At 46.2% G+C, this 61724-nt stretch overlaps 1 protein-coding gene across 1 annotated transcript; it reads right to left on the bottom strand.

The window, feature by feature from the left end:
- Window positions 1-1542: 1542 nt before the first annotated feature.
- Window positions 1543-45442, bottom strand: LOC117050365 (protein EFR3 homolog A). The gene is made up of 24 exons (XM_033155980.1): window positions 45391-45442; window positions 35768-35820; window positions 28910-28986; window positions 27655-27782; window positions 27221-27371; window positions 24735-24856; window positions 23384-23533; window positions 23085-23222; window positions 21181-21259; window positions 19329-19464; window positions 17774-17932; window positions 16875-16989; window positions 15647-15698; window positions 13679-13851; window positions 12117-12192; window positions 11809-11970; window positions 11520-11651; window positions 10400-10467; window positions 9708-9835; window positions 7876-7958; window positions 7375-7423; window positions 5505-5608; window positions 3451-3500; window positions 1543-2436 (listed from the first exon to the last, which is right to left on the bottom strand). Exons 2-24 carry the CDS (start codon window positions 35775-35777, stop codon window positions 2331-2333), a joined length of 2448 nt encoding a protein of 815 aa, XP_033011871.1. The 5' UTR covers window positions 35778-35820; window positions 45391-45442; the 3' UTR covers window positions 1543-2330.
- Window positions 45443-61724: the final 16282 nt, after the last annotated feature.

Here is a 61724-nt window from a genome sequence, read left to right as displayed (position 1 = left end):
TTCTTTTAAACGTCGTCAGCTGAAACGCCAAGGTGCAAGCTAGAATACGAACAAACATCTGAACGGCGCCAGATTGTTCCCACCAGCACGGCTAGTCAAGCACATCATGGCCTTTGTATCATACACTCTCCAAGTTTATTGGTTTCAAGGAACGGTTACAAAACAACCATCCGTCCCGTCTCAGTGACCAAGGCACTGCAATGCATAAGACTATGCTTTCCCGGGCCTGTACAATTCAGTGGAGTGAACATTTTGGACCCAGCATGGCAGCTGTTCTGCATCTGCAGCTAGCCCAGCCTCAACTGATAAATGCTCTCGCTTGCTTCTCCCCCTCCCCTGTTAAATGCTGAGCAAGAGCAACATTGCTTTGGGGGAATGCAGACGCCCACTGGGCAACACACCAAAGGCAGGCAGGTGAAAACAAAGCAAATACGGCATGAAGTGCAAGGCACCTGTAGCATGCAGAGCTGATGGGAGAAGCGGCTGGGTGTGTTTAGCACCACGGTCCACCGACTGCATGAGTGCAAATCAAAACAGCATTCTTTTACTTTTACTTATATATATATATTGTACAAAAGCAGTCACGCGATAGAAAAAAAAAGCAGCAGCGTGCATGATCTCGGTGTGCGCACTGACCTCAGATTAACGTTCGTCTTCAAATAAAACACCACTCTGATGACATCAGACGCCAAGACATCTTACCTTCCAAAACCAAAAAGTGGAAGCTAAGGGCGTCAGGAAAATGGTGGCGCGTCCTATGAGGGGCGCTGGCGCCTGTGGCCTGAGCAGGGTGGAAGGAGTGGGAGCAGCTGCAATCACAGGGGAATGCTGTACGAAAGAGGCTGTTTCGTCATCCGCTAAGAGCTGTGATTGCGCTGTCAAACTGAAAAGAAGGGCTTGGGTTACCAGCCTGAGCCCGGCGAGGTTGACAAACTCAGAAGGTGGGAGACCCCGCCCTCTCCGACTTCATTTTTTTTAAAAAAGCAAAACGAAAACAGAAGGCTTAGCATTTGGTACACCATCAAGCTAACCTCCCTCCACACCCTCCCAATTTTATGCTCAAATGCTGATCTGGCCAAGCCCCAAGCTGACGTTTTCATACCGAGCAGCGCTATCGGGCAGTGCAGATGTCTTTCAGTTTTTCCCCCAACAAAACTGAAATTGTGAGTTGGACAGAAGAAAAATTGGCCTGTTACTTTTGTGATGGGTATTAAGTGCTCCCCCCTGCATTCAGGGATACACAGGCCAAGGGAGCCAAATGTCTCACACTTTTTATCCTTGGAGGAAAATGTAGCATTGAAGTTAAAGCAGATAGAAGTCGGTGCATTTTTAAAATGCAAGTACTTCTCATGGAGGGGGGGGGGAGCACACAGTAAAAATTCTAACCTCTCCAGGAAGATCCATCCAGGGTTGTTGTTTGTTCCTCTTTCAGTTGACAAAATATCACTAAAAGCCTATACTACTATACTACAGAGAGAAATATTTCAAGGAATAGCCAGCTTCTCTTTTTCAATTTCAAACAGAATTAGTTAAAAAACAAACAAAAAAAACTATTTACCATTTGAAAATGCCCTTAATCTCTTACGCTGTATACCAAATATATATCTATGTATCTATTGTTTCGTTTAGGTATTCTAAAAGCAACACAGAAAAATACGTTTCCCCCAAAAAGCACAGGGCGTGAACTAGACACATTTAAGACATCAAAAATATTTCAGGTTTTGGTGCTTGTACAGAAAGAGGCATTTCTTTGCCACAGCAAGGCTTGTGATGTGGGAAATCACATGTGCAAAGAACCACAAGGAAGCATGGTACATTCAGGTTTGCTGCTGTGATTGGAGAAGGGGCAAGGTGGTTTAGTATCATGGGATTACGACTAGCAATGTGTGTCCACCCAGCATCGCTTAAGGTGCTGGGGTTCTTGTGCTGAAAGAAGCTGAAGAGTTTCCCAGTTAATCCTACGACATCGAGACAGTGTGGATGCCACAGAGCCTGTAGCATCTAGTCTAAAATTCTCCGAAACACAAAACGATTTGGCAAGAGAGACCGTATTACACTTGTAAACATTTTTTTTTTTTACGCCAAAGAGAGAGAGAAAGAGCGTGAAATACTCTGACAAAGAGAGAGATTTAACTTCAAGAGCAGAATGATCAGGGTAAGAAACCTGCGATGTAGGCACCAGCCCAACCGCCCCAAGTCCAGGGCTATGTCTGAAAGATCTATTAAAATGTGACGGAGGGAAGAGGGAAGGCTGAGCTCAAGGTTCATCTGGAACTCTACACAACATGCTCTGGATGCTAAATAATGCCCAGCAGAGGCCAGAAGACTCTTTAATACACACAAAGATCTGGAAACTTCATCTCATAGACCGGAACAGATTGATAGTGGGTGTGTCCAGCCGTGATGGTCAGCGTCCCAGAGGGGCTGGGAGGAGGGCTGCAAAGGAGACAGTAAAAGAGGGTTAGGATCTCACAGCACATTTTGTCCCGTCTCAGCTGTCAGGATCAGTTTAGTGACTGTCAGTCAGATTGTCTCTCCAAGATTCTGTATTCACAAGTACTGTATCTGGGGGGAAATTGATTTATTAAGTACGTTCATCGATAGCGGGAAGTCAAGATATGAATTAAGGAGCCAAGCCGAAGCTGTTTAAAAAAGGCTTGAACTCCCTACGTAGAAGTTGAAATGAAAATATTTATATATTATTATTTTTTTGAAATTTGTTATTTACTTTTCTATTTTTTATTCTTTGTTCTGTTTCTTTTTATATTCTCTATTTTTCTTAACAAAAAAAATGAAATTCCTTCCAGTAGCACCTTAGAGACCAACTAAATTTGTTCTTGGTATGAGCTTTCGTGTGCATGCACACTTCTTCAGATACACTGAAACAGAAATCACCAGGCCCTTATATATAGTGAGGGGGGGGGGTATTACTCAGAAGGGGTGGTTGGGAGAGCCACTCCCTTGTTCACCCCATTCCCCAGGATGACTACCATGAGGTTCTGGGCTTGCCACATTTCTCTGGCAGCACAGGAAAGAGCAGTGCTCCTGCAGCAAACCTGGCCCCTGAGTAATGCATAGCTGTCAACCCTCCCTGCTGTTTCCCAATGCTATAATAAGGGAATTTCTCTCAAAAAAGGGAAAGGTTGACAGCTACGCTGAGGAGCTGCCTAGAAGGACAGCACTGGCATGTGCCAGCTAGTAACAAATCAGGGGTCCCAATCATGGAGGCCCTCCCTTGCAGGAGCTGGTTACCTGAGGAAGTGTAACGCTTATGGTAAGCTGCTGTGTGCCTGTGGCGTTATTTCCTTACCACTCAAGAGACAGGTCAGCACCTCTGGACACAGAAACACTATGCCCAACACTACAGAGTGGTCACTACCACTACCACCCCCCCAGTGTCTCCAGGGTAGGACCCCCTCCCCACCTCCAGCCCCTGGCCATTTCCCTTACCGAATGGTGAGCTCCAAGATCTGAGCAAGTCGGTCGTGGAGGAGGTTTGCCTGGAGGGAGAAAAACATACATTTATTGGAAAGTATTCCATGTCTGAATTATGTTTGGATTATGGTGTTGGAGGAGACTCTTGAGGGTCCCATGGACTGCAAGAAGGTCAAACCTATCCATTCTGAAGGAAATCAGCCCTGAGTGCTCACAAGAAGAGGAGGAGGAGGAGGAGTTTGGATTTGATATCCCGCTTTATCACTACCCGAAGGAGTCTCAAAGCGGCTCACATTCTCCTTTCCCTTCCTCCCCCACAACAAACACTCTGTGAGGCGAGTGGGGCTGAGAGACTTCAGAGAAGTGTGACTAGCCCAAGGTCACCCAGCAGCTGCATGTGGAGGAGCGGAGATGCGAACCCGGTTCCCCAGATTACGAGTCTGCTGCTCTTAACCACTACACCACACTAGCTCTCAGAAGGAAGGACAGATCCTGAAGCTGAGGCTCCAAAATTTTGGCCACCTCATGAGAAGAGAAGACTCCCTGGAAAAGACCCTGATGTTGGGAAAGATGGAGGGCACAAGGAGAAGGGGATGGCAGAGGATGAGATGGTTGGACAGTGTTCTCGAAGCTACTAACATGAGTTTGTCCAAACTGCGGGAGGCAGTGGAAGACAGGAGTGCCTGGCATGCTCAGGTCCATGGGGTCACAAAGAGTTGGACACGACTAAACAACAACAAAATTCCATGTCTATGTTCTATGCAGGAGTGTTGCACCATCTGCTTCCCTTTCCAGAGTCTGGGATTTTCCAGGGGAGAAAGCAGGGGTTTGTGTCATTCCAGGCCTCGGAGCCCAGGAAAGAGCTCAGGCAGACATACAAGCACTTGGCCAAGTAGAGGCCAAACTGTCTCGCAATCCGCTTGTTGAACTTTTAATGGGGAGTTTGTGTTCTGCCCTCTGGATGCTTCCAGTTTACCCAGCCAGAAAGGAAACCAGCGTAGAGCCCTACCCTGCCCTCATGTATTGTAGGCCAGAAATTCCCTTGCAGGGACCAGGCACCCTGTTACAATGACAGGTGAGATGGGGCAGAGTGGATTTAGGTCCAAGTCACCTCTCAAAACCCTCCTCCCCCAGATCTTACAGCATCACAGAAAAGCCTGGTGTCAGGGAATGGACTGAGGGAGGAATGGGTGGGGGCCTCCCCCCTCTCTTCCTGAACCTTCCCAAGAAGAAGAGGACAGTATAGATTTAGAGCAGTGGTTTGCAGAAGGTCATAGTTCAGAGGCTGCAGAGGGGAGAAGCTGGGAAATATTGAGAGAGCAGCAGGAAGAAGAAGCACCAGGGGAGAGACAGCTGACAGACTCAGTGTCTCTAGAAAGCAGGGTCAGCAACCTTTTTTCAGCTGGGGGCCAGTCCACTGTCCCTCAGACCTTGTGGGGGGCCGGACTATATTTTGAAAAAAATAATGACCGAATTCCTATGCCCCACAATAACACAGAGATGCATTTTAAATAAAAGAACAACATTCTACTCATGTAAAAACACGCTGATTCCCGGACCATCTGCGGGCCGGATGAGAGGCAGATTGGACCACATCTGGCCCACGGGCCTGAGGTTGCCTACCCCTGCTAGAAAGCATTCCTGGCCCCCATCTTCTCAGGACCAGGCGTGCACTGAGAGTAGAACAGAAATCTCAGAGGAAGAAAGCACTGATCAGCCGGCGCATGGATGACGTAGAATAGGAGGGACGGAGGGGGTGAGACTTACTCGGAGCACGCTAAGAGATGCGGCATTCCTTCATCTCTCTCTCTGTGATATTGAATAAACCACCTGGTAAGAACTCTTCCTTGTTTATCTGCTTCTTGGCTGACACTGTGGGAGGGATCAGATTCCCTGAAGCCTGACACCTGGTGTAACAGCCAAGGTCATCTAGCAGATTTTAGGTAGGAAGTCTGTTCCAAGTCCTTTATTCCTAAAAAAAGGTTGTCGTGCTCCAAGATATCCCTCTTGCTCCTCTTCTACAGATTTCCTTACGGCTCACAGAGTGAGATCGAGATCCCCGGGCTCACCTTGGTTTCACACTGGGCTGCAATCTCTTCAAAGGGAGCTTTCTGGAACTTTTCAATCACCAGGCGCCTCTTCTCCTTCTCTTGCTCTTCAAGACCAGTGTTATCTTTGACAAGGGAAAGAAAGAGAGAAAGAGAGAGAGAGAGAGAGAGAGAGAGAGAGGAGAGAGAGAGAAATGAAGCAATTGCCAGAAAACTCTTTAGAGAAGACTAGCACAACACATAAGCAATTATTATTGTTTCTTAAATTTGTATACCACCCTTCATCCAAAGATCTCAAGGTGGTTCACAACAGAAAAATATGTACAAAATACATAGCAACCCAGCCGAGCACAGCCCATCAGGGATTTCTGAACCTCCTTCCTAGTTCTCCTGCTTGGCTAGGACTGCAAAACCAGGCCTTCTGTCAGACACTTGCTGGGCTACAATGTGCAGCGAGTCATGGGCTGCATTTGACAGGGTGGGCAACAAACTGTGCAGGCTTCCTTTAGGGGTAAGCTTATCAGCACCTGCCAAAAGGCTTTTGTCACTCAAGTTCAATTCTGTGAGAGATTCTTCTCTTAAGCTCAGGGGACATCTAGAATTCCATCCAACGTACTTCATGCTCTTTGAATAAATTGTGTGGTTTTGAGGCACTTGGATACTAAACGGCCTCGGTCCTGTATACCTGAAGGAGCGTCTCCACCCCCATCGCTCAGCCCGGACACTGAGATCTAGTGCCAAGGGCCTTCTGGCGGTTCCCTCACTGCGAGAAGCCAAGCTACAGGGAACCAGGCAGAGGGCCTTCTCGGTAGTGGCGCCCGCCCTGTGGAACGCCTTTCCATCTCATGTCAAAGAGATAAACAACTACCTGACATTCAGAAAATACCTGAAGGCAGCCCTGTTTAGGGAAGTTTTTAACCTGGGATATTTTAATGTATTTTAATATCTGTTGGAGGCCGCCCAGAGTGGCTGGGGGGACCCAGCCAGATGGGCGGGGTACAAATAATATATTATTATTATTATTATTATTATTATTATTATTATTATTATTATTACTAGGAAAGTTTTAAGTAAAGAGGTTTATTACAAGAGATGGAAGTGGTCCAAGTCAGAATCTAAGATACTGGTCTTTCCAAAGTGATTTCATACTGTCTTATTTTGCAAAATATTAGAACCCAACAGAGTTGCCTAATGAAGCTGAAGGTTCAGGCCAGGCAGGACCGCCTCGGTAGCTCAGTCGGTAGAGCAAGAGACTCTTCAGCTTACGGTTGTGAGTTCGAGTCCCATGTTGGGGCAAAATGATTCCTGGATTGCAGCGGTTTCGACTTGATGACCCTGGTGGTTGCTTACAATTCTCAGATTCTGAAAGGAAGTACTTCTTCACCCAGCACTAGCTAAGGTATGGAATGTGATAACTGCCAGCTCGGGACAGTTTTAAACAGGGATCAGGAAATTCATGGAGGTTAAAGCCAAGAGTGGCTGCCTGTCAGGAGGACTATGTACTAGCTCCAGTCTTGGAGGCACTATGTCTCTGAATGCCGGTTCTGGGTGACCTGAGTGGGGAGAGCACTGCTGGGCTCAGGTCTGTGGGACAAAATATGCTGCACTAGAGAAACCGTTGGTCTCACCTAGCAGGACTCTCCTTACGGTATCAAACGTGTAATGATATTTTCACACCTTCATGTTGCCCGACATGATTCGACAGGAATCTCTGATAACACCGAAAGCACCCAAGTAATTGCAGCAGGCGGCTGTTGCAGTTAGAGAACCGTGCTTACAAAATGCTGGATGAAGATCTTTTCTTAATTTCAAATCGTGGTAAGGGCCAATGCCTGCTGGAGGGGAACGCAGGGAGAAAGCTAGCTTCACAGGGAACTGAGGGCAATCTCACCTATAGCTTTCTTCAGTGCCTCAAAGGTAATTTCCTCCGTGTTGTTAACCTGGAGAAAAGATCAGATATTTGTTTAAAGCACATAAGCAACTGAACCATTTGGGGCTGGGGGTGCAATTCTTTGTTCTTATTTACTTGGACTGTCTGCAAAATTGGAACAGGCCAGCTTGTTTATAGATAGTCATTATTTGGTGGCAAGTCTGGGTGTTGGGGGGTTGAGAAGAGGAAGTTGAGCAGCTGAGATTAAATTTAAAAACTGGTGAACAAGAATTTTACTTGTCAGGCGTCTAAAATTCTGAAATGCAAGGTTGTTCAAACAGTTGTGAGGTCAAAGAAATTAAATGTAAGAATGACATTGACCACAGAACATTTGCATTGTCAACATAGCCTCAGGAGCAAGGCTCTGAATCACAGACAGCACAAAATTATTCTGCCCTCTCTCTACAATGAAAGGGGCAAATGAGAAGTTCCATGGCACAACCTGGCAGAGAATAAACTCACCTTGTCCTCTGTGCCAGGGAGCATGTCCACCTGAATAGATACAGTATCCACAATACTCTTCCTTCGGGACAGCCGGTCTTCATCTGCAGACACAGACAACCCAAAATAAAATTTAAAAAGAGCCTTTATTTCATTGTGGAGGAGGGGGAAGGGCCCCTTCTGAGACAATGGGCAGTAGCCAACTAAGTTCTACTCAGAGTACTCATTAAAATGAATGTACCTACTTTAGCTAAATCCATTAATTTCAATGGGTCAACTCTGGGCAGGACTAACATTGAAGACAACCCATTGAGCTTACTGACTTCTTTGCCATTTTCTACTTTCTGACAAAGCTAACATGTAGTTCTATTTAGTGACCATTTAGTGGCAGTTATGGTGCATCTCAGGCTCAAGTTTTCAAATAATTTGAGTGGCAACCACGGATGTGACAGATGGCTGGGACAGGAAAAGGGTGGTGGTCACAAGAGGCCAAAGAGTTACTGCCCCGGCCTGCATGGCGTCCTACAGAAGAGAACCCCACCCCCCACCCCGCACGCCCAGCTGTCCCGGGGAAACCCTTGGAAAGTTCATGCCACTGACCTAGATGGGAGGCAGACCCCCTCGTCCATCATCAAGCAGCCCATCTGAATCACAGTCTGGGCACCTGCAATTACTAATCCAAGGGGACAAGTTGTGCAGGACAGAGGAAAGGAGAGGCCCCTGGACCAAGGAATGATGAGGGGGAGAGGATTCTTACAGCATGGCTCCCAATACGTTTCTGAGCACAATTCAAAGTGTTGGTGCTGGCCTTTAAAGCCCTAAACAGCCTCGGTCCAGTATACCTGAAGGAGCGTCTCCACCCCCATCATCCAGCCCAGACACAGAGGTCCAGTGCCGAGGGCCTTCTGGCGGTTCCCTCCCTGCCAGATGTGAGGTTACAGGGAACCAGTCAGAGGGCCTTCTTGGTAGTGGCGCCCGCCCTGTGGAACGCCCTCCCATCAGATGTCAAGGAAATAAACAACTATCTGACTTTTAGAAGACACCTGAAAGCAGCCCTGTTTAGGGAAATTTTTAATGTTTGATATTTTTTCATGGTTTTAATGTTCTGTTGGGAGCCACCCAGAGTGGCTGGGGAATAAATATATTATTATTATTATTATTATTATTATTATTATTATTATTATTATTATTGCATTTCTATTCCACCTTTTCCTCCAAAGAGCTCCAGGTGGCATGTAGATGGTTCTCTCCCTCCTCATTTAATCCTCACGGTAACCCTGTGAGGTAGGTTGGGCTAAGAGGCAGTGATTGACCCCAAAGGCCACCCAGTGAGTTTCACAGTCGAGTGGGGATTCGAACCCTGGCCTCCCAGGTCCTAGTCTGACATTTCTACACCACACTGGCTCCTCATGGCGTTATCCCACAAGTGGAGAACGTTCATGGCAGCCTTGCAGTAGATGTAACTTCATATTTATGAACTATCACTTTGAAAAGAGGAGACAGCAGCACCAGGTTTCAAGGAAGGGCTGGAAGCAGAAGGTCCCAGGCTCAATCCTGAGCATCTCTGGGTAAAGTTAGGGGGGGAAACCTGCCTGAAACCCTGGAGAGCTGCTGCCAGTCAGTGTAGGGACACTGAGTCTTATAGACCACAGATCTGACTGTCTGTGATCCTTAAAGGTGTGAAAACATCCAGAAGCAAAAAAACAAACCAACCACATTTACTCCTCCCGAAATCGAAGTTCTGCCTCCAATCCTACTGGACGCTCACGGCAGGAGGCAGGTGACCAGCCGGACGTGAGACACAAGCACGCCGAACGAGCGGGCGCCACAATCAGAACCGCACAACCGCTCACCTGTCACCTGGGGCACGTAAGGCACAGACAGCCTCTCCACGCTGTATCCGCTGCCACCCAAGGATTCCGCAATCTTGTGGGTCAGGAAAAACAAGCTCTTGTCGTCCTTGTCTAAGGCTTTGGGGAGACTGTCGAGAGCAAAAGTGGCGGAGTTCAGGCATGAAATTAAGAATGCGCAAGTGGGACGTGCAGCACAGGGGGTCTGAAGGAGGGGAACGCTCAGAGAGCCAGCCTCCTCCAACTGCCCCATTCCTCTCTCCACAATATTCTGTCCCTTCCCCCTCCAATCAATCAGCATTGTCACGAGCAAATTTTAAACCACTTCACACTGCCAAAGTATGCTTTTCAAGCTATCACTTCATTTGAATGTAGCAAGAGAGAAGAAATGCCTTAGGAAACCACTCATCTGAAGGCAGCCGTGTTTAGGGAAGTTTTTAATGTTTGATGTTCTATTGTGCTTTTAATTCTGTTGGGAGCCGCCCAGAGTGGCTGGGGAAACCCAGCCGGATAGGCAGGGTTTAATTAATTAATTAATTAATTAATTAATTATTACTCAGGCACTGGAAGCAGCAAAATAACATGGAGACTCAATGTTCGCTTTAGGTATTAAATTTCCCCCATCTTGTTGCAAAAGTCAACCAACTGGCCAAAATGCAAAATTTCCACTACTAACAAAACATGCTACATTTTACCTGCACTTGTCTCTGAATATGGTTTCTGGCAAAAAGTACGGTGCTTCCAGAGTTCTGGTTTCAATGACCTAAAAAGCACCAAGAAATAAGATTAAACCATCCGCAGAACAGAACAAAATCTGAATTGCAGATCATTAACTGTTCACAAAAAGCTGTTTTTGCTGGATGCACTGGAAGACTCAAGGGTTACAGGACTGTCAACAAGCAGGATCGTGATCCTTCAACGGGAAGAAAAACCATCAAACATGCAAATTTGTCAAGGTTCAATTCCCAATGTGCATGTTTAACAGCTTAATGGCCTTTCTTCCCTGTGAAGGATTTAAAAGAAGGTTTGATCAGGTGGGAACCTAAAGCGAAAGACAGAAAGGTCCTGGGGTGTCTGCTGACAGTAAGGGGGGAAATTGTTTTCCAGTGTTGCAAGAGACTAAGGGAGCAGGCAAGCCTCTACACTTGAATGTGATCCACAACTTGTGATCGTCACTTGATGGTGTCAACTCTCTTATGGAGCTTGTGAAGGGGCTGTATTATGCAGCAAGCATATGAATATTCGTTCATTCAAAATATCTATATACTTCATGTCCTTCATCAGATACCCAAGCTGGGTATGTTTAGCCTGGAGAAGAGAAGGTTAAGGGGTGATATGATAGCCATGTTCAAATATATAAAAGGATGTCATCTAGAGGAGGGTGAAAGGTTGTTTTCTGCTGCTCCAGAGAAGCGGACACGGAGCAGTGGATTCAAACTACAAGAAAGAAGATTCCACCTAAACATGAGGAAGAACTTCCTGACAGTAAGAGCTGTTTGGCAGTGGAATTTGCTGCCAAGGAGTGTGGTGGAGTCTCCTTCTTTGGAGGTCTTTAAGCGGAGGCTTGACAGCCATCTGTCAGGAATGCTTTGATGGTGTTTCCTGCTTGGCAGGGGGTTGGACTGGATGGCCCTTGGGGTCTCTTCCAACTCTAGGATTCTATGAATTCCAGGGAAGTTTATACAATTAAAACTCCAAAGAACAAGAAAAGCCGCACATTCTGCTGCCCCTTCTCCCAGAAACAAGACGGCCCCCAAGAATGCGGAAACTGGTCACCCCTGGGAAGGAAGATGGAAGGAAGGCTCAACTGCGCACCTTGCTGATGTGCTGGCAGAAGGCAGGCACTGCGATCATCTGACTCAGGAAATTGAGGTACGCGGCGACCAGCGCCATGATGCTGCAGCGGTGAGACATTGGCAGGTTGTCCTCGTTCAGGATGGCAGTATCCTTTAAGGTGGCGGGGGGGGGGGGAGAGGGAGAACATTGAAAGGCACCAACACACCTGCTTGAAGACATTTCAGGCTAACTTCTGGCTCGTGCACAACTCGTGTTTCCAGCCAAAGCACACACCCCTGGGATTTCTCTCTCTTCCTGCCGCACATACCTGCAAGGCAATGGCCAGGCGGATGAGGTCGGTCACCACCTCTTCGTTGGCAAGTTCAATCGTTATCAGCGCAAGAGACGTGTAGAGCAGCTCAAAGTTCTTGTGCACGTTGTCGACTTCTTTGCAGCCCATGTAAACGTGCCGGTACAGCTGCTGGCCATGCTGCAATGGAGAGGGAAATATCAGGGAACACAGCAGGCAGAGAGGATTTGTTGAAGGTAAGAGCAAATCAATGGAGAATGACAATGTGCTTTAAGGGTTGCAGAAGGAACCCAGCAAAGGAAAAGCTTCATACGTCTTTCAATTACCTTCTTCATGAAGCTCACATCTTGCCGCGAAATTTTGTCACGCTTTATCTTCAGATCAGACACATCAGGTATTATTCTAGATATGGAACAAACGCACAATTTAAAAAAAAACCTAAACGTATTATAGTGCTGAGAGGAAGATGCAAGTTATAACCCCCCCATCTTTTCCAAGTTTGTGTTCAATTCCAGAGAATTCACAATTTATCATCATCAACTTATTATTTCCATTTCTTGCCCGCTCTTAACCGTAAGGACCCAGCAATTTAAATTTTATTATTAAAAACCGTTTAAAACTAATCATAGTCAGGGGAATAGGGTGGGTCATGAACAACTCTGGTCATATCTCTTTTGTTGCATACTCAGTGTTCATTTAAAAAATACCTATATGAAAAATTCTAGCACAACTGCAGAATTTGTACTCTTCAAAGGAAGAAGACAGAAGAAACTATGTTTACCAAAAGCAAAACAGAATAGAACAGAACACAGATTTTATGTTACTGCAATAATTATTATTATTATTATTATTATTATTATTATTATTATTATTTGTCCCCTTATACAAAAATGTCTCAAAGTGACTTATAATTCAAAACAAAAAATGCAGAGAAGTTAAAACAAGAACCACAAAAGCAGTCGTACAATTACTACTGGAAAAGTTAGAAACATCGCATCATCATAAGCATGATCACCGTAAAGTTAGCCAACTGAAAAATGCTCCAACAGAAGAAGAAGAAGAAGAAGAAGAAGAAGAAGAAGAAGAAGAAGAAGAGGAGGAGGAGGAGGAGGAGGAGGAGGAGGAGGAGGAGTTTGGATCTGACATCCCACTTTATCACTACCCGAAGGAGTCTCAAAGCGGCTAACATTCTCCTTTCCCTTCCTCCCCCACAACAAACACTCTGTGAGGTGAGTGGGGCTGAGAGACTTCAGAGAAGTGTGACTAGCCCAAGGTCACCCAGCAGCTGCATGTGGAGGAGCGGAGACACGAATCCAGTTCACCAGATTACGAGTCCATCGCTCTTAACCACTACACCACACTGGCTGTGGTATCAACGCTCAATAGCCTGAGCAAAAACAAAAGTCTTTGTCAGGAGCTGAAAATATGTTAATTGCAATTGCCTGTCAAGTTCCCCTGGGGAAGCACTACTGAAATGCCCCTCTTGTTGTGACTCTCCATATTTTTTCTGGAAGGAGCACAAGAGAAAGTGAGGCAGTGGGAACCCCGTTAGGTCTAACACCTAATTAAAAGAAATCCTAACTGATTAACTGTGTAAGCATCAGCTGATTAACTAATTAAATCTGAACACATCTGCATATGAGAAGGAACAAGTTCTGAAGATTACTTGCCTTCTGATGATACATGCACACAGGGAAATAACTCTCAAGGTAGGATTTGCAATCTCAGAGGCACCTTTTTGTCTAAATACTGCGGCCTTAGTTTATATACAGCAAAAGCATTTCACAGGTTCATTTTGAGGCAACTGTGCCGATCATCACTGCATTTTCCTGAGGCTGTTTAATGCAGAGTGGCATTTTTGCTTGGTTTCGCCCCCCTGGCGTCCTACCTTATTCCTCTGAGCTTTGCTCTGTTGTCGTGCCGGTCAATAAGATTGTGTAGGACTTCTAGAACCAGCTGCCGGAGCTCGCTGTCTTCCGTGAGCGAAGAGGACAGCAGGGGATCCAGGAACGGGGCTGAGAGAACAGTCATGATGCTTTTGGCATTGTACCCCGAGGTGACCTGCCCAGTGGTTCAAGATAAAGCAAGTGTTACTGATGCAGTTCTTGCTCATCCACAATATTCAGAATGGCAGCAGCAGTTCAAATATACCTACACTGAATCCAGATCCCTAAGGCTAGATCATATTTTGCTGTTTACACGTAGCATGACGTTTGTTGCAATTACGCTGTTGGCTTTTTGTTGTTGTTGTTTTGTTAATAGTGTTTTATAGACTGTAATTGCTTTACTGATTATTTGCTAATTATCTGATATGATTTTCTATTGTTATTGTTATTTATTACTTGCGAGCTACTTTGTGATTCATGCGAATGAAAAGCGGCATCTACAATAATAAAGTGCAAGTGTCTCTGCGTCCAGTCCCTGAGTCCGTGGGATTGCGCTACTGCGCATGTGCCCCACGGACAGCCGTTGGGACTTGGAGCGCAGAGACTTCGCGCCGCGTGCCGCTCAGCGACCCCGAGAGCAACTACGGCGCCTACCAGGTGGGAGCAAGGGAGCGCAGGGGCCCCGGGATCTCCGAGGGATCGAGCAAAAACCCCCAGGCGGCTCTTTCCTGGGGGCGGCCCAGCCACGAAGCATGGCGGGCGAGGCAAAGAGGGAGCCGGCGGGCGGAACGGAAAGGCCGCGCGGCGAGGGAGCCAGGGGGACCCATGGCGGGAACGAGCGCGGCCGGGCAGGAGACCGGAAGGTAGCCGAGGGAGCACGGGCGGAAGCGAAGCGGCGGAGAGAGCGCCGGAAGAGACGCCGGAAGGAATGTTCTAGCGCCCATTAATTTAACGGGTTTAAAGCACTAGTAAAAATATAATCCACCAATCAACAGCAGGGCAGAGGCGGCTAGCCTGCGACACTCTTGCAACTGTTCTTGGCTTCCTATTCCCAACAGCTCCAGCTGGCGTGGCCCCCAGTCATGGCTGATGGGATCTGGGCTCCAGCAAGAGCACAAGGCCCACAGGTGAGCTGCCCTTGCGGAAGAGTATGGCAGCACAACTCGCCTTCTCGCCACCTGTTCAACGCCATGCACGACCTGGAAATGTGCCCTGTGTGACCCGGCCCTCCGTTTTGGTGACTTGACTGGCCATGTGGACATGCTTCCTCATGTGGGCCCAAGATGCCCCACAAGAGGGTGAATTTAGCTGTGGGGCAGTTAGTGGGAGAGATTCTACTCTTACCTAAAAAAGTAAAGGACTCCTGACAGTTAAGTCCAGTCGCAAATGGCTCTGGGGTTGCGGCGCTCATCTCGCTTTAAAGGTCGAGGGAGCTGGCGTTTGTCCGCAGACAGTTTTTCCGGGACACGTGGCCAGCATGACTAAGCCGCTTCTGGCGAACCAGAGCAGCGCACAGAAACGCTGTTTACCTTCCCGCCGGAGTGGTACCTATTTATCTCCTTGCACTTTTGGCATGCTTTCAAACTGCTAGGTTGGCAGGAGCTGGGACCAAGCAACAGGAGCTCACCCCGTTGCGGGGATTTGAACCACTGACCTTTTGATCGGCAAGCCTAAGAGGCTCAGTGGTTTAGACCACAGCACCACCCGCCGTTTTTAAGACCCACCTCATTTTTAAGTTGTTTTTAATGTTGTGTTTTGGTACTGCAACCCGCCCTGGGACCTCCCGGTGAAGGGCGGGTAATAGATAAATAATAAAAACAAGAGTTCTCACCCACAGTTGAAATGAAACGGAAATATTTAAACTTATCCATGCATCCTACTCCGTGACAAAAGCCTAGAGACCGCGTGTCCCACTGACAAATCATACACACACAAACCATCCTGCTCTGCGAAGTCATTATCAGACTTACCATAAGCAAAGACCGCAGCAACATGATCTGAATCCTCCTCGTTCCCAAATCCCTGGAGGGGAGCAGAAAAGAGCTGCACTTTAGATCAATATGGCTCCATGATTCAGTTCACTCGCTAGAGCGGTGCATGTTTTGGGTGCAAGCTGCACTTCCGTTGTGGTTTCCAGCCAGAGCCACGGCCGGCTACTTAGTTTGGGCAAGTCCCCATCACTCTGTGGCAAACACCAAACCAGACCCATCTCTCAAGCCACGCATGCCACACCCAGATGCATACAGAGCAGACTGGCAAAGAACATTGCGAGCAGCAATGTTTTCTTGCAATTCCCTGCCAGATGGCATTCCAGGAGTCGACTCCAAGAGAGGAGGCGCATGTCACAGACACCTTCTGCTTACATTCCAGCTAAGTTCATTACGGCAGGTGTAATATCCCATTTTTAATCTCTTGCTATGATTCATTACTGGCAACCGCTTCCTGCTCACTGATACCTGGAGTGACAGAACGCCCTGAAGGCCCATTCCTGCCATACTAGCGCTGACATACACACGGACTACCTGATAAGTCACATGTGCAAACTCAGGGCTGCTGCTGACACTACAGCTCCCAACATGCCGTGGGAAGGAGTCAGAAAATGAACAAAGGCAAGAATAACTTATAGGCATGCATCTTGCAAACTCCCTGAGACCTCCTTTGCCATTCCTGCATGACTGTTCTGGTTCTTGGGGCAATTCTGCAGGAAGCCTGTAGGGAAAGGCAGGACCAGAGACAATCCTCCATGAACTAAGACCTCCTGGGCTTGTGAGCCATGCTCATCCGATTCTGACACCCTCAGGTCACCTCCTCTCTTGAGCAATCTCACACATTCTCCTTCTGCAGGCCGCCACCCCTTGAGTCTGCAACTCCCAGACCTGTCGGCTACGCAGTGTCACCTCTCTCCCTGCTTTCGGAATTATTTTTTTCCTGGGAGGCCTTTGCGTCAACCGTAATCCTCATTCCCACACCGGAAACGAATACCTAGTATGTGCATACTGGGGAAAACAATCATCTGCAGATGCTGAATTATTTTTTATTTATAGCTAATCATATCCCTAAGGGTTCACCAAGGGATCATCTTCTCTCAAAGCCAGTGGGATCGCAAAGACAGCAGGAACCGCAAAAGGAAGGCCACAGTTTTAAGAGCATCAGCTCTGCCACCAGAGTTCTGGAACAGGCAAGAGGAAAAATACTAACCCCAGCTGGCTGGTTTCCACAGTCTGAGATGCTGACCCAAACACAGGGACTTTCCCCATAACGAACATCATTATTTCGGAGCGCTGGTAATCTGGGAGGTTGCTGCCAAAGAAACCTACGGAACGGAAAAGGGAAGGATGAGGCAACGCTGGGCCATCTGTTCATAAAACAGAGAAGGCCTGAGAATTCAAGGATTAAATTGAGTCCACATCACCTTCTTCCTCCCACCAGATTTTCTGAAATAACGGCTGTCTTGCGTTAACAAATCCGACTCACTGGTCTGGTTTGAACAATCTCCCCCAGTTTATGAAGCTGGGAATGAGAGTCTGCCCCAAGCATTCCTCCCCCCACCCCCATGTGGGCCTCAGAACACTTCGTTCCAGTGTTCCCTGATGTCCAAACTGAGAAATTCTGCCTTACATGTTAGTTAATCTTGATATTAAGACAGTCATTTTTTCTGGTTAGGATGTAACAGGCAGCTCTGGTTTAAAAATACCCCCCGGAAATGAAGCGTTGAAGCCAGCACACGGCTGCGGAGGAGGAGAGGAGCCGGTTTAATAAGCTGAGAAAGATCACCAAGACTAGGCCAGCTCCCCGTGTGGTTTTCTTATGAGAGGTCTCTTAGAAAGGCTAGGTTTATTCCCAAGGTGAACTGACCCAATTTCTCAAAACGGAACAGAAGCACTGAACCGCATTCCATCTTGGTAGAAAGTCCTTCTAAGCAAGATGAAACCAGTGTGCTGGCTGGTGTCGTAGCTACAGTCCTTGTGGTGAGGACACCTGGGTTCAAAAGCTCAGCTCCATCCTGAAGCTCTCCCCCCCCAAAAAAAAAATACAACACAGGGTTTCATTTTTTTGCCAACATACACCCACCTAAGGCGAATATCTGACTGACTCACCAATAGTTTGAATGATGGCATTCTGGACGATCTTTTCATCGCTCTCCTTCGTGCGGCTGTTGAGGCTACCTTTGCCATCAGAGTCTTGGCCCAGTTCAAAATCCACGCTCAAGCTCAGGTGCTTCAGCAGCGTGTTAAACACCTCGAGGACAGTCGGGCCTGTGCAAAGGACAACAAACACATCAAGTGGAATCTCATTTTTCAAGGACAGGGAACTTTCACAAAAGAGGAAGTCAGAAGCAAAGGCTATTTAGGTATTATCCAAATATCCAAGGGCAGTTTAAACAATAAATAACCATAAATAATATAATAAAAACTGAGAAATACATAAAGTCCCATATACAGAACATGAGATGGTGATTATGATGATACCCCACCCACTCTTGGCCGCTTCCAGCAAAATATAAGAACTGTTTGACAGGCTCCAAAACATCAGGCAATGTTTTGATGTTTTAACTGACATCAATTATCTATTAAGGTAGGTAGCCGTGTTGGTTCTGCATAGTCAAACAAAATAAAAAATAAAAAAATCCCTTCCAGTAGCACCTTATGAGACCAAGTAAGTTTGTTCTTGGGTATGAGCTTTCGTGTGCATGCACACTTCTTATCAGATACATTTTTAGAAACCCTCAACAAACACTCTGTGAGGTCAGTGGGGCTGAGAGACTTCAGAGAAGTGTGACTAGCCAAGGTCACCCAGCAGCTGCATGTGGAGGAGCAGAGACGCGAACCCGGTTCACCAGATTACGAATCTACCACTCTTAACCACTACACCACACAACCAGGAGAATCCACAGGGTGCCTCTTCTGCAACATGGGCATCCTTACCATCTGGGTATCCTGCGGCCCCCACTTCTTCCACGCGGTGAGCTTGACACCAGGCTCCATCGCAAGGACTCCCTTCCCAAGACTCCATTTATCGCACACAAAAATATCCTGGCATTCGCTCACCCTCTTCCCCAAGGAACACTCGTCCCTCCTGCTTCACAATCGCACTGGTTTTTACTTTGCTCTGAGAGCCTGAGGCTTCCTGCCAGGTCTACTTCCACTTGCCTTCTCTCTCTCTCTCTGCACCTACATATCCTGCATTTTATCTGCAGACCAATTAGCAGTAATTAGTCCTTGCACGCTGGGTCACACCTCTGTTTACCGGAGCTACTTCCGGTCACAGCTCTTTGAAAGGCATAAATTAACTTTAGCACACATGCCCCAAGGCTGTCAAAAGGAGATTCTGAGAATATGATTTTTAATATAATAAAATAATAAAAATATAATATAATAAAATAATAAAATTATTATTATTAGTAGTAGTAGTATTCCACCCTTCATCCATAGATCTCAGAACAGTGGACAGCATTAAAATACAAAATAAAAACAAGGGGGGAAAACCAGTAACTCCAATAATCTACTGTTCTTCTACTGGGGGGGGGGGAGTGGATGTATGAGGAGGGAAACCAGAATTAGACATGGCACTATCTATTGCACATTTCCATAACCAACTAGCCCTTCCAAAAACTCCCAGGTTTTTAAGCCATCCTGAATTAGCCGGTCTCACCAATGGATCCTTTAGCAGCAATGGCCACTGCCTCCAAAAGGACCTGGATGATACCGGCTCGAACTCGGGGGGAGTCTCGTTTGCAGCAGTCAAGGTGTCCCAGGATTTCCTGTATCACATGATGAGAATACTGCGCCTGGGAAGGGGAAGGAAACAGCAAAAGCTCGTTATAGCCCTTCAAAATTACAGCTACGGCTCCAGAGTTGACCGTTCTAACTGATAATACCAAGGCACATCCACACACCACCCAGAGTTGGGTGCTTCGGAGAAAAGTGGCAAAAGCCGTGCTGTGTGACACTCTAAAGAGGCGTTGAATAAAAGTGAGAGATGACAGAGTTTGAAGAATAAAGAGCACACGGTACACAAAACATTCCTTGGAGGTCCAGAAAAGGCACTGTGGGTTTTGAAGACGAATTTGAAGGAACAGAAGGAAGAAAATTAAGCTTTACAGCAAAGGGAGCTTGAATTTCAAAACAGATGGAAACAAATTCCTCCTTACAGCGAACTCTACTATTTCCAGTCCAGCAGAGAACAAATATCTTTAGGATGTTTTCATCCATCCTTCTGTTTTTGAACAGTCATTTCCCTAATCCTGGCACCTACAGTGAGTTCAATTTTGTTGATATTAATACATTTTATCCCACTTCTCCACGCCAGCTCACAATCAACCCATACATTAAAAAATAAGTGAAAACAGATACAAGCAAAACATATATATTCTATCAAACTAAAAAGCAGAGAGGGCAGGGGAGGTGGTGGGTGGGTGTGTAATTTATGTACTAGTAGCACCTCGGCTTACATTACCCTCGGGTAATGTAAACTTCGGGTTGCAAAAGCGGCAAACCTGGAAGGTTTTGCCACATGCACATGTGCAGAAATGGTCCCTCTGGTTTGTGGAAACCTTGGGATCCAACCGGAGCTCCGGAATGGATCCTGTCCGCACCGGAGGTACCACTATTTTATATACTATTGTCAGGAAACCCCCCTCACCACAGCAGGTAGCGTTCCGGGTCATTTGCAGTACAGGGAACCACCCTCCCAGTACGTAGTTCGTCGTCCTCCTCGAGCGGAGGAAGCGACCGCTCCTCCAGTGGGGAGGGGGAGAGATGGAAGCAGGAAGTCGGGGCAGGGGCTGTGACAGAGTTAGAGAGCCTCAGCACCAAGCAGGAAGCGGGGAACAGGGACCTTTTCCCACGTCCCGATTTCGCAGGGAGGAAGGACGTGGAAGGGGAGGTGGGGGTTCAGGATCCCGCGCCTCTTATGTTGGACCAAGAACCGGAAATGGGCATTCCCAGGACTCTGCAGAGGGATGAGCTGGACGTCTTTACTGTAACTCCACTGTAAATATCTGCACAATAAAGAACTTAGTTTGTAGAAGTTCGGAGTTAGCCTGATTCCTCATGAGCAACCACTGAGAGTCCTTACAACTATGTAAACTGCTTAGAGATTTGAGGATTAAGGGGTATATGAATCCTGTTAAATAAAAACTATACATACATACAGAGGGACAGAAAAAAACAGCCAACAGAAAACCCTGCTAGAACAGAAACAATTTTTCAGCCTGCCACATCATGAGAGGATACTCAAGACATATTACCTTCAACAACACTACAAAAAAATATATCAGAAACTTGAAAGAAGAGAGTTAAACTGCAGAAGCCAGAAGCTAATGATAAATTCTCCAGCATGAACACCCCTGAAACGATTATGATGGACCCTCCCCCCCCAATGTTGCAGAAGCCTGACCCTGCAAACACCCAGAGGGGTGTCTGCTGGTTCCAGCCCTAACTTCCTCCCTTGTCTTAATGGGTTATTGCTGACTGACTATGAAATAGGAACAGAGTAAACATACCTGTATGGAGTACATGATGATTTTGAAGCAGTGGACAGCAAATTCATTGGGGTCCCACAGTCTATGATGGTCTAAATGTCTGTTAAAAACAAACCATTATTAAGCACCTGTAGCAATTTCAACACTTAACAATGGGCTTGTTCGGATGACACAAATCCTAGTTTGGCTGTCGCATTACTCTGAGAAGAAGCAGCTGGCATGAATAAGCAACCGCTGTATTTAAAGGAATTGGGGCGTTCTGGAACGAGGGGTGAACTTTTAGGGATGTTTCTCCAGGTGCATTTTTGTACAGATGTTCAAATACAAAACATGTGCTTAGTGTGAAGAGCTATGAGGGGTGCATGATTATGTAAACTGCAGGTTCCCCCTTCAAAATACTCCTACAAAGTGATCCAGAAAGGATCGAGGCTGCACATTAGAAGGGGCAAATCACAAACTATTTGCCCTTTGTAACTGATGTGAGCAAAGTAGATTGTTGAATGTCAAACTATGTAAAGACTCCTGGCTGATGAGTAACCTCCAGATCATTACTTGCATGCCAGGGATTTTAAAGATGGTGACTTGGCTCCTGTTTCAACCACGAAGCTTTCTCTTCCAGGGATTATCTCCGCCCTCTTCCCACTCTTTGCTGTTGCCTCCCCATTCTATCCAGGAGGAAAGAGCTCCTGCCACATAGTCCTCAGCCCAAGAAAAGCACGGAAGCGCAACAGCCACTGGCTGTTCCAGAGCATCCTTCGTCCTCTGCTGTGTGGATGCAAGGAGGATATTAAGCAGCAAATGGCTGTACCAAATGTCGCTGCGCCATCTGGCCTGCTGGCTGGAATTTCAACTAGCAAGGATGATGAGCGGGCAAAACTTGATGTATTCAAATAAGGAGCATGGGCAGGTCTGTATATGAGGAAGGGGGGGATCCCATCACATCACTGCTTATTGAAGCTGAAGGTGGGGGGTTTTTTATGTGGGAATGTATTGTATCCTGCACACACAGGGCCATCCTATTTTCATCCTGATATTAATCCAGGAAGGAAGGCTAAGTAACCTGCTCAGAGCCACCCTGAATGAGGACTGGACACAGCCAAAGTCTGTACTCTGCCCACTACACCAAGCTGCTTTTTGTTCTTTTGGATTACATCTTCAGGATTGGCTTTTGGCTCATAGGACACAGACAGACAGTGCTTGTTTTCTAAAAAAATGTTTAGGGGTACTCTCATTTTCCTACTCATATTGAAATACAGCCCCTCAATGAGGCCAAACTTATTAGATTCACAAAATGTTTAGGGGTATGCGTACCCCTGAGAAAAAAGCACTGGTTATATAGCAATATGGAAGATCCAAACAGCTGAGAGAAACAAAAGTGTTCTTGGGACTTTTCGGCAGCCACAGCCAAAACCAGCCTTGAGGGAGTTTTGCCAACTATTTCAAAGCCACTTCCTGCCCTGGGAAACTCTTAGACGATTCTGGAGATTTCCAACACAACCCTCTCAGGCGCTAAGATCGGCACCCTGTTGGTGCTACTGCTGCTGCCATTGGCTTTTGCCCAGTTGGCACTGATCCATGACAGGGCCTTCTTGGTGGTGGTTCCTCATTTGTGAAAAGCCCTCCCTGGTGTGGTGCTCCAGTCGTCCCCATCATTAACATTCAAGGGAAAGGTAAAAACATTTCTCTTTACTCAGGCATTTGATGGCTGAAAGATACTGTTCCTGCTAACCTTGGAATAACAAGCTTGCAGGGGTATGTGGTTGCTTTTAATTGTTTTTAAATATGTTTTGATTGTTGTTGTCCTGTATTGCTTTGACATTACATTATTACTTTACATATAACATTAGCATTGCCGCCCCTGGGCTCCTCAGGGAGGAAGGGCAGGGTAAAAATGCAGTTAAGTACATAAGTAAACAGATGCTTACGCAAAGACTGGTCTCACAGCATTATTCATGTTCCCGTAGGTAGCGCGGCCCAGCAGCTCCCTGAAGCAATTCTCAGCCAGCACAGCTGGGTTCTCCTCTTTATCGCCTCCTGTTGGAGAGGAGGGTGGCCCAATCCGGCTGCAAAAAACAGGCACACACACTTGGACAGGGTTGCCAGGCTTTGACATTGTGCTCCACTGCCATGACAGAAGATGTAGCCGCTGTACCTCTTGTCCACACCCAACCCCACTCCTCCTCAGGGCCAGCAAAGGGCCCGGCCCCCCGAGAGACAGGCATACCTGTCGACATCTTCGATCTTCTGCATATTATAAAGCAGCGAGGGAACAATCTTGTCCATATGCTGAGGCTCCCATATGGTGGCTCGGAGCTCGTCGTTTACGGTTTTGCGAACCACCCCCTGGATGCCCCTGATCCCAGCAATTCGGATCCTGGCACAAGAAACAATGGCATTTTCATACAGGGAAAGCTGCAGGATCCCTGCATTTTAGCTGTGATCCCTGCACTGCAGGGGATTTGAGTAGGGGACCCTTGGGCATCCCTTCCAACTCTACAGTTCTACAGAAGATGGAAAGCCCAGAGGTTAAGCCCAAAGGCAGCAGGGCTAGCCAATCTGATTAACGAGACCCGGGAGCAAATATCTCTATCCAGACATATATATTTGATGAAGACACATGAGGAGATCAAGGTCCAGACTCAAGCATATAAAAACAAGAGCCAGCATGACTTTTTCTTTTGTTTTGCCCAGTTTCACCCTAACCTCATTCAACGAATGATGGACATACCAGCACCTACAAGGAAAGCCGTTTTCTATGTCAGTTTTATCTTTCCTGCCATGCTTCTAGTGAACCAGCCACCTTCTGTTTTTCTTTAAAGTGCTGATTTATGAATCTACATTTAAACAATCAAACAGCATTTGTTCTTACAAAAAAAGCCCTTTCCACATCCCCTTTTGCTTAAAACTGGCAGAATGTTCTCTCCAACAGTTCAATGCTCATGCTCAAAGAGATAAAAACATGATGGAGGAGTGGAGGAATTTGGATTTGATATCCCGCTTTATCACTACCCTAAGGAGTCTCAAAGCGGCTCACATTCTCCTTTCCCTTCCTCCCCCACAACAAACACTCTGTGAGGTGAGTGGGGCTGAGAGACTTCAGAGAAGTGTGACTAGCTCAAGGTCACCCAGCAGCTGCATGTGGAGGAGCGGAGACACGAACCCAGTTCACCAGATTACGAGTCTACCGCTCTTAACCACTACACCACACTGGCTCTCTATGATGAATACATTTCCCAGAGCAAAGTGGCTCAGGTTATTATTTACTTATGTTTGCCCCATAACAGCCCATCTCAGATGACTATCATTTGGGTATCGAGCTTCATGGACTCTTGGATACTTGGTTTAAGATACAAGAGCTTTTTGGCTTGGCAGAGGCTTCCCCGGCAAACCTCAGTAGAAAGACTCGATACTCTCTGAAAAGGGCGTATGAATTAAACTCCATTGACGGTGCTTGGCAGAGCATGAATGGAAGAAGATGCTGGGCTTTGCCATCGCAGAGATTCTCAGTAGCCTGGTAATTTAGGGAGCAAATACCGGAAAGCGCTCCCATCCCTTCGTCGCACATTGTTACTTACTCGTTCCGTATTTCCGGGTCACTGTGGCAGGAGTGGCACATGCCACTGAAGCGAGACACAAAGAAGTCATAGCGGCGGTGATAGGAAGGCGTGTCCTCCTCAATGTTTGCAAATTTGACGAACTGCAGAAGAGGAAGGAGAAGTGGAGAGGATTCAGTACAGCTTCAAAGCAAACAGAACATTGGCTATCACCCAGCCCCAAGATGCTGCAATCCCCGACAACAGTTGAAATTATCCACAAAGTAGCACCATTCATAGTTTATTGCATGCAGTGGGTGGAAACACAGCAAAATCATTTCTGTTATTCATCCATCTTTTTTTCTAAGCATTTCTGACTGGCTATGCCTACATTATCATCATCATCCCCTTTCTTTGGTGGGGAAAGAGGTCAGGTGCAAGGCTTCCCAGGAGGGCAATCCTCTCTGCATACATCCCAAACCTTCAGGGCACCGGCACCAAAAGGCACAGATCTCAATCCCACAGAGCAAGGCAGCTGCTTATCTTTAAAAATTCCCAGGTCTTTTCCCACTGGCAAACCTTTCTTCTAATGTGGCGAGACCTGGGTTTTTTACATCAGGACAACTCTCTAGAAACTCTCCAGGTGAATAGTATGCAACAGGGAGTGTGTCTAGCAAGCTTCACTTTCCAAAAAAACACCAGGTTAGTAACTTGATAGCCTGCTGCTGCTGCTGCTGCTGAATCCAGTATGCTAGGGCAAATGTTGGGATGTTACCCAGCAGTTCCTCTCTTTTTTTGGGACCCTTCTTCAGTTGCCTCACCTCTGGAGCGCAGGCACTTTGCAATGGGGCAATTCCTGTGGCTGCACCCCTAGCAATGAAGTAGCCTCTTCAGACGCGTTTTAGAAGCAAATCACTTCTGTGTGCCCAGGCTTTTAATAATTAGTGTGGTCAATTTTTTAAAAGCTGCCTTGAAATGTTACTGGTTTGTTTGTAGCACCTTTGCTGTTTTAGGCTCTATTCTGCTGTGTTATTGATTTGGTAAGTTGGTTTTATTGGATTTGAAATGAGGTTTTATGTTGTTTTGGAAGCTTCTTGCACATTTTGATGAAATTAAAAGAAAGGATGTACATATTTTAGATACATAAAAGTAACTCAAGGCAGACCTGGAGCATCCCTGATACAGCACTTGCCCTGGGTTCACAAGACCCTCATCCTCCCATCGGTCCTGTTTACTTAGCTGTCGGGTGTCCCTATCCTCAGACCAGGCCTGACTCTCAAAACTTTCTTGACTCCGTTTCAGCTACTCCTGGGCTTGCTGCAATACACTCCTACACTTTGGAGACTGGATTCTGTTACTGTGAAACGGTATCACGGGCGGCAGCAGGACAGTCGAGAGTGCAAAAGCAGAAGGCACTCAGGGCTCATCACTAATGCAGCAGTGATGACGAGGGAACAGAATACCTTTCACTTGGAAGATAAAGGGCAAGCTAAGCTTCTATTTAAAGGCTTGCACAGATCTGCTGGAGAAATATACAGAGTGCATTTCTAGCCCTGTCAGGTAGCACAGAAAAATCTCAAAGACAAGCAAGCAAAGGATATTAATGGAGCATCAGATGGGCAGGAGGGAAAGGTTCTTCCTCTCAGTCCTCTAGGTGCCAGGCTAGTCAAAGGGAAACCTACATCTCCTGCAGGCTTTCCCAGTAGCCAACCCACACCTTCCACAAGAACCATGACCAAAAGGAAGGGTTTCTTCCTTCCTAACCTGTGTCTCTGAGGCAGTCATTGATCAGGGCCTGCCTTAATCCACCTGATGCTTGGGAGGTTTCTTATTCCCCCTTCTTTGCTTAAGAACCCGCCATTATCCCACCAATGTTTTTAAATTTATATCCCATACCTTCAGCACAGATTTATGTTCCCAAGGTAGTAGAGTAGTAATAGGAAACCAAAAGGAACATTGAAAATAGCAACAACAACCACGTATACAAACTGTACGGCAAATCAAAACAAAACTAAATAGCCAGATTAAAACTGAGGGCGAAATCAATCCACCTCTAAATTAAAGGATTCTTATGTTAGGTAAAGGTAAAGGTACCCTTGATCATTAGGTCTAGTCGTGGATGACTCTGGGGTTGCGACGCTCATCTCACTTTACTGGCCGAGGGAGCCGCCGTACAGCTTCCGGGTGATGTGGCCAGCATGACTAAGCTGCTTCTAGTGAACCAGAGCAGCGCATGGAAACGCTGTTTACCTTCCCACCGGAGCAGTACCTATTTATCTACTTGCACTTTGACGTGCTTTCGAACTGCTAGGTTGGCAGGAGCAGGGACCGAACAATGGGAGCTCACCCCATCATGGGGATTCGAACCACCGACCTTCTGATCAGCCAGGGGTTTGGAAATAACTGCATTCCACTCTGCCTCTTCCTAGCCATATCTTCTCTGCAGCTCCCCAAAGGCCATGCCAGGCCAACTACTGACTCCAGACAGTATGAGAACCAAGTGGGGGACCCAAGGAATGTTCACTCACCGAGTTGGTTCCCAGGACTTGCAGCCTCGGCTCTCCGGACTCCAGTAGCTTGGCCACCATGTGGAGGAAGCTCTCCACAAACGGCTTGATGCTTTGGGAATGGCAAGCCATGAGCAGCTGGTCTAGGGCTTCCATGGCAATGAAGACATACCTGCATGCAGAAAGGTGAGCACAGGCCTGCTAGGAAAGCATGGTAGCCCACAAACGTTTCTACTAGCTGGCCTGCACAGATATTATCTGCTATTGATATTCTGTGGCACACTGAAAGCTCAAGAGCGGGGGGGGGGGGGACCGACCCATCCTCTTCCCATTTACAAACATCACACAGCCTACTTGCTTGGGGTAATTCTCATTTGTCACAGTAAAGGAGGCCAGTACTGGCAGGGGAGGAAATGAGAAGCAAGATTTGAAGTGGGTGTCAGCAGAAGTCTTACCCACAGCGGTGTCTGACAACATCTCTGCTTAGCCTCTCTGCTAAATAGGCACCGATCCGATCAAGCTTCTCAGGAGCAGAGACGGCATAGAAGGTCAGTTTCTCCATATCTGCTTTGACAAGGCCATCCTGCACAGGTGAGAGTTCAAAGGAACTTAAAATTCAAATGGTTTGCATTGTACAAGCTGATATTTACTGCAGTCCATTTTATGAGAGACTTTACTTTCTTGGGTTCCATGATCACTGCAGATGGTTCCAGTTACAGGTAGGTAGCTGTGTTGGTCTGCCGTAGTTGAAACAAAATAAAAAATAAAAAAAATTCCTTCCAGTAGCACCTTAGAGACCAACTAAGTTTGTTCTTGGTATGAGCTTTCATGTGCATGCACACTTCACAGATGGTGACAGCAGTCACGAAATTAAAAGAGGCCTGCTTCTTGGGAGAAAAGCAATGACAAACCTAGACAGCATCTTAAAAAAGAGAGACATCACCTTGCTGACAAAGGTCTGTAGAGTTAAAGCTATGGTTTTCCCAGTAGTAATGTATGGAAGTGAGAGCTGGACCATAAAGAAGGCTGATCGCCAAAGAATTGATGCTTTTGAATTCTGGTGCTGGAGGAGACTCCTGAGAGTCCCATGGACTGCAAAAAGATCAAACTTAACCATCCTTAAAGAAATCAGCCCTGAGTGCTCACTGGAAGGACAGATCCTGAAGTTGAGGCTCCAGTACTTTAGCCACCTCATGAGAAGAGAAGACTCCCTGGAAAAGACCCTGATGTTGAGAAAGATGGAGGGCACAAGGAGAAGGGGACGACAGAGGACGAGATGGTTGGACAGTGTTCTCGAAGCTCCCAACATGAGTCTGACCAAACTGTGGGAGGCAGTGGAAGACAGGAGTGCCTGGCGTGCTCTGGTCCATGGGGTCACAAAGAGTCCGACACGACTGAACAACTGAACAACATTTTATGAGACTTATGAGGGTAGTCTAAGCAAAGCATACGTTTTAAACTAAATTGTGTGAAACTCATATGACGTGTGCGGCTGTATCCATTTTACTGAGCAGTCGACTCAGCATCATCACAACCTGGGTGATTTCACAATGTTGAAGTGGCCAGCTGGCCAACCTTACCAAGATAACATCTTTAAACAAAAGCTTAAAAAAAAAAGTAAAAAAATGCCTGAACGCAAAACCCTCAAAACTCCCTACAACCCCTCCCACCACCCCAAATTAAAACACAAGACTGCAAGGACTCACTTACTTTTGGATCTTCGGGGAATATGTTATCTACCAGGCGCTTGTAACGCGGGCGTAAGGCAGCGCAGCAGCAGCAGACTCCTGCAAAAAACAACAACTGCAATGAGAACCAAACTCTGTGGAGGTGGGGCCTCTTTTTTCAGAATGGAATCTCCACTCGCAATGACACCCCACATCCACAATTCGCAGGTTCAGGTACATGCGCACTTTTGTGAGAAAGTGTCCCACAGGTGTAGGTAGGTTCAATAATTTTAACAATGGTTTTAATAGTGGGGAAAGCAGCAACTGGATGCACAAGCTGAATGAAGGGCAGCAGTGAAAACTGGCTCCTCTCCAGAGTCATCCTAGATCAGGCATAGGCAAATTCGGCCTTCCAGATGTTTTGAGACTACAATTCCCATCATCCCTGACCACTGGTCCTGTTAGCTAGGGATGATGGGAGTTGTAGTGCCAGAACATCTGGAGGGCCGAGTTTGCCTATGCGTGTTTTCAGATCATGACCACTGGGGGGGGGGAGCTGTGCAGCTTTAAGCCAGTTTTAGATCACAAGATACAGCTTGGCACACAATGGACTTTAAGATGCTTACAGATGTGGTGACTTTTAAGCCCACACATAATTATGTATGCGTTTCAATTATCTAGTCTCTGCTGTAAAAAAGCAGTGTGTGAAACACACACACGCACACACACACCACATACAGAAGTTATTAGTTTGTGCACAGAAATTTTTTATTTTTTATTTTATTTTTTATTTTTATTAAATTTGCGTTCTGCCCTTCCTCTGTAGATCTCAGGGCGGTTCACAGCATAAAAGTACAAGATAAAAACACAAAATCAAAGCAAGGAGATCTGAAGCATACACAAAATTTGGGGGCATCCTTTGAAATCAAAGGACTGGTTTCACATGCTCCTAAAACCACATGCGGTTTGGAAAGATGGGTAGAAAGTATATCCAATTCACAAGCAGAAAAGATGCAAGATATTCATTTCCTCTTTCTATATGAATTTGCAAGGGAAAGATCTGCACAAAGAAAAAGCAGCTGAATTGAACTTAAGGCTGCAGCGCCCGGGAGTAAGCTCTACTGAACTCTACGGGTCTTACATCAATATTATGTTAATATATCTATATCCCTCCTTTCTCCCAAGTTGGAATTCATCTGTATAAAAAGCCTGCTCGGGACTGATCTGTAAAGGGGTCTTTCCCTGGCAACTACATTCAAAGCCGGGAGATAGAGGCAAACTCTAGTCTGTGATCCCTTGAACTGATTGTGGAGGTTTTTGAATATACGGGTGGACCTGCATGAAAACAGCCAAAGATACACGTTTGGTCCCAAGGTAGCAGCATTTTAATATCTAACTTCTGCGTGCTTCAAACTGACCAATAGCGCAGTGGTAAATTCTGAAGTGCAGGAAGTGGCCACAGCCACATTCCCAAAGGGAGTCCAAAAACATAGCAGCTACCTTGACCCGCAGCAGCAGCAGTACCCAACGTGGTGCCTTCCTGATGGTGGTGGACTACAGCTCCCATCATCCCCAGCCAACACAGTGGTGAGAGATGATAGGCGCTGCAGTCCAGGAACATGTGGAGGGACACACTGTTGGTTGTCCTTGCAATATAGCAAAATACCAGTTCATTAGGAGCAGTACGACTGCAACCCAAGGCAGAGTTTCTTGAGAATAAGCTGCACTGAACTCAGTCATGCTCACTTCTGACTGCAGAGGTTCAGCTTGCAAAATCCATCAAAGAAGCTCAGGATCTGTTTGATTTGGTAGGGAGGCAGGCCAGGGCCTTCTCTGTGGCAGACCCTAAGTTACGGAGCTCGGTTCCTGCACAGGTGTGCCGGTCCGTCCGTCCGTCCGTCCCCATATTAGCAGGCACTATGTAAACTATGTTGAATATTGCTTTCGGAAATGGGAAAGAGTGGGGTATGATCCGGAACAAACTAGAGACGTAGCTTCTTCCATGGGTCTAGCACGAGGGTGGGGAACCCATTTTCTATCTGAGGACCACATGCCTTTTTTGTCAACCTTTTGGGGGCCACGTGCCTTTGATGGGCGGTGCTGGAGAAGAAAGCGGGCACAGCAGTGCATGTAGGTTTCAGTGCAGGGAAGTTTCTACTACGCTCCCTCACCCACCCTTCTCCATCCTGGCAAGAGAGAGGCATTGTGGGAGTTCAAGGACACAAACCAGCCCAGCAAAAGCACTGGGGAGCATTCCAAGGGCCAGGCAGAAAGGTTAGGAGGGCCACCTCTGGCCTGAGGTTCCCCATCCCTGATCTAGAACACCCCGCTCAAGATTTCAGAAATGTTAATTTTAAAGTGCACATTTGTAATTTCCTGTATGTAGTTGCCCTCCCTCTCCCCCTTTGCAAATTCCTTCCTTCGGTCTAATATGGGGCAAGCAACATTAGCTTCCAACTGGTCAAATTTCCAAGATTTCAGCACACAAAGCAGTTACACTCGATCAAACCAAGAAAACCACTATGCTACCATGCAAGGAGGCAGCAACGCCAATGTTAAGTGTATATAGTTATGGTACATGCCAGCAACTGGTCCACACAGTAAGAACAGACTTGTATACCTGGAGAATATGTGTCTGGGGAGACATATGTAGGGAAACAAGCAAAACACAGCTTGAAATTATATCTGCAGTAAAATCAACAGCACAGTTTACTCCATGTTTGAACAAGAGGCTCGTGTTAACATCTCTTTTCACACTGCCCCCCCTTTCAACTAAGAAATAATCCAGTGGGTTTGCTCAAATACTGAACTGCATGCATTGAAGATATTAAGAAGAGAAAGAGGATGGTTTGAGTATACAGGTGAAACTCGAAAAATTAGAATATCGTGGAAAAGTCCATTTATGTAAGCAATTGTTTTCATTAGCTACTGGAGTTTAATATATGAGATAGACTCATGACATGCAAAGCGAAATATGTCAAGCCTTTGTTTGTTATAATTGTGATGATTTTAGTGTTCAGCTGATGAAAATCCCAAAGTTGAGATGGTTAATTTGGGGTTCTCATCAGCTGTACTCCATAATAATCACAATTACCGTATAACAAATAAAGGCTTGACATATCTCACTTCGCATGTCATGAGTCTATCTCACATATTAGTTTCACCTTTTAAGTTGAATTACTGAAAGAAATGAACCTTTCCACGATATTCTAATTTTTCGAGTTTCACCTGTACAGGTGTTTTTCAAACTTTCAAGAGAAAGCAATGCTCTTTCTCAGCAAAATAACGGAATGGGGGTGAGGGAGGGGAGGGAAAGAGAAGGCACTCTGAAGAAATCACCTACCAAGGCACACGCATGGGCCTGGTTCCCATTCAGGATTGTAGTCATAGGACTTATCTTGCTCAGCTACAGGAACGGCCACATACGTCTTCATCCTGTCCCCTCCTGACAGTTTGGCAGTTCCGCCTTTCTTTAGCTGCCCCTCTACACCTTCCCGGCTCTCTGCTGCCCAGGCTCGGCAATGTCAAATTCAGGTACAGGCAGCACACACTTATCTAGCTAGCCCTGCACGTGACAGAAGCTCCAAGGGACCCTGCACATGAGAACGGCACGTATCCAATTGCACCGACAATGCCAAGCTCTGGAAATGAAAGAGAGCGCCTGGCCGCGTACGACCGGGGTCAGCGCACCTGACATGCATGTAACTTAGCCTGGCCACCTTGTAATGAGACACACAAATGGAGAAAGGACATTTCTCCATTGTCCTTTGGAAGGACATTGTCCTAATAAGAACCTTAGCCTATTATTTACAGCCGAATAAGTGTAGGGTAAAAGGAGAAAGGAAATAAACTCTCTCAAAATACTACTCAATAAAGAAAACTGCATTAACATTTGCAGAAATAAAGCTAATACGGTTCTGTGCAGCAATAAATGTCATTCAGACGGGTACACATTGGTGCAGAGGGCTGGCTGTTTAATGCTGCTAGCAGGACAGGCATCAAATAGCGCCCCGGGGTAGATAGCAGCCTGCTGCTGCTGCAGCTTCTGTACGATAACCTTTCAGATACCTGAGATTGCTCTCTTGAGGAACGTAAGATTAAGGGATGGCACGATAGAAACCTTCAGGTATCTGAAGGGAGAAGACTTGCTCTCTGTTGCTCCAGAGAACAAGCCTAGAACCAATGAATAAAAACCACGGGGAAGCTAAACATTAGGAGAGATTATAAATGCTAAGACCTATATAGCAAAATAAAAAAATTCCTTCCAGTAGCACCTTACAGACCAACTAAGTTTGTTCTTGGTATGAGCTTTGGTGTGCATGCACACTTCTTCAGATACCTGCATGCACACGAAAGCTCATACCAAGAACAAACTTAGTTGGTCTCTAAGGTGCTACTGGAAGGATATTTTTTTCTTTTGTTTCGACTACGGCAGACCAACATGGCTACCTACCTGTAACTAGACCTATATAGCAGAAGAAGAATAGACCATCTAGGGCAGTGTGGTGCTCTTAAGACTCATAGAATTGTAGAGTTGGAATGGACCCAAGGGCCATCTAGTCCAACCCCCTTCTTTGCTGGCAGTATTTAAGCAGAAGCTAAGCAGCCATGGGCCAGGGATGCTATAGTTGCATTCTGCACTGCAGACCCTAGCTTTGAGCAGGGAGTTGGACTAGACAACACGCCCCCCCACCCGTCTCTTCCAAAACAATGCCTCTATGAAAAGTTGTAACAACTGAGTAGCTTTGCAGAATAGCGCAGCCAGTAAGAAACATGATTAAAATATACTGGCATTTGGGGATGTTTTTGAACTGCAGGGCCTTAGACACCCACCAAGAACCATGAGTTGGGGCCATATAACCTTTCTCCTCCTCTGGTTCCATCATGATTATTACTACAACCTATTGTAGTTGAGACCAGTAATGTACTGCTTTGTTGCATTCACAGGCTTTCAATACTCCTGAACCAAGAGACCTAGACTTTAAAAAAATGGACTACTGCAGTGCACTACACATGGGGCTGCCCTTGAAGATGGTCCAGAGGCTGCAAAAAGTGCAAAATTCTGATACACTGTGTGCCTATTGGGCCACCAGAACCAATTCAAGGTACTGGTTCCAGGATACTAAATCCTATTAGACCTTGGTACTTAAAGGAGGTTCTCTCTTACTGTTCCCCAGCCTAGGTTTTGAGATCTGCTGGGAAGGCTCTGCTCATAGTGTCACCAATGGCCAAGGTTTACCGGGAGGTGGTGCTGAGCAGGGCCTTCTCAGTTAAGGCCCCTTCTTATGGAACGAAGCTGTGATCAGATTCTCTCCCTTATTGGTGACATCGCCTAAAGCCACATTTAATTTTGCTAGCATTTGGTGCCTAACTGTACAGTGTATCAAGAGAGGGTACTTTATGAACTGATGCTGTCTTCAGTGTTTGAACTGTTTAATTATAATTTTTATACACACACACACACACATATGTGAGAATATGGTTTAGAATGGTTTAAATAATTGTTAGCTTCCCTAGGCTCCATTTGGAGTAAGGCAAGAGTATAAACATAAGCAGCAAATAAATAACTAAATCTGTTTGAAGATCATTTCTGATATGATTTTAGAGAAAGCGAAAGAGCTCACCATATCTATGCAAGCAACCTCCAAATGCTATTAGCCTTAAGCTTGACATTCACTTTAGCAGCCCGCCAACGCTCCAGAGTACAGAACATTTCTTCTGTAATGTTGCATCTGCTGTATGGTCAATGTCATGTTGCTGTTTGTTATGTTGAAAGAGCTCCTTCTCTTCCTAGCCTGAGTGATGCTGATCAACTGCTGCACTCAATAAAAGGAATACAGTGTCCACACTTGAAAAGCATACTTTAAAAGGATCTCTCTCTCTCTCTTTCTCTAATCCATTGTCAAGGACAGCCAAGACACAACGCCAGCTACAGAAGGAAAGGCTGCGGTACTCGTGTGCACCCACAAAAGTATGAAAAACACTGAAATCAAAGGCCATTGTATTTCACTAGTTCTGCAAGAAGGATCAAGGCTTCTCTCACACAAAGCATCTTAGAAATATCTGAATAGAAAAGTATTGATGTTTCTAAGTCACTGCACAAGGTGTTTTTAAAAAGGGCGCCACACTTGAAAATGAACGGTCTCTCTTTTAAAGAGAGGTAACTTTTTTTTCTAGACTAGAGCTTCTGAATAACTTAGAAATTTTAAAATGTTTTTTTTTTTTAATGGGGATAAAGACTGATTTTTTATTTTATTTTATTTTTTAAGGAAGATATAGCCAGGCATACAAGAAAATAAAGAAGCACAAGAATACAAGTAGCTGAGCTACTTCCCCATCTTGGCCAGTAATTACTACAGTACAATGGATTTCCCATTTCTGTGCATGTTTTAATTATAGCAGCCACATCTAAAGACTGCATGATTGTGAACCTCAGTACTAATTGCACACCAGTTATTTCCTTCATCAAGCTTTCGTTTCAATTGTGGGAATATTTATTTCTTGACCTCTCTATTATGAATGTCTTGATCAAAAAAAAGAGTTAGCCAGATTTTACCGATAAGTGTCCACCTTATTTTCTGCTAAGTCTTTAAATAGCAGTTTTAGCTCTGTGCTGGAGGGAGCTCCACTTTGACTGCTATATTTGCATAGCAGCTCAAGGCTCTAGCCCTCTAAATGCTAGGAGTATTCGCAATAGCAGTTAAAATCGAAGCAGTTAATACATTTCTGGATAGCAATGAGCACGTCTGTTACGACGTCTGAAGCCAGAGCTCCACGTTCGAAGATGCACCACACTTGCCATATTCCTGCCTTTCTTTTTCAGAAGAGATTTCCTCCCAAGGACCGAATCTCAAATTCTCAGTGCAAGTGCCTTACATTTTCAACAGGTAGCCATACTTACTGCCAGGCATTGTTGATGTGAAGCTTGGCTTCTATTTTCCACCATGTGATAAACTGCAAGAGAAAAAAGAAAGTCGTCACGTCAGAGCCATTTACTGGGTGCAGCTAAATAAGATCCCATCGGAGACAGCAGCGTGGAGCTAAGCGCTCGGCACCCAGAGACAACCCACCCAGCCCCATGTCTTGTTCACAAGCAGCGCCGGATTTACGTATAAGCTAAACAAGCTATAGCTTAGGGACCCACTCTCTTGGGGGGCCCCCAAAAAAATTCACTATTAATATACTTCTTCTTAATTGTATTTCAGTTCCACAATCACTTTGATAAAATACATATTTTGTTACATGCAAATGACTTTAGATACCTATTAGGTCCATAAATGACCATAGCATATATTCAACACAAAAAACAGTGACAATTTGTTGTTGACAAAGGACAGCTGGACATACAAAGGGCCCCATTACCTTCAGTAGTTTAGGGCCTCATCAAACCTCAATCCGGCCCTGAGCACAAGCCTCACATGGCACTGAGACTGACGACAACCGCTCCAATGCCTGATAAAAAACCAAGCCTAGAGCTAACGGTGCAGCTGTACTGCCTGGCCTGGGGACTTTTGCCCAATCTCAAGAGGTCCACCACTTAATGGATAAGCCACCCTTGCTTTTAAAGATGAAGAAAAGGAAGCAGGAGAAACCACAGCAAGCAATTTACAAGGCACTTCTGAGCTGCCCTCCTCCATTCCTTGCTGTGGTCCTGGCTCCGTCCTGCTGCACTGAATGCATACTTTTAAAGGCAGTTGTCTTCTTGCCGACCTTCAGTGTTTGGAATTACTACAAATTACATATCTATCTTAATTTATAAATGAAAGCAGAGAGCAACTTGTCTGAGGCTGCGCAACTGATCCACAGTGGAGATGGGACTTGAACCCATATCCTCCCAATCCAAGTTTGTTGCTCTTATGGATACAGAGATGAGTCTGAGAAGGTGAAAGAACACAAACAAAAATATCCTTAGCCAGAAAAGGGTTGAGCCTGATGGCTAAAAAGGACCTTTCCCCTTACAACTATGCAACTATATCCAGTATCCCTGAAGGAGCGTCTCCACCCCCATCGTTCTGCCCGGACACTGAGGTCCAGTGCAGAGGGCCTTCTGGCGGTTCCCTCGCTGCGAGAAGCCAAGTTACAGGGAACCAGGCAAAGGGCCTTCTTGGTAGTGGCACCTGCCCTGTGGAATGCCCTCCCACCAGATGTCAAAGAGAAAAACAACTATAGTGGTACCTCGACCTACGAAATTAATCCGTTCTGAAAGCGCGTTCGTAAGTCGAAATTTCGTAAGTTGAAGGCGCCATCTCGGAACGGGAAAAAAATTCGTATGTCGAAAAAACCACATTCAAAACTTCATAAGTCGAGGTATCGTGCCGCCACTTTCCCTTCGTAAGTTGAAAATTTTGGAAGCAGCGGCCATTTTTTCGCTTCCAGAGGTCATTCAGAAGTCGAAAAATACGGAAGTCAAGTCGCTCGTAAGTCGAGGTACCACTGTACCAGACTTTTAGAAGACATCTGAAGGCAGCCCTGTTTAGGGAAGCTTTTAATGTTTAATAGACTATTGTATTTTAATATTCTGTTGGAAGCCGCCCAGAGTAGCTGGGGAAACCCAGCCAGATGGGCGGGGTATAACTAACTAACTAAATTATTATTATTATTATTATTATTATTATTATCATCATCATCATCATCATTACCACTGCCCCCAGGTGATGGGGAACCTGGAGAATTGGCCCTCTCTGATCATCCATGGGTTAATATTTAGATCTTACACTGATGCCCCCTTTCTGTCTTGGAGGAGCTCAGAGCAGCTCCCCTCGGGCTGCTGGGCAGTCTTTCCACTCAGGGTGTTCGCAGGACCAAACCTGCTTAGCTTCTGAACGAAGCGGTGCCATGTGCCTCCAGACCTTCCGACAGGCGGAGTCCAATACACAATTACATGAGAGCAACTCCCACTCCCACTGGATTTAATAGCATTCTCTCCCCAAGTAAATATGCCTAAGATCACAGGGTAGGCGGCAGAAGTCTTAAACAGACTCCACTCTATTAGAAAAGAGAAACTGCCCATGTTTAGGGTACCACCGTCCAACTCCTAGATAAAAAGCCAAATAATGTTAGTTATTAAGCTTAACGCTATTAAATTTGGTCATTAATACTGTTTAGCTTAGGGCCTGGAGCAACTGCATGCGTGCCAGAGTTCAGCGGCGCAAACCTTTCTAAATCTTGCCTTGGGGAAGCTTTCAAGTAGAGAAATAGGAGGTACTTCAACCGGATGCTTCCCTTCTCTGCACAAGCCCCAATGAAATGGAAAAGAGCTGAGCAAGTGCACGACCACAGCTTTTCTGAAGCTCCTGATAGCCACACGGGAGATTGCGCAGAACTCCAAGGTGAATTATGCCTGGGTTTTCTATACAGGAACTATGTTTTCTGCATCCCTCACAATCAACGTGCATCCCCTCTGACATTCCTTTCTTAACGTGATCTTGTACAGAGCTCAAGAAGGCAGGGGATGGACCGACTGAGAGATACCCACCTGCGTTTTCCATTGTTTTTAACCTCTGTCAGAGCAGCAATATTTTAAAGAAATGTTTTAACTCTGCCTTTATGTTTGGTCAAGCTAGCTAGCTCATTTTACGTATGCTCACAGTACTTTGGCCACCTCATGAGAAGAGAAGACTCCCTAGAAAAGACCCTGATGTTGGGAAAGATGGAGGGCACAAGGAGAAGGGGACGACAGAGGATGAGATGGTTGGACAGTGTTCTCGAAGGGACTAGCATGAGTTTGGCCAAACTGCGGGAGGCAGTGGAGGATAGGGGTGCCTGGCGTGCTCTGGTCCATGGGGTCACGAAGAGTCGGACACGACTGAACAACAACAACACGGCTTTTTTGCCCTTTGAGGCAAAACCAAAAAGATAAATGGCTCTTTGCACAACTGTGGGAAGAAGGCACATGTACAGAAGCAAAGGAACACAACAGAGGAAGCGAAACTATGTCTGGGGGTGGTGTCAATTATGCAACAGCTTCCCTGGATCGCCAGGCTTTTGTGGGTACACTTCTGATGTCTATCTATGAGCAGCATGGCTTTAATTAATGCCTCTGCTTTCGTGATCGGCCATACCGTAATCAGAATTCAATCTTCATGACTGCCACACCTCAAAGGCCAAAAAAAAGCCATGAACATACGTAAAGTGAGCTAGCTAGCTTGACCATGTGCTGTTGCCGGTTGCCCCAAACATAAAGGCAGAGTTACAACATTTCTTTAAAATACTGCTGCTCTGACAGAGGTTAAAAACAATGGAAAATGCAGGTGGGTATCTCTCAGGCCACATCCTGCCTTGCACCAAAAAGAAGTGGGATGGAGCATTGTGGAAATGGAGCAGAATGTGAAGGAAAGACGACACACTAAGGCGCATTAAACAAAACCTGCCTTACAACAAGTTCTATTACTAGTAGCAAAATAATATTATCAAATGTGTGTCCTGTTTTTCCAAGGATTTGACAGGGCAGCGTACCCTGGATTATATAATTTTATCCTCACAACATCCCTGCTAAGTAAGTTAGGCTGAGACATAAAAGAAACCGGATGGGGAGTATTTAGTGATGTTTCATCTACTGCTGACCTTTCAAAGATTTATTTTGCAGGCAAAACAAAATGAAAACGTGTGAGAAGGACATGCAACCGCGTGGGTAGGAAGCAGAAGATTTTAATATTCACGCAAGAGCTAATAACTTGAGCTGTTAATTTCTGGGAGCTTCTGTTTGAGAATCCTAGAACTGATACTCAGATGGACTGAAGTAGATTAGGGATTTTATGGCTCAACAGCATCTAGGCCATAGGGCACCTTGTACTAGAGTATGTTACAAGCAGTTGTTCTGAAATCCAGACAAATGCACCACTACCTGGGGCTCATGTTTCCCACCACATGAGTGCGATGCAGCAGACTCCCTCGTCAGGTACATGTACTCATGTTCTGGAGCATTTAAACCACATCTGCATTCAAGCTACACCTGCTCTCCTTTAGTCTACAAATGTTTCTTACTGAGTGGCTAAATGCAAAGTTTTGGAATCCAAAGGTTGGAATCTGCAGCAACTGTGAGGATTTTGCTGCTCTGGTGACCCCAACATATGTTTTACTGCAGAGTGACAGAAAAGAACTACTGTAACTGAATGAAACAGCCAGAAGGGAAGCAAACAGTTCATATCCCTTAACACACAGATGCATCATACAGTACCCAGGAAAGCTTGTGCCCAGTTCCCCTTCTTCACTCAGAGACAGTATCTAAATTGCACGGACTAATGGACAGTTGGAGTTGGGACTCTGGAGTCCAGGATTCATCCCAGTGCCACCGTAACCTTACATAACAGGCTTACAAAACTGTCTTAACAGCAAGCAGCGAGGGGGGTATGGTTTTTAAATTGTCTAACAAACTCTACATAGTCATTATTACAGAGGTGCAATCTGCTATCTACCCAGACAGATAGCTGACTGAAAAACTACACTTTCCACTCTACTTGCTACAAGACAAAACTATTATTATTTTAGGAAAGGCCATGCCATATGCATCAACTCATATGTAGTATACAGAGCAATCTCTGTGACTTAACCTATATATCAGCCATGCTTTTAACTGGCTTTCCATCCAATTGTGATTTTCTTTTTGCCTTATCTGACTTTTAATCACAACCTTCACTGAAATTAAAAAAAGTTTTTGTTTAAATGCCCCAATTTAAACTGTGCACCAATGCCCCCTTTTCAGGGGGAAAAAATCATCAAAATACATTTTCTTTTCCAGACATCATGTGAATAGAGAAAAGGGAGAAAAAGATCAGCAATCTTTAAAATATTCATTGTGGGAGTTGTAAAAGTGAAAATTAATGGCATCTTGTAGTAATAATAATAATATAGTCTTGGGTGGGAAATGCCTTACTTTAATGTTTCTTCATCAAAGCATCCTTTCAGTAACAGAGGTTTCCAATATTATGCTCAAAAGAAGACTCATTTATTCTTTGTTCCATGAGCACATGTTCTTTTCTTTGTGGAAAAAAGTTCTGAAATGCCCAGCTAGAAATTCCCAATGATATTTTCCTTGAACTGTTTAAGGCAGATTTAAAAAAAAAAAAATCCTTCCTGCCTTGCACAATTATTTCTAGAGCCAAAAACAGCATCCCGCAATGACCTTCCCACTACAGTACACCATCAGAGAAACTGTCACTCCATGCCGTCATTTTATCTCACAAAATCCTAGAATCACCACCACCCAATGCTATGAAGTACCCGCACTTTCACCCAAAGCTGTGCCAAAGTCCTGACAAGCACCCCACGGAGAACAAAGCAGCCCCTGTCCCTCCATGCCTTGTCCCTGATACAAAGAGAGAGACCCACCTTGGCAGGACACACAGCATCTTAGCTCGCCATTCCTCAGAGAGGAAGGACGGCACAGAATTATGCAGTCAAGGGCACAGCCCTAGATCCAACCTCATTCGCAACACGGCAGAACTGTTATTTGCCTCTGCTGTGATTACACTGCCAACAAGCCCCAGAGCGTTTCCCCGTTTCCCAGAGCGCTGTTTAGAAGGTGGGGAAAAAATCACGACAATTTAGAACTATTTTAAACTCCAAAGAGCTACCTGGGCTCAGGGCAAAACATTTCAAATGATTCCAGGAATGAAGATCACATTTCTAGGGATCTGGGCAACCGATCACCAGTTCCACAGCCTTGAAATGAGATAAATGCCATTTTGCCCAGCCAAAGACTGGAAAGTACCTACCTGCAAATGCTTTAGGAAAGTATGTCACTGATAACTTAATGCAGGAAACCTATTTGTACACTTTGGCAGGCTTCTGCAAATACAGTACGCAGCGACAGCACTTGCCAGAGGTGAGGAGTCCCTTGGGGTCACTTCAATTGTAGCACAGTCTCCAGAGAAAAACCCTGAGCAACATCATGCTCTGTTAAACTCGACCAGGGTACACTGATACTGGCAGTTGCACTTTTTTAAAAAAAAAACCTGATAGTGTATTGTGGATTATAGGTAATAAATGCCTGTTCCTTAGGACCGAAAGGAACCGTCTTGGCTGAGAAGAGTTCTATAGTGAAGCAACAATAGGAAATTGTTCCATAAGGCTGAATAAAGGTATGTATTTCATGTATTTTAATCTCTGTTGGAAGGCGCCCAGAGTGGCTGGGGAAACCCAGCCAGATGGGCGGGGTACAAATAAATAAAAACTATTATTATTATTATTATTATTATTATTATTATTATTATTATTATTATTATTATTATATTTAGTTACCTCTCAGCTGTCTCTCACCAACAATCCAAGTAGCTAAAGAGAGGTAAGAGGATGGGCTTTTACTCAGCCCTTCAGCAGCCTTGTCAATATGTGCACAAATATTCATAATCTGATAACTTTGAATGTCTTGGACTTCATTAACACTGGCTTCCTAGAGTACTTCTGCTATGGGGCAACTATATAAATGAAGCAGGTAAATAAATAAGGGGAAAGCAAAATGTCACTTAGAGAAGAATCTGCAATGTTTTCCTCGAAGCCTGAATTTGTTTAATTCTGGATTCATTCTACATGCCTATTGTAGGGTTTTGCTTTTCTTCTTTTAATTTTCCTCTGCAGTTAAAATTGTTCTCTCTGTTTAAAAAATGTAGTATAAACACCGACAACTGGGAAACACTGGCCTGCGAGCGCTCCAGTTGGAGAACAGCCTTTACCAAAGGTGTCATGGGGCTTTGAAGACACTCGAACTCAGGACACAAGAGAGAAATGTACTAAGAGGAAGGCACGCTTGGCTAATCCACACCGTGATCAACTCCCTCCCAGAAACCAATGTCCTCACTGTGGAAGGACGTGTAGATCCAGAATTGGCCTCCACAGTCACTTAAGGACTCATTGTTAAAACGTGTTCATGGAAGACAATCTTACTCAGCTGCGAGGGATCGCCAAAGAAGAGATACATTATAAAATGAATAGTCCCTAAAGTCACTAGTCCCTAAAGACAAGGTCTGAATCAATTCAACGCAAAGCACAGAAGAAGTTGCTGTGCCATCTGTGAAATGGGCGCCATCTCATACGCAGATATGCAAGAGCTCGAGGCTGGCTGAGCTGGACAAAGTCACGAAGGACCAGAGCAGCTTCTTGTGAGGCTGGCAAATCTCAAGGAAGAGCGGGAGCTGGAGACTGGGCAAGATGGGATTGAATGAATCTTTATTTGCGCCAGCCGTCGGCCATAGCAATAAAACAACAATACGATATACAAAGAACAGAAATAAAAAGTCAATTATATAAAATACATTTAAGGGTTTTGAATCCAGATCCAAGGTGAGTGCCTGTCCAAATCTGAGCCCCATATAACAACTGTGCTAGGGGTTCAGCTTGGAACACTTCCAGGACTGATGGTATATGTTCACCACCTTTCGTGTGGAAAAAGCGTGTCAGAATTTTGGCGCTTTGGGACGCTTTTTTCTTTTGCACATTTCTGGTGTGCTCCCCATGACCCCATAGACTGGAAAATAAGGCCAGGATATTTGAAAACTTAGAATCCTAGAATTGGAAGAGACCCCAAGGGCCATCCAGTCCAACCCCCTGCCAAACAGGAAACACCATCAAAGCATTCCTGACAGATGGCTGTCAAGCCTCCGCTTAAAGACCTCCAAAGAAGGAGACTCCACCACACTCCTGGGCAGCAAATTCCACTTTGACCTGCTCAATTAGCTGGTTGTCCATGCGCCATCTATGGGCCCTATAGTTTCTTGAGAAAACCATTAACTTTGATTTTCTTGTAATTCACAGCCAGCTGTTCTCTCTGGCAATATCCTGAAAAGCTAGATGTGATTTTTGCCCCGCCTTACCACTGCCACTGCCTACAACCAAGGGTGCTCTGCCATGCCGGGTTTTGCTCACTGGGTTCCCTTAGCAATACCAAGACACCCCTTCAGTGTAGACACAGAAGCCTGTGTTTGTGGAAGGCAGTGGGGTGTTTTTTTAAGCATAAGCTAGATGGTCATCTGCCAGGAATGTTTTGCCTGCATTGCAGGGGGTTGGTCTAGATGGCCCTCGGGGGGCCCCTTCCCTTCCAACTCTGCAATTCTAACAGCAGAGGAGGGTGGCACCCCCAGGCTCTTGAGTTGCCACAAGAGAACAGGAAACGGGGGGGCAAGAAGTTGGAACGTTCCTTCTCCTTCTCCGCCTCGTACTTCCCTCTGCGGAGAACCTGAGGGGACAGGGGGTGCCCCAACTTCTCCACTTGAGAGTTTTAAAAAATTAAATAGTTTTAATTGATTTTTATATTTTTATCTTCATCACAATAACATCATCTCAGATATAAACACAAACCCAAATACCCCCCTCCCCACTACGACACCCCTCAACTTCCTCTACTTGTTTGTTGCATAATAATCCCCCTGCTTTTTGGCTATATCTTAATACTGTATTCTCGAATTTGGTCCTTTCTTTATTCTGTTTTCACTTGGGAGTTTTTAACTGATAGGTGGCGGGTGAGCTTTTAAAACCAAAACAAAGCAAGCAGATACTGGCAGAATCACGGAATTGTGGAGTCGGAAAGGAAAGGAAATTTTAAAAAAAATCTCAGACCCCTTTTCATATACGCAACCACAGCGGCTAGGATCTTAATAGCAAAGAATTGGAAAGGCGACAGTATCCCCACAAAAATGAACTGGCAAGCAAAAACGATAAGAGTATTTACAACTCGCAAAAATGACGGGGGGAATAAGGGGAAATTCAAATCAGAAAGTAAGTCAAGATTGGATAAAGAATACCTTTAAAATTATTGTGATAATGTAAATCTCCTGGATTGAATCTTGAAACACAGAGAAAGTATATGTACTGTATAGCAAAATCTTCAAGATAAATAATGGGGAAAGTAAAATAACAACGAAATGCGTATAGATTAAAAAAACGTAAAAAGTACAATGAAGTGAATCGGAAGTTTAAAGGGGTGTTACGTTAAATGAGAAATTTTAAGTTTGTATCTACGGTGTGTCTATGTTGTTGTGTGTATTGTATGTCTTAAGTTATATGTAAATTGTTGTATAATAAAGGTTATTTTTATGGGGTGGAAAACGGGGGGGGGAGGAGGAAGGGGGGGTCAGATACAAAAACTCAACACTCCCCCCATCAGAAAAAACTCTCTCACACACTTAAAAAAACCGAGGAAGTGCGCATGCTCCTCGCCCCCCAACCCACCCCCGTCGAAAAGGGTTCTCTCACGGGATACAATAATATGGAACTGAGGGGGGGAGGGCTATGAAGGGACCCCCAAGGGACATCTAGTCCACCCCCGGTGTGTTTGAACACAGGCAGAGAAGCGTGTCCCGGGGGGTGTCTGCCCGCCTTTGGACTGAGCTCCATGGGGTGCGCCCCCCAACCCCAAAGCGAATAGGGGGAGGGGTATCTTTTTGGGGGGGGAGGGGGAGGGAAAGACCCCAGACCACGCGCTCCTTCACAGGGAGGGGGCGGGGATTTAATACATAATGACAATAACAGGCACAATAATGATAATATTTCTTCTTTCTCTCCCCCCCACCGGCCCCCCAGGGCAGGACTCACCGCCGGGGCCTCCGCCTCAGAGCAGGCGCCGCCGCCGCCGCCGCCATCTTGGCCCGCCTCTCGGGGCCTCGGCCGGGGCGCGCGGTGCATTGTGGGCGATGTAGTCCCCTCGCCCGAGCGCCGCGTTGGCGAAGGGTCCGGCGCCGGCCAGGGTCATCTAGCCCAACCCCGCGGCGACGCTCGCTCCCCGCCCGCTCTTCCTTCCCTACGCCCGTATGTATTTATCAGTTTACAGTACTGTACTTGCTTGCGCGTTGATATCCCAAGGAGCTCTCACGCATGCGCAGGCACATTCCTGCCCTCACAACAACCCTGTGAGGTCGGCCAGCCGCAGGGCCGGATTGAGGTTTGATGAGGCCCTCAGCTCCTGGAGGTCATGGGCCCCTTTCTATGTCCAGCTGTCCTTTGTCAACAACAAATCGTCGCTGTTTTTTTTGTGTTGAATATATGCAGGGGTGTCCAACTCCCAAGAGACTGTGATCTACTTACAGAGTTAGAAACTGGCAGTGATCTACCCCCTTTTGGGGGATTCAGGTCAAAATTGTTGTTGAGCTTTTTTTAAGGAGGAGGAAAGCCCTGTTTTGGGGGGGGGGTGCAGGGCAAAAAAATGAGCTTTTTTTAGGGGAGCCAAAGTTGTTGAGCTTCTTTGGGGGAGCCAGTGATCTACAACAGACTTGTGGTGATCTACCAGTTGCATGTGCCTGCTATGGGGTAATTTGTGGACCTAACAGGTGTCAAAAGCCATTTGCACATCACAAAATACAGTATGTATTTTATCAAAGTAACTCAAATATAATTAAGAAGTACACTATATTAATAGTGAAATAACTTTGGTTTTGGAACGGACTTCCGGAACGGATTCAGTTTGAGAACCAAGTGTACAGTACTGTAGTCAAACAGACTGAAGTGGTCACATCTGGTAGTGACCACCAGATGGCACAGGTGCTCTTTAGGACTCATATAGGTCCAGAGTTGCCTTGGACTTGGAAATCTCAGAAAGAGGAGCTGCTCTGGGTCTCTCAAGAGCGTGTTAAAAGAGTGATGGGCTCTACTCAGTATGCAGGCAGCACAATCATTGCCCACCTAGATGGATCCCTGATTGACTCCAGCTGCAGAAACTGAGGCTGCTTGGCCTGGGGGTATTGTTTTGGGGGGATAAGTAATACATCTCCTTCATGGATCGCTGCCTTGTCGCAGCAAAGGGGCTTGAATAACTCAGGGAAGCTATGAGCTAAGCCGTGCAGGGCCACCCAAGATGGACAGGTCATAGTTGAGAGTTTAGACTAAATGTGATCCACCTGGAGGAGGAGCCGGCAAGCCACTCCAGTATCCCTGCCAAGAAAACTCCATGGACAAAGACAACAGGCATATCAAAGTTATGACGCTGGAAGATGAGCCCCTCAGGTCGGAAGGCGTCCAACATGCTACTGGGGAAGAGTGGAGGACAAGTACAAGTAGATCCAGAGCTGATGAAGCGGCTGGGCCAAAGCCGAAAGGACGCTCGGTTGCGGATATGCCTGGAAGCGAAAGGAAAGTCCGATGCTGTAAAGAAAAATATTGCACAGGAACCTGGAATGTAAGAACCATGAACCTTGGTAAGCTGGATGTGGTCAAAAATGAGATGGCGAGAATAAACATTGACATCCCGGGCATCAGTGAACTAAAATGGACAGGAATGGGCGAATTCAGTTCGGATGACTATCATATCTACTACTGTGGGCAGGAATCCAGTAAAAGAAATGGAGTGGCCCTCATAGTCAACAAAAGAGTGGTGAAAGCTGTACTGGGAAACTGCAATTAATCCAGAACGCGGCAGCTAGACTGGTGACTGGGAGTGGCCGCCAGGACCACATAACACCAGTCCTGAGACATACACCACAAGCTCCCTCAAGCATTCCTCATAAGTCTTGGTTCCAGACCATTGAACATGTTCGTCACCCTCCTTTGCACGGGTTCCATCTTGTCAACATCTTTCTTAAATTGTGGCACCCAGAGCTGGACACAGTATTCTTGCTGTGGTCTGGCTAAGGCAGAATAGAGCAGTACAATTACTTCCCTTGATCTGGACACTAGACTTCTGTTGATGCAGCATAGAATAGCATTAGCTTTTTTTGCTGCTGCTGCTGCTGCTGCTGCTACTTTGGTGATCCCTCGTAGCCGAGTAAGATTGTCTTCCATAAACATGGTTTTAACCACGGGTCAGCAAACTTTTTCAGCAGGGGGCTGGTCCGCTGTCCCTCAGACTTTGTGGGGGGCCGGACTATATATTTTTTTGGGGGGGGGGGAAATGAACGAAATCCTATGCCCTACAAATAACCCAGAGATGCATTTTAAATAATAGCACACATTCTACTCATGTAAAAACACGCTGATTCCTGGACCTTCCACGGGCCAGATTTAGAAGGCAATTGGGCCACATCTGGCCCCCAGGCCTTAGTTTGGGGACCCCTGGTTTTAACAGTGAGTCCTTAAGTGACTGTGGAGGCCAATTCTGGATCCACACGTCCTTCCACAGTGGGAACATTGGTTTCCGGGCGGGAGTTGATCACAGTGAGGGTTTGCCAATCGTGCCTTCATCTTAGCATGTTTCTCTCTTGCGTCCTGAGTTCGAGTGTCTTCAAAGCCCATGACACCCTTGGTAAAGGCTGTTCTCCAACTGGAGCGCTCACAGGCCCGTGTTTCCCAACTGTTGGTGTTTATACTACATTTTTTAAAATTTTCCCTTGAAACAGTTTTTAAACCTCTTTTGTCGACCACCAGCATTACGCTTTCCATTTTTAAGTTCGGAATAGAGTAGTTGCCTTGGACGACGATCATCAGGCATCCGCACAACACGACCAGTCCAACGAAGGTGATGTTGAAGAATCATTGCTTCAACACTGGTGCATCACACTGTCGACTCTTGTTCAGTTTGTGGTCCACCAAAACTGCGAGATCCTTTTCACATGTACTGCTGCCAAGCCAGGTGTGCACCTGTTTATTCCTGCATAGGCATAAAGAACCATGCATTTGCCCCTCTTGAGCCAACCTTCTTTGTTTTGGGCTGGATGGTTGGGTGGCCGTTGGCATTGACCTGCAGGCTTTTCTTGGCATTTCACCAGTGGACAGAAGTGGAATCCACCAGCAGCAGCCAAGAGATCTCTGTGTGCCACCTCTGTCTTCTGCCCTGGCTGTTGTACAGATTGGCACTACTGAAAAGCCCTACTGGGCTTTGCGGATGGAGAGAGAGGGCAGTTAGGAATGCTTCCTGAAAGGATAGGTGATTCTTAAAACTGGACTGCTGTGCATCTAATCTGCTCAGAGAGGCTGAACTTCGTGCACTAGGTACCCGCTGACCCTCAAACCCTGCCGTTTGTTTATTCCACGCCCCAGGTATCTTTGCACCCAGGTAACTGCCAGCTGAACTCCACCAACTGGTAAAGTCTGAGCCCCATGACTGCATTTACGAGGTGTGTTATCAACACTTCCTGCAGAAGTCTGGTGTCAACAACTGATAATGGGAGGCAGGCAGCAGGCAAAGGGCTCCCACCTGGGGAATGAGAGGCAATAAGGTGCAGGGAGCACATCAGGACAAAGAAGGACCTGCTGGATCAGGCCAGTGGCCCATCTGGTCCAGCACCCTGTTCTCGCAGTGGGCAACTGGAAGCCCACAAGCAGGATTTGAACACAAGACCCTTCTCCTCTCCTGCAGCTTCCAGCAACTGATATTCAGAAGCCTTGCTACTTCCAACTTTGGAGACAGAGTAAAACTATCCTGGCTAAGAGCCATCAGTTGCCCTCTCCTCCTCCATGAATTTGTCGCATCCTCTTTTAAAGCCATCACGGGTGGCGCTGTGGTCTAAACCACTGAGCCTAGGGCTTGCCGATCAGAAGGTTGGCGGTTCGAATCCCCACGACAGGGTGAGCTGCCGTTGCTCGGTCCCTGCTCCTGCCCACCTAGCAGTTTGAAAGCATGTCAAAGTGCAAGTAGATAAATAGGTACTGCTCTGGTGGGAAGGTAAACGGCGTTTCCGTGCACTGCTCTGGTTCACCAGAGGCGGTTTAGTCATGCTAGCCAAACGACCTGGAAGCTGTACACCGGCTCCCTTGGCCAATAAAGCGAGATGAGCGCCGCAACCCCAGAGTCATCTGCGACTGGACCTAATGGTCAGGGTTCCCTTTACCTTTACCTTTAGGTTAGAGGCCATCCCGGCATCCTGTGGGGGGGGGGAGTGCCTCAGTTTAAACATGCGCTGCCGGAAGAAATGCTTCCTTTTACCTGTCCCGAAATTTCCCGCAAGTACAGGTCACTGTCTCGAGGACTCCCACATCCGCTTCCCAACGCTGCCAAAGCCGTTGCCTTCATCTCACAGTGTAATCTGGAGACCACGAGCACCAACGGGGAAATGTCCTGGCTGTTTCTGGCACCTGCAACAGCTTTGAGTAGTGTATGTCTGTGCTGCGGCGCATGTGCCCGTTGCCACCCAGGCCAGACCTAGATGTGCCCGTTGCCACCCAGGCCAGACCTAGCTGAGTAACAAGATGTCCTGGTGATGGATGGGCTGTGCAGTTTATCAGCTGGGCTGCCGGCATTAATGGATGCATGGAAAGTAGATTGCATTGTGAAGAATGAAAGCTCAGCAGGGGGCCATTCCTTCAGGCCACATCTACACTTGAGCACTCACACCACAGCCACACCCTACAGTATATTTAAGGAACATTGCTTCCCCCTAAGAACCCCGTCAGCTATAGCTTGTTAAGGGTGCCGAGAGCTATAGCTCTGCAAGAGATAAACTACAATTCCCAGTTCCCAGGATTCTTTAAGTGGAAGTACATGGAAGCAGGGGCGTAGCAAGGTAAATTGGTACCCGGGGGCAAAAAAAATAATAATTGTCACACACACCCCCCAGGCATGGTAAAGTCAGGTGGTACCCGGTGCGGAAAATTTCTTGTCAACCCACCCATTGATCCCCCCCCCCCCGCAAAAATGGTTTTGCGCTATTTCATATTTTCTTACAAAGGAATAATAACAGGTAATTAAAAAAACACTTTTATTTATATCCCGCCCTCCCCAGCCGAAGTCGGGCTCAGGGTGGCTAACATCAGATACATAACATTGGTATAAAAATCAAACAATAATTAAATTACCTCCTAAAAACATCTCAAAATCAAATTAAAGTCTAATTAGATGGCTTTCCACAGGGTTAGGGTTGGGAACAGTACGTGTTCTCTGAACTGAAATTTCAGCCTTCGCGACATAGGAAAACAGCCAAGTGAACAGCTATTTTGGTGGAGGAGGGTCAAGATATTAACCGATATGCATGACATTTCATATATAGCTATATAATCCCTAGTATAGTAAGATAAGACCTTTGGAGCAGGCATTAAAAAAAAAAATTCACAATTTTTTTTTCAAAAAAAAATGTTTTTCCAAAAAAATTGTTCCTTGATAATTTGTAACCCCCTCCATTATGGAACACGGGGCGGACCGCCCCCTCGCCCCCCCCCCCTTGCTACACCCCTGCATGGAAGATCAAACTTATCCATTCTTAAAGAAATCAGCCCTGAGTGCTCCCTGGAAGGACAGATCCTGAAGTTGAGGCTCCAGTACTTTGGCCACCTCATGAGAAGAGAAGACTCCCTGGAAAAGACCCTGATGTTGGGAAAGATGGAGGGCACAAGGAGAAGGGGACGACAGAGGATGAGATGGTTGGACAGTGTTCTCGAAGCGACTGGCATGAGTTTGGCCAAACTGTGGGTGGCAGTGGAGGATAAGGGTGCCTGGCATGCTCTGGTCCATGGGGTCACAAAGAGTCAGACACGACTGAACGACTGAACAACAACAACATGAAGTTTTAGCCAGGGGGAAGGCAGGGAAAAGTTTTAGCAAGAATCCCTGCTGAGAATATCCTATCTGAGATATCAGAAATCTCTCAAATGGTTTGTAAGAGCATCAGAAGAGGCTGCTGGATCAGGCCAGTGGCCCATCTAGTCCAGCATCCTGTTCTCACAGGGGCTGACCAGATCCCCCAAAGAGAAACCTGCAAGCAGGACTCAAACAATTCTCCCCTCCTGGGGTCTCCAGCAACTGGGATTCAGAAGCATGGCTGCCCCCCAAATTGTGGAGGCAGAGCAGAGCCATCTTGGCTAGTAGCCATCAGTAGCTCTCTCCTCCTCCATGAATTTGTCTCATCCTCTTTTAAAGCCATTCAAATTGGTGGCCATCACTGTCTCCTGCAGGAAGGAGTTCCACCGTTTAACGACGTGCTGTGTAGTTTAACTGTCCCAAATCTTCCCAGCATTCAAATTCATTGGATGTCCATGAGTTCTTGTGTTATGAGAAAGGAACAAGAACGTTTCTCGGTCCACTTTCCCTATGCCACGCATAATTATATAAATGTCTACCATGTTGCCTCTTGCTTGCCTTCTCTCTAAACTAAAAAGTCTCAAATGCTGCAGCCTTTCATCGGAGGGGAGTCACTCCGTCCCCTTGCTCGTTTTCCGAACCTTTTCCAACTCGGCAATATCCCTTTTGAGGCCAGGTGAACGGAATCGTACACAGTACTCCAATTGCACCATCGATTTGTATAAGGGCATCATGAGATTTTATTTTCAGTTCCTTTCCTAATGATCCCTAGCATGGGAATTTGCCTTTTTCGTGGCTGCCACACACTGGGGCCACACCTGCATCATTTCCAACAATTTGGAGAAGGGCGATATCCCGGAACACTGCGGGAGGAGGGACAATTTGCTCATTGACCTCACACCAGCCATGGGGAACGTTCAGAGGTGATTCAAGCTGAAACTCCTTATATAACCTGCAATCTTCCTCGTCATATCTCATACAAGTTGGCGTGAGGACAAGGTCTTAGACTTCCGCACTCTGATCCCAGCAGCTCTAAACAAGCTTTCCGGGAACTTTCTGCCGCCGTAAGAATGTCAAAAGAGCTCAGCAGCTGCTGGATCAGACCAAAGGGAGACCGCAGAATCCAGCTCCTTCCTTCAGAGAGTAGCTGGTCCCAGAGGACTCCCAGGACTCTAGGAGACCCACAACCAGGGCAGGAGGACAGCTGCCAATTGAGGGCACAGTGGCATTGACAGAATGGCCGCCGACACCCTCAGGATTTCTATTATTTTGTAAAAATCATACCCTGCTTGATTGTAAACAACAACACTCCTCAAAGCAGAATAACCGTCAAGGGATATTTCCTCGTTCTTCTATTTATTAAGGACCAAAATTTCCGGGAATTTTGAGATTTTGAGGCCGCTACTATCGTCTGCCAGCGATTTAATTGCCACTCCCATTTGGCCATTTTCTGGGCCTGTTTATATGCCATTTTGGCCTTGGAGTAGGCTGGAGGTAAAGTAGAAGCACCAGAAAGTTTATAGTCCTTATATATAGTACGTAGATGGAGTCTGGCTTGTTTACAGGAGGAGTTGAACCAAGGGGCGCCAAGTTTAAAATCCTTATTACCACTATACACAGATGAATTAAAAAAAAAACAAGTTAAAACTCCTGTCAGGCAGGAGAAAAAATTCACACACTTGATGGGGTCACACGTGGCTAGTCCTATGTCCGGCTGGACCCCAGGAAGTTCTTTTTGGATAAAATCTGCATATCTTTGGGCAAGGGCGGGAGACCATTTAGTCGCCCTTATTTTGGTAGTCGACTCCTCGTTCACCCAGATTGGATAGGAACGCTCAGTCAGCTGCCAGTCAACACATAACTTAACTATCAGAGGTAGATGGTCACTGAATTGAGCATTATCAATTTTGAAGAGGGCAACATTCAGAAATAGATCTCGAGAGACCAAAACATAATCTAGGACACTATTTGATTTTGGTCCCAGGTGGGTGAATTCTCCCGGTATATCAGGAGGACACCTGCCGTTTAATATTATTAAATTTAGGCGAGTGGCCATCTGATGAAGTATCACTCCTGCTTCATTAGCCTTTACATCCTTAGAAATTCTGGGGGGGGGGGGGTATGGTCTAAATCATAGTTTTGAGAACCGGGGTCAACCCACCATTTGGACTTGATAAGAGCCTCCCGATTTGAGGCTATCCGGGCATTGAAATCGCCTCCTATAATAGATGGAACATTTAGAAACTTGAGATAACCAGATAGTAAAAAATCTTCTAGGGATTCCCATCTAGAAGTGAGTTTGGCAATTAAGCCTCCTGGAGGAAGATAGACATTTGTAATCAGTAAAGAAAACTTTCCTCCAGAGATCAGCCCAGTAAGGGCATAAGGCGGTAAGGCATGCACAAGGGAGAGTTTCACCTGTAGTTTAAGAGATATGCCAATTATGAGACCTCCCTTAGGGCGGCCACCTTTCAATGAAGGGCTGGCAGGTAGAGATATAAGCTCAAAACCATTTATCACAAGTTCCTCCTCCACCCAGGTTTCTTGTAATAAAATAATGGGAAAGGAATTTATATATTTTTGGAATTCTGGATCTGATTTTTTTACTTTTCCACCCCGCAATGTTCCAACTTAATATTGAAGGCTGAAAATTCCCAGCTCTTTCTAACTGTCATTTGGAAGGTTGGCTCAAATTTGATACAAGAAGGAATGGGGCAGCAAAGAAATCAGTTATTTTCCTCTGATGACCCCCCCCCCCCGTCGAGACTGTATATGAGGATTGCCAATATTGTCTAGCTGTTGACCCTGGCCGCTTATTCTGTTAGGGGTGGATCCTTGGGCGGAAAAGGCCGCCTTTTCCAGAGAAGTTTGGTGGGCTGACTTGTGCAACCCAATTAGCGCGGCAGATGTTTGTCCTCTCTGAGGTCTGCTGCTAGTCTTCTGGACTACGTGATTTATATGACCTGTTGGATCTTCAGTCAGTTCCATCTCTGGTCTTGCTATTAAGTCAGTGTTTCTCCGCAATGAAGAATAAGACTGGGAGAGTGGACTATTTGGGAGAGTTGGCAAAATTTTCTCTTCTCTTGGTTGATCATTGCTATATGAAAGTTCCAGGTCCGGCATCGAGGAATGGGTGGAAGGGGATTCGTCCAGCTGTAATATCTCATGAGTGCCTTCTTCAGATATGTTTGAGAAGGGCGGATCGTGTAGATCTATTAGAAGTAAGGAGGGTTGTTCTACTTGAAGGCCAGTGGTTACTTCTTGGAGTTGTACCTTGTCCACCATTGTTGACGTACATTTGGGATTAGTTATTTCAAGTTCCATATGATCTGGTTCCTCTTAGTGTTCGCTCTTTAAAGGCGGTCTAACTGTTCATGAAATTGTCCAACCCTCTTTTAAAGCCATTCAAATTGGTGGCCATCTCTGCTTCCTGTGGGAGGGAGTTCCACAGGTTAACAAGGTGCCATGCAGTTTAACTGTCCCAAATCTTCCCAGCATTCAAATTCATTGGATGACCATCAGTTCTTGTGTTATGAGAAAGGGGAAAAAACTTTTTTATTTCCACTTGAAATTTAGATTTATTATTATCAAAATTGCATTTTCTTTTATCTTCATTGAATAGATTATACACCTGGTGATACTGAATCCACCCTGTCAGTTTTTCCGCCACCTGGTCATATGGTTTAATTTTCCAGCCTTTCTCCGATTCTACTAGCAAATCATCATATGTTATCCAATTTTCTTCTTCTGTATTAATTTTTTTATTGTTAATATTTCTGTGGGTGATAGCCATCTAGGTGTCTTTCTCTCTACTAGATCTTTATATCTTTGCCACACCTCGTATAGAGGTTTTCTAAACACGTGTGCCAAGAATTCCTTGTGGACTTTCACTTTATCTTGCCAAAGATAGGAGTGCCAACCGTATCTGTTGTTAAATCCCTCCAAATCCAAAATCTCTATTAAAATCTCTATTAAAGTCATCCAAGTTGACGGCTATCACTGCTTCCTTTGGCAGCGAGTTCCACTGCGCAACGAATTACTTCCCTCCCCCTCTGTCCTGAATCTTCCAGCATTCAGTTTCGTTGCATCTCCATGAGTTCTATCGTTATGAAAGAGGGAGAGAGACTTTAGGCAGGCTCTCTCGATTCCCTGCCCTCGAGAACCCAGCGGTGCCCAGATTTTACAATCCGCTCACTGGTCATACAGACACACAGGTACACACCCTGTTCTTCCTCCTCTGGGTCCGTATGGCCTGAGGCATCCCAGCTATGAGGAAGCGGGCAGGAGTGAAGTCGCTGGGGGAACCCCCCCCCCAAGGTGACGCAATCCCAGGGGCCCTTGCTATGTCGAAAGAGCTCAGGTTCCCTTCCATGAATGGGAGCAGAGAAGCAAGTCAAAAGAGAGTGGGCAAATATTGAAGTTAAAAGGTGTGTGACGAAGGTGGGGGGGGAGGAGGAGGAGAGGCAGAATACTTTGCTCTGGGTGGGGAAATTATTCTCCCACCCCACCCAGAGCAGGAGAGAAAGAGGTTTTTAACATGCAGCTTAAAAATAATAATACTGGTTTTATTTAGATTTTAAATTGGGCGGGGGTCAATTAGTTTTCGATTTCTGAATTCTCGCAATAATTTTAATATATCCTTTTAAGGAAATGGGTTAGTATCTCCCATGACTTATATCCTGCCTTCCTCTAAGGAAGTTGCTGTCTGTGGTGTGGTGTAGTGGTTAAGAGTGGTAGACTCGTAATCTGGGGAACCGGGTTCGTGTCTCCACTCCTCCACATGCAGCTGCTGGGTGACCTTGGGCTAGTCACCCTTCTCTGAAGTCTCTCAGCCTCACTCAACTCACAGAGTGTTTGTTGTGGGGGAGGAAGGGAAAGGAGAATGTGAGCCGCTTTGAGACTCCTTCGGGTAGTGAAAAGCGGGATATCAAATCCAAACTCTTCTTCTTCTTCTTCTTCTCCTTTCCAATCCTCACAACAACCCTGTGAGGTTGGTTGGGCTGAGAGGCAGTGATTTGATCACAAGAGAGGCCATCTCAAGAAAATTAACTACGAACCCCAAAATCTGGGATGCTCTCTAAACCCAGTCCAAAGTTTTGCAGGTGGTTGTTTTCACCCTTCTGCAGCATTTTGCAGCGAAAACCCCACAAAATTGAGCAATCGATACATCAAATGTGGGGTCCGTACGTAACATTAACTATGAACTCCCCAAATTTGGGTTCCCCTCCAAACCGGTGCCAAACTGTTGCAGTTGTTTTGTACTGTTTTTCAGTTAAAACTCCACGTTTCACAGCGTCCCGCAAACTCAGCAATTGCTGCTCAAACCTACGGTCATAGCTATTGCCCCCAAACCCAACACTGTCCACTCCAAACCAGTGCCAAAGTCTGGCAACCGTGGGGCTGCAATCTTCCCTCCTGCCGTTTCCAGCAACTTGCATTCAGAAACATAAACAACCTCTGACTCTGGTGGCAGAGCATAGGTGCCAATGGCCATCGATAGACCTCTCCTCTGTGTCCAATCCCCTTTTAAACCCATCAAGGCTGGTATGAAAGCCATCTATTCTGCTCATGCTCAGAGGATCTGAGAATCCTTCCCACGTCTAACTCCCCTTGCCATCTTGACAGAGTCAGAGCAGGGAGGCTGACGCTACAATTCTCCTTCTACCTGGGGCTTAAGGCTTTACTTGGTTAGCCCTTAGCACAGCTGAGCCCCTGGGAGTGGGCTAATCCTGGAGGAAACAGGACTTGTTGCTCCAAGTGAGCCTCCATTTATTAACTGTAAGGGTGTGAAGCCAGGATTGCAGCCACCAAACCGGGATGGATTGTCTATCTCTGTTTGCTGTTTGTCTTGGCCACATCGCTCTGCTGATTAAGGATCACAAACCTAAACCGCAGAGGAAAAGAGGGCATTCTTTGTACACAGCAGGATTGTCAGGGAGGATTTCTGTGAGATCAGTGCACAGCGGCAAAGTTCCAGGCTTATAATTTGCGTCAAAATAATAATTAAAAACCAACAAGCTTGCAGGTTCTTCTTTAAGTTCAAAGGTGTGCAAGGGAGCAGCAAAAACTGCAGAGATTCCTGTGGCTCCTTAAAGAGTCGCAGATTTCTAGTGGTGTAATCTGCTTTCATGGTGGTTTCTTGTTTTGCACCTGATGAAAGAGGTTCTAATCCCCCAAAGCTTTTGGCAGATCTGCGTGTATTTAATGTTCCATCACGCTATTTTGTTGTGCTTGTAAGTTAGGAGCTATTTATAACCTGAGCAGTTACACAGCACTTTCAGAACATTCTCAAACACTAGAGAGACAATGTGATGTAGTGGTTAGAGGGTCAGACTAGGTCCTGGGATACCCGGGTTCGAATCTCCAGTGAGCGATGAAGCTTTCCTGGATGACCTTGGGCCACTCATAATCTCTTGGTCCTAACCTACTTCGCAGGGTTGTTTTGAGGATAAAATGGAGGACGGGAGAAATCATGGGCTGGGCTGGATGACCCTTTGGGTCCCGTCCATCTCTCTGATTTAATGAACGCTGCCATGAGTTCCTTGGCTGAAAGGTGGAATATAAATGAAGCCAGTGTACTTGTTCTAGAATCATAGAACCGTAAGTTGGAAGGGACCATTTATTCCAACCCCCTGCAAAGCAGGAATCCTTTGCTCAATGTGGGGCTTGAACCCACAACCCTGAGATCAAGGGTCTCATGCTCTACCAACTGAGCTATCCGGTAAACGCAAAAAGCTGGGATGTTGCAGAGGAGGGCAACCAGGATGATAAAAGGCCTGGAATTGGAAACCTAGCCTTATGAGGAATGGCTGAAGGAGCTGGGTATGTTTAGCCTGGAAAAGAAGAGATTGAGAGGAGGTAGGAGAGCCAAATATCTCAAAGGCTGCTGCATGGAGCAAGCTTGTTTTCCCTTGCTCTGGAGGGTAGGACTCGAACCAATGGCTTCGAGTTACAAGAAAGGAGATAACTTTCTGACTAGTTGCTGTTTGACGGTGGAATGGACACCCTGAGAAGGTGATGGACTCTCCTTCCCTGGAGGTATTTAAACAGAGGTTGGATGGCCAACTGTCATGGCCGCTTTAGCTGATATTCCTGCATTGCAGGGGGTTGGACTGGATGACCCTCGGGGTCCCTTCCAGCTCTGCGATTCTATGATTCTAAATGAATGAATAAATAAGCACAGTCACATTTGGAAGAAAGCTGATTGTAGGGTTGGAAGAGACACCGAGAGACTGAGAAAGCTAAGAAGCATGACTAGGCGATCCAGCAAGTTCCTGGAAGAAGTGAAACTTGAACTCGTGTCTTCCTAGTCTGCTCAGCCGCTACACCACGCTGACTCATTCAGTTTTTGGCTTTGAAAAGATTTTAGCTTCAAGCCTTTATCAAACAAGAAAATAGACAGCGAGTCACAGGGGGTGGAGTGGAACCAGTGACACAATTGCTACACTCAGGTTGCTACCTATTGACTCACAATACTCCAAACAATTGGAAGGGACCCCCAACGGTCATCTAGTCCAGTGTTTTTCAACCACTGTTCCGCGGCACACTAGTGTGCCGCGAGATGTTGCCTGGTGTGCCGTGGGAAAAATTGAAAAATTACTTTATATATAGTCAATATAGGCACAGAGTTAATTTTTTTAACATTTTCTAATGGTGGTGTGCCTCGTGATTTTTTTCATGAAACAAGTGTGCCTTTGCCCAAAAAAGGTTGAAAAACACTGATCTAGTCCAACTCCCTGAAATGAAGGAATCACCGCTAAAGAACCCTGACAGTGGGCCGCCCAGCCTCCGTTTAAAAATCTCCAAGAAAGGAGAGTCCACCATCTTCTAACTGAGCCAGCTGCAATGTCTGACAGCCCTCGCCGTTGGAAAGTTATTCCGGATACAGTTGGAATCTCCTTCCTTGTCATTTGAATCCATTCTGCCATCCTCCATGTGTCAGCCCTTCAGATATTTGAAAATGTCTGTCATATAATAGCCATGTTAATAATAATAATAATAATATTTATTATTTGTACCCCGCCCATCTGGCTGGATTTCCCCAGCCACTCTGGACGGCTTCCAACAGAGACCAAATACAACAATATCAAACATTAAAAACTTCCCTAAAAAGGGCTGCCTTCAGGTTTTTTCTGAATGTCAGGTAGTTGTTTATTTCCCTGACCTGTGATGGGAGGGCGTTCCACAGGGCGGGCGCCACTACCGAGAAGGCCCTCTGCCTGGTTCCCTGTAGTTTTGCTTCTCGCAGTGAGGGAACAGACAGAAGGCCCTCGGCGCTGGATCTCAGTGTCCGGGCTGAATGATGGGGGTGGAGACGCTCCTTCAGGTATACAGGACCGAGGCCGTTTAGGGCATGTTCAAATATATAAAAGGATGAGGAGGGAGAAAGGTTGTTTTCTGCTGCTCCAGAGAAGCGGACACGGGGCAATGGATTCAAACTACAAGAAAGAAGATCCCACCTAAACATTAGGAAGAACTTCCTGACAGTGAGAGCTGTTCGGCAGTGGAATTTGCTGCCAAGGAGTGTGGTGGAGTCTCCTTCTTTGGAGGTCTTTAAGCGGAGGCTTGACAGCCATCTGTCAGGAATGCTTTGATGGTGTTTCCTGCTTGGCAGGGGGTTGGACTGGATGGCCCTTGGGGTCTCTTCCAACTCTAGGATTCTATATCACCTTCTTGAAGACTTCTGCACTCAAAAGCTTGCCACGTTTTGTTGACTTTCTGGTGAGCCCTAATGAAGGATGGGACACGGGTGGCGCTGTGGGTTAAACCACAGAGCCTAGGGCTTGCCGATCAGAAGGTCGGCAGGTCGGCAGTTCGAATCCCCGTGACCCGTTGCTCAGTCCCTCCTCCTGCCAACCTAGCAGTTCGAGAGCACGTCAAAGTTCAAGTAGATAAATAGGTACCGCTCCAGCAGGAAGGTAAACGGAAAGCGAGATGAGCGCCGCAACCCCAGAGTCATTGGGACTGGACCTAATGGTCAGGGGTCCCTTTACCTTTACCTTTAATGAAGGTTTTACCATTTGAGATTCCCCTCCCCACGCCTGCAAACCAGCTCAACTACTCTTGCTTTTTAAGGAAAAATGCTATAATTATCCCCATTCAGTGCAACCACTTGCGCAATGGATCACAACAATAGGGTCTTTTTTAAAAATAAAAAAAATCACACTACCTGTGTTAATTGGCTTTCTAATGCCAGGATCGAAACAAAATTAAAAAAACTCCTTCCAGTAGCACCTTAGAGACCAACTAAGTTTGTTCTTGGTATGAGCTTTCATGTGCATGCACACTTCTTCAGATGTGAGCATGCACACGAAAGCTCATATCAAGAACAAACTTAGTTGGTCTCTAAGGTGCTACTGGAAGGAATTGTTTTATTTTGTTTCTGCTATGGCAGACCAACAGGGCTACCTACCTGTAACTAGAACAATGCCAGGATGTCTGCGTAACCAACAACAAATGTTTTTTGTATTGCCCCTGTTGCTTACGCAACTAACTCGTATCTGTGCTCTTATCTGCTTTTCATTCCCTCCGACCTACCTGCTCGCAATGCCCTCTTCCCAAAGCGGATATACCTGAAACTCAGGATAACACTTCAAGCATCAGTCCAGGAAAGCTTAAGCTGTGATGAAACGTGTGAGCCTTTAAGGTGACACAGGAGTCTGTGTTGATACCCCCGGAGAGGGAAGCAGGTGTAGGCACACACCTGTGATTTCTACCAGGTAAATCCCTGGGCAAGTCGCTGCCTCTCAGGCTAGCCTACTTCACAGGGTTGTTGTGGGGATTAAGTGAGAAGCAGGAGAACAACATAAAGTTCACAAGAACCCTGCGAGTTAGGCTAGCCTGAGAGGCAGCGACTGGCCTGAGGTCACCCAGTGAGCTTCATGGCCGAGTGGGGATTCGAACCCCGGTCTCTCTGGGGTCCTAGTCCGGCACTCTAACCACTAGGCAGCACTGACTCTCTCACACCCTACCTATTGCTTCTCTGCTGCCTGTCTGGATACTTCAGCTGGAGGGACATGCCCCTGCGTGGCCAAGGAATGTGCTGTTTATGCTCCTGAAAGTCAAGGAAATTGGCCCTCGGCATTCCTGGGTCCTCTTTAGGGTGTGGCGAAAGAGCAAGGAGATTAGTCAGCACGGCTGGGTTTCATTCCCAGCGGCTGGAAAGAGGGTTGTGGCCTCTAGGGGTTAGAGCAAGCTAGGCGGAGCACAATACCAGGCACTGAATGCTTGAATGATGGGAGAGGGTGAGGCAGACGGGCAGGTGCATAACTGTTCCAAGTAACATCATAACCAGACATAATTTCTTATTTATAAATCACCAGCTATTTGGCTGGGCTGCTTTTAATAGTGTATTCCCAACGCAGGAGAGGGAGCGCCAAATGGCACCTGTGGAAGCCTGCCGGGTGCCCACTGCTTCAAAGTCACCCTTGGTCTCCCGTTCAGTGCTTCGAGGCGACTTTCTTGAGCAATGTCTCAATCTCTCCCTTTT

This window comes from Lacerta agilis, chromosome 7, assembly GCF_009819535.1.
Source record: "Lacerta agilis isolate rLacAgi1 chromosome 7, rLacAgi1.pri, whole genome shotgun sequence".
Lineage (NCBI taxonomy): Eukaryota > Metazoa > Chordata > Lepidosauria > Squamata > Lacertidae > Lacerta > Lacerta agilis.
This window is presented reverse-complemented; position numbering and strand designations above follow the sequence as displayed.

Coding starts and splice junctions, on each gene's coding strand:
- LOC117050365 (XM_033155980.1), bottom strand. Junction 27,783..28,909: donor TATTCCCCGAAGATCCAAAA/GTAAGTGAGTCC, acceptor TCACCTGTGCAG/GATGGCCTTGTCAAAGCAGA. Junction 24,857..27,220: donor AAGTCCTGGGAACCAACTCG/GTGAGTGAACAT, acceptor CCTCTTCTGCAG/TTCGTCAAATTTGCAAACAT.